Source organism: Rutidosis leptorrhynchoides, chromosome 8 (assembly GCF_046630445.1).
Source record: "Rutidosis leptorrhynchoides isolate AG116_Rl617_1_P2 chromosome 8, CSIRO_AGI_Rlap_v1, whole genome shotgun sequence".
Taxonomy (NCBI): domain Eukaryota; kingdom Viridiplantae; phylum Streptophyta; class Magnoliopsida; order Asterales; family Asteraceae; genus Rutidosis; species Rutidosis leptorrhynchoides.
Genome location: NC_092340.1, coordinates 100,924,662 through 100,996,750, shown reverse-complemented (window position 1 = coordinate 100,996,750; position 72,089 = coordinate 100,924,662). Strand labels below are relative to the sequence as shown.

At 33.0% G+C, this 72,089-nt stretch overlaps 1 protein-coding gene across 1 annotated transcript; it reads left to right on the top strand.

Moving 5' to 3' along the window:
• The first annotated feature begins 50,403 nt into the window (after nucleotides 1-50,403).
• Nucleotides 50,404-51,342, top strand: LOC139863670 (F-box/kelch-repeat protein At3g06240-like). The gene has a single exon (XM_071852280.1). The coding sequence runs from the start codon at nucleotides 50,404-50,406 to the stop codon at nucleotides 51,340-51,342; it is 939 nt and encodes a 312-aa protein (XP_071708381.1).
• The last annotated feature ends 20,747 nt before the right edge of the window (nucleotides 51,343-72,089 follow it).

Genomic DNA, 72,089 nt, shown 5'->3' with positions numbered 1-72,089 from the left:
CATCACCTATTCTGGATGAATTGGGGATGGGTTCGTAGCCTGCTTAGTCATTGGAGACAAGAAGAAGGTGATCCCTTCCATCCACCACATTTCCTTCTTGGCGAAGAACCTGAAGCACTTACCGGCGAACCTGTTCGAGACACCATTTTCTCTCTCATTTCCAGAGTATCTCGTCACGATAATATACTATCTCAAATTCTGAATCTTATTCATCCGCTCATCAGAACCAACTATCATCTCCGTGTAATAGAAGAAGTCAGCGAGCTTCGCGCACGGGTAGTGGCTTTGGAGAATATGGTGCAAAGGTTACAAGCACCAGCAGCTTCACCGGCATCAACAGTACCACCGACAACAACACCAACAGTACTATTACCACCACCACCAACAACAACCGCATCGCAAACCTCAACTTCACAATCTGTCCCACGAGCATCAACGTCATACGCCCTATAGATACTAAGGAATATCAACAACAACAAACGATGAAGTATTGATTCATAACTTCATCGAAGAAATATTCTGCAGAGAATATGTAGTTTCTAAAAGTTTTAGAGATTATATATTCTAATGCATATTGTAAATTAGAAGTGGGCGAATAGAAATAATAAAGTGAAACCCTGACAGGAATAGTGCGCGATTTACAAGCTAGACTTGTTATACAAGCAGCATCAACAGTACCGTCAGCATCACCAGTACGTCAGTACTATCAGCATCGTCAGCACTAGCAGCACCTATAACATCACGATTTCCACCAGTTCCATAATCACCAACATCATCACAAATCAACAACGCATATATTGTATCAACGAGTTATGAAGTATTAACTCATTTCCCCTGAAGAAATTATACGTATATTTTATATATATATATGTGAAATTTGAAATCAAAATAAATCTTTTCATACTAAGCTATTACATGTGAATCATAACTGGTAGGTACTACTCGGTTAGTTCATGTTACTAATATGCTATACATCCTTCGTTAATGACTTAACAATCGTTAACTATAATCTCTGCTTCGACTTAATAGATTCCATTTCATAATAAATCAAGTGTATTATTCAAATACATGATTGATTTTACACTTTCATTTTCGATGTACTTGAAACTTTCCAGAAAACATCATTCGTACCTTGCGAAGTTAGCAAGAGTTCCATAAGCACCAACATGATTCACTGAGGAAATATCAATAAAACTGAATAACGAAGTATTGATTACATTAGTGAAATACTCCACGAATATTATGAAATCTTTAATGTTTTAGAGATTATTCATTTCTAATCCAGCCAAAAATTAAATGAGCTTAATATGATATTAACTCATTAAATCTGTATTACATCTGAAGAAAATATTCATACATATATTTTCATAAAGACTGTAGTAAAAGCCTTCTTTACAAAATATTACTTGTGAAATTTTTAACGGGTAGGTAATACCCGAGAAATATATAAGTACACAATTAATATGTTACACTGTACATTCTTCAATTTTGATTCAAAAATTATTGACTATACCCACTACTTTCACAACGCTATACATTCATTCATAGAAATCTGAACAACCATTCTTATTCAAATTCAATTACATATTCTGACAGAACAGAATCCAAGTCAAGATTTAACAAGTGACATCATTCTTAGATCTCTACATCTTTCAAAGCTATACTTTGACTTCAAAACTGTGAAAGATCCTTTAGCATTGTTATTACCAAAAATAATCTTGCAATCCTTTTCAAAGTATCCAGTTGTGACGACCCGAAAATTTCAGATCAAATTTAAACTTAACCTTTATATGTTTTCGACACGATAAGCAGAATTTGTAATGTTGAATCTTAAAAAGTTTGGAACTACATTCATGTAATCAATTACCCTTTGACTGTGTTCGACGATTCACGAACAATTATGAGTATATAGATATGTATATATAATATATAATATTAACTGAAAACATTAACAAAGTATTAGGTATATGATACTTTACATGAACGTATTTGTTTCGATATATTTATCGACAGAATTAAGAGATAATATCAAATGATTGAATTATCAGATACATTATGATATGATTACGGGCCTATGTTATGAGGTCCACTGTGATTTAAGAAATCTATTCTTTTTGGCAACATTCGGAAAATGGTAAAGTGATTTATAAGTAAGAACAAATGTGTCAATTAAAGGGAACTAGACAAGGGTTAGTGAAAATTCCTGTTTAATTTCCAAGGCATGTTTTATAATATTTTCCTCGTGACCTTGATAAGATAACTATGTTAACTTTCATTTTATTTAATATAAAAATAAGAACGTGGAGTGTAAATAACTTAGATGTTGGATATCGACAAGTTAAGTAACTCGATATTTTTCATTAAGATGATTTCATATGTTTATTCAACCTTTGGACTTTATCCCATGCTTCACCAACAGACTATAATTTAAAAACTTGAAACCTATTACGAATATATATAATTCTACTTTTCTAAAATGTTTCATGATATAACGATTTCCATTATTTTAACCTTTTAACAAAATGATTCTTAAATATATTTAGTTTTGGAAAACAAAATTATCATATTTATTTGATTTAGTTTCAAAAGTATAAAAAACGTTTTCAGTTTAAAAAGAACTTTATTATTAAAATGTATATATCTTTTATAAATATCTAGAACCACTTTTGACAACTCATTACTTAACCAGTATGATAAAGATAACGATATTTATATTTTATTTTATTAAATATATATAACGATTTAATTTAATATTATATATATTTATACGCGTATTATACGTACATAGTTTTATACTTTTACTATACTTTAACTTTATCTTTACTTTACTTTTACTTTACTTTAACTTTAATAATTCATACTTTAATAATTCACTTTAATAATTCATACTTTAATAATTCACTTTAATAATTCATACTTTAATAATTCACTTTAATAATTCATACTTTAATAATTCACTTTAATAATTCATACTTTAATAATTCACTTTAATAATTCAAAAATCTATTATAAATAGAATTCAATAGGTTTTATTATTTCATAGAAACTTAAAAATATATTTCTCTAAACTCTCTCAATCGAATTACATATATATATTTTCTTTGTATTATTTCAAGATATTATTAGTATACATATAATACTACGACGGAGTTATATTCAGACGATTTCAAAATAAGTTTTCAAACGGGATAGAGCTAAGGAAATTATGGGTTATAGCTATGGAGGTTATGGGTATTGATCGAGGGTATTGCTCGTGAGGTCAACCTAACGTTTATCATTTTCGTTGCGTCTACGTACTTTTCTGCAATATTGAATCACAATATTGATACGTTCGTGAATCCGAGACAAACCCTGCACTTGTTCAGTGCCGTCATATACATAATTGCTACGAAATACAGTATTGTGAGTTTCATTTGCTCCCTTTTTATATATATTTTTGAGCTGAGAATACATGCGCTGTTTTATAAATGTTTTACGAAATAGGCACAAGTACTAAAACTAATTCTATGTGGGTTAAAACCAGAAATATACCCTTAGCTTGGTAACATTAAACTACTTGTCTATGTACGGTAGGCGCGAATCCTAAAGATAGATCTATTGGGCCTGACAAACCCCATCCTGACTATGGGATGCTTTAGTACTTTGAGGTTATTTTAAACACACCTGATCTGGTGTACTTCAGAGGGTAAAACATGAACGTTAAGGCTTGTTACCGGGTGCCTACAACTTATAGAATACTTTTATACACTTGCGAGTGTACATATATTTATAAACGGAAATCTTGTGGTCTATTAATATATTGAAATGATTGATATGATAAACCTATGAACTCACCAACCTTTTGGTTGACACTTTTAAGCATGTTTATTCTCAGGTATTAAAGAAATCTTCCGCTATGCATTAGCTCATTTTAAGGATATTACCTGGAGTCATTCATGACATACTTTGAAAGACGTTGCATTCGAGTCGTTGAGTTCATCAAGATTAATATTAAGTCAATTATAGTTGTGTGTAATATGAAATGGTATGCATGCCGTCAATTTTTGATGTAAAGAAAGTTTGTCTTTTAAAAACGAATGCAATGTTTGTAAAACGTATCATATAGAGGTCAAATACCTCGCGATGTAATCAACTATTGTGAATCGTTTATAATGTATATGAACGGGTCCTTTCAGTTGGTATCAGAGCGGTGGTCTTAGTGAACCAGGTCTTGCATTAGTGTGTCTAACTGATAGTTGTTAAGATGCATTAGTGAGTCTGGACTTCGACCGTGTCTGCATGTCAAAAGTTTTGCTTATCATTTTTAGTCGAAAATCATCTACTTACCATCCTTAGGAAATTACCTGCTTATCATTCTTAAGTCTAGACGCATTTTCCTACATTTATTGCATAATAGTGTATAGATGAATTCTTATCTTAGCATATCTGTTACTGTGAACTTTGACTGACATCTTTCAAAGATTCCTCTGTAATTTATGGGATTTTGGTATTATATATACATATGTAAATTATGTATTGAAGAATACCAAATCTAAATTCTACAATCTATTTCATAAAAAAAAAAAAATTCTTTCCCTGATCATACAAGATGGATCCCTCAACCAGTTCGAGTTCCTCGGATTCCGACAGCTATGCCGATATGGATTTCCACATGAGCTCCGAAAGCAGCGTGACCGGAATGGATCAACCAATTAGCCATCATCTATTCTGGATGAATTGGGAATGGGTTCGTAATCTACTTAACCATTGAAGACAAGAAGAAGGTGATCCCTTTCATCCACAACATTGCCCTCTTGGCAATGAACCTGAAGCACTTACCGGTGAACCTGTCCAAAACACCATTTTCTCTCTCATTTCCAGAGTATCTTGTCATGATTATATACTACACCAAATTCTAGATCTTATTTATCCGCTCGTCCGAACCGAAAATCACCCCGGTGTAATAGAAGAAGTCAACGAGCTTCGCGCTCGGGTAGTGGCTTTGGAGAATATGGTGCAAATGTTACAAACACCAACAGCAGCACCAGCAGCATAACCAGTACCACCATCAACAACATCAACAGTACCATTACCACCACCAACAATAACCGCATCGCAAACCTCAACTTCACAATCTGTCCCACGAGCATCGACGTCATATGCCATGTAGATACCAAGGAATACCACAACGATGAAGTATTGATTCATAACTTCATTGGGGAAACATTCTACGGCCATTATGTAATTTCTAAAGTTTAGAAATTATCTATCCTAGCCTTAACCATAAATCAAATGAGTTTAATTTAATATTAACTCATTAAATCTATATTACATCTGAAGAAATATACACATATATATTTTTCCATAAAGACTGTAATAAAATTCTTTTGTACAAAATATTAATTGTGAAATTTTTTTTAACGGGTAGGTAATACCCGAGAGATATATAAATTCACAATTAATATGTTACATTCTTCGAATCTGATTCAGCAAGTCATCCATTATACTCCCTACTTTCACAACAATATACATTCTTTTATAGAAATCAAAACAACCATACTCATTCAAAATCTAATTACATATTCTGATTTTGAAATCTCAGAATTCGATTCAAGATATAACCGAAATCATCACTCTTAGATTCATACATCTTTCAAAACTATACTTTGACTTCAAAACTGTCATAGAACCTCATTTCTATTCATGGAACTCACAAAAATATTTGTATCATTCAAAATTTTAGAACATCATATGTATATTAACAATTACAATATGTGTTCAAAGACTTCGAAATTCCTAAAGACATGCGAGATGATGATCCAACCACACATTACCCACTGTCATGCACCTGAAAAGCTCTCGAAACCAAAGTTATAGTTTAACATGTATCCGTGTCAGATCCTTTGATATTTATTACCAAATATAATTTTTCAATCTCTTTCCAAAATAGACAGTTTTGTCTCAGCTCCAGCAAATCACCTTCATTTGTTTATACGAATAAACCCTTCATCATGGTTATCGGGGAACCTTTCATATCTCGCCACATTAGCAGTAAACTTATCAACTACTTCATTAACCTTCGACTTAAGCCTCTCCGAAAAGCCACTATACTTATTCATTAAAATCCCATCATGTACTCACCTACATCCTGTAACAATAATTGTCACACCAACTACTAGGAATTAGCAATCAGTATTTTGAATTTCGCGACAATTTTACGTCAAAAGTTATATGTATACATATAACGTCTATCTCCTAGACTTACATACTTCGAATGTGAATTTTCTGAAAAACATCCCAAACTATGAACTAGTTCTCCGAAATTGGAAAAATGCTGATGAAGCAGCAAAAACTGTAAACAACTTTAACAGTCAAAAGTTTGATGATAAAGAATAGTATGGTGGTAAAGCTGAAAAAAAGAGAAGGTTTGAAACTGGAAAACGGATTGAGCAGACCATGAAGGAGGCTGTAGACAAATCACAAAGACTAAGCCTGCCTTCAAAAGATCCAAATGATTCAGTGTCTACTGAAATCGTTAGCAAACACCTTACTTCTTATTCTAAACCTTCACAGACAAATCTTCTTCATCATCCATCTATGTTAAGAATTCTAAGATATTATCGTATCTTTTATTATAAATATCTTCGATATTCCTGAAGATATTTTCATAACTATTCTTATCCGAAATCTTTTATCTCTTCGCAATATCTGCGTTACAACATAAAAAGAAACTGTGTTAGTTTTTAAAATCTGAAAAGAAAAAAAAAATTCGAATTTAAAATAGGAATGTTTTTAAAGTAGTGTTGGGAACTGAAGCATGAGTTAGTATAATATAATAACACTTGATCAACGTGATTATATTACAGTAAGTCATGCTGAGTTTCTAATGGAACGTGATGATTCACAGAACATACCGTCATCATGTATTATTTACACGACTCTTACATTCTACCCAATTTCCAAACATATTAAGAACATATCATCTTGATAGCTCTATATTTTCGGATATTCTGGTAATTTGCCAAATCAAGATCGTGCCATTACGATATTCTTCTTGGAACATTAACTATGTTCATCCAAAAATTCATATCTACGAATTCTGGACCATTATCCGCTTGACTTAAGGCCGGGAAGAGAAAACGAAAGCATGAAGCTCCGAAATATAATGGAGAATATAAAGCCCGATAACAACCCTGAAATTACAAACCGTGTATATCAATGCGTATAGCAATATAAAGACATGGGAGAATGAAAAACACAATAACTCCAAGGTAATGGTAGAAGAAAATAACTTCCTCCGGTGGTAGATGAAAAAGAAGAATGACAGATATGAAAGTTAAGAGTATATCAAGAATCAATACTGGATGAAGCATATTAACGAATGCTTTTAAGTATGAATTGAGGAGAAAGACTAGAAGGTGTGAGCTGTGGAAATAAAGAAATGAAGGGGGTGGATTTATAGTAAAATATCATACAGAGAAATCGAGACAGATTATCGCATTTAATCAAAGAAGATCATGATTTCCTTAATCGCCGAAGAACCCAATCTTATTGCAAAGATTTTTTTTAAATCCCATGAATTCCGGAAATCAATCATAACTACGTCATCGGTTAAAACAAATATACGTTTACTCATTTCACTCTCTTGCGATAGCTTCACTTATACTCTTCGCGTAATCAAATTGTTTTATCTATATTACTCAATGATGATAAAACTCTATTTATCAACTCATATTCGTCATGAAAACATTTTTATAGTTAGCCATGATGACCTCGGTCAAATTTCGGGACGAAATTTCTTTAACGGGTAGGTACTGTGACGACCCGAAAATTTCCGACCAAATTTAAACTTAACCTTTATATGTTTTCGACACGATAAGCAGAATTTGTAATGTTGAATCTTAAAAATTTTGGAACTACATTCATGTAATCAATTACCCTTTGACCGTGTTCGACGATTCACGAACAATTATGAGTATATAGATATGTATATATAATATATAATATTAACTGAAAACATTAACAAAGTATTAGGTATATGATACTTTACATGAACGTATTTGTTTCGATATATTTATCTACAGAATTAAGAGATAATATCAAATGATTGAATTATCAGATACATTATGATATGATTACGGGCCTATGTTATGAGGTCCACTGTGATTTAAGAAATCTATTCTTTTTGGCAACATTCGGAAAATGGTAAAGTGATTTATAAGTAAGAACAAATGTGTCAATTAAAGGGAACTAGACAAGGGTTAGTGAAAATTCCTGTTTAATTTCCAAGGCATGTTTTATAATATTTTTCTCGTGACCTTGATAAGATAACTATGTTAACTTTCATTTTATTTAATATAAAAATAAGAACGTGGAGTGTAAATAACTTAGATGTTGGATATCGACAAGTTAAGTAACTCGACATTTTTCATTAAGATGATTTCATATGTTTATTCAACCTTTGGACTTTATCCCATGCTTCACCAACAGACTATAATTTAAAAACTTGAAACCTATTACAAATATATATAATTCTACTTTTCTAAAATGTTTCATGATATAACGATCTCCATTATTTTAACCTTTTAACAAAATGATTCTTAAATATATTTAGTTTTGGAAAACAAAATTATCATATTTATTTGATTTAGTTCAAAAGTACAAAAAACGTTTTCAGTTTAAAAAGAACTTTATTATTAAAATGTATATATCTTTTATAAATATCTAGAACCACTTTTGACAACTCATTACTTAACCAGTATGATAAAGATAACGATATTTATGTTTTATTTTATTAAATATATATAACGATTTAAATTAATATTATATATATTTATACGCATATTATACGTACATAGTTTTATACTTTTACTATACTTTAACTTTATCTTTACTTTACTTTTAATTTACTTTAACTTTAATAATTCATACTTTAATAATTCACTTTAATAATTCATACTTTAATAATTCACTTTAATAATTCATACTTTTATAATTCACTTTAATAATTCATACTTTAATAATTCACTTTAATAATTCATACTTTAATAATTCACTTTAATAATTCATACTTTAATAATTCACTTTAATAATTCAAAAATCTATTATAAATAGAATTCAATAGGTTTCATTATTTCATAGAAACTTGAAAATATATTTCTCTAAACTCTCTCAATCGAATTACATATATATATTTTCTTTGTATTATTTCAAGATATTATTAGTATACATATAATACTACGACGGAGTTATATTCAGACGATTTCAAAATAAGTTTTCAAACGGGATAGAGCTAAGGAAATTATGGGTTATAGCTATGGAGGTTATGGGTATTGATCGAGGGTATTGCTCGTGAGGTCAGCCTAACGTTTATCATTTTCGTTGCGTCTACGTACTTTTCTGCAATATTGAATCACAATATTGATACGTTCATGAATCCGAGACAAACCCTGCACTTGTTCAGTGCCGTCATATACATAATTGCTACGAAATACAGTATTGTGAGTTTCATTTGCTCCCTTTTTATATATATTTTTGAGCTGAGAATACATGCGCTGTTTTATAAATGTTTTACGAAATAGGCACAAGTACTAAAACTAATTCTATGTGGGTTTAAACCAGAAATATACCCTTAGCTTGGTAACATTAAACTACTTGTCTATGTACGGTAGGCGCGAATCCTAAAGATAGATCTATTGGGCCTGACAAACCCCATCCTGACTATGGGATGCTTTAGTACTTCGAGGTTATTTTAAACACACCTGATCTGGTGTACTTCAGAGGGTAAAACATGAATGTTAAGGCTTGTTACCGGGTGCCTACAACTTATAGAATACTTTTATACACTTGCGAGTGTACATATATTTATAAACGGAAATCTTGTGGTCTATTAATATATTGAAATGATTGATATGATAAACCTATGAACTCACCAACCTTTTGGTTGACACTTTTAAGCATGTTTATTCTCAGGTATTAAAGAAATCTTCCGCTATGCATTAGCTCATTTTAAGGATATTACCTGGAGTCATTCATGACATACTTTGAAAGACGTTGCATTCGAGTCGTTGAGTTCATCAAGATTAATATTAAGTCAATTATAGTTGTGTGTAATATGAAATGGTATGCATGCCGTCAATTTTTGATGTAAAGAAAGTTTGTCTTTTAAAAACGAATGCAATGTTTGTAAAACGTATCATATAGAGGTCAAATACCTCGCGATGTAATCAACTATTGTGAATCATTTATAATGTATATGAACGGGTCCTTTCACCAGTTTTATCACACTTCCAACCAGTCAACTTCGACTTTTCAGATTAGCCTTATTGTAACTATTGACATATACGTTCTTGTTATCGGGAAACCTTTCATGTTCTACCACATTAGCAGTAAACTTACCAGCAACTTCATTACTCATTGGTTTAATTCTCTCCGAAAAAAAACCATTATAATTGTTCATTGAAACCCTAACATGTACTCATCCACATCTTGTAACAATAATTACCATACCAACTACCGGGAATTAGCAATCAGTATTTCGAATTTCGCAGCAATTCTACGCCAACAGTTATATACATATAATGTCTATCTCCTAGACATACTTACTTCGAATGTGAAGTTTCTGAAAAACACCCCAAACTGTGAAACTAGTTCTCCGAATTTTGGAAAAATGCTGATGAAGCAGCAAAAACTGTAAATGACTTTAAACAGTCAAAAGTTTGATGATAAAGAGTAGTGTGTTGGAAAAGCACAGAAAAAGAGAAAATTTGATACTGGAAAACGAATTGAGCAAACCATGAAGGAGGCTGTGGACAAATCACAAAGACTAAACCTGCCTTTAAAGAATCCAAATGATTCAGTGTCTGCTGAAGTCATTAATGAATACCTTGCTCCTGACTCTAAACCTTTACGAACAAATCTTCTTCATCATCTTTCAATATTAGAAATTCTAAGATATCATCGTATCTTTCATTATAAATATCTTCGATATTCCTGAAGATTTTTTCACAACTATTCTTATCTGAAATCATTTATCTCTTTGCGCTATCTGCATTACATCATAAAAGAAACTATTTTAGTTTCTAAATCCTGAAAATTTCGAAAAATGGATGTTTTTGAAGTAGTGTTGGGAATTGAGGCATGAGTTAGTATAATATAATGACACTTGATCAACGTGATTATATTACAGTAAGTCATGCTGAGTTTCTAATGGAATGTGATAAAGGTTCACAGATCATACCCTCATTGTGAACCATGTTACATAACTCTTTCATTCTATTTAACCTCTAAACATATCAAGAAAATATTTTTCTTGATGATTCGGTCTTTTCCGTGAATTTCTGGTAATTTAACCAATCAGATCATGCTGTTACCATTTCTTTCTTAGAACATTATTTATGTTCATCCAAAACTTCATACCTACGAATTCTGGACCATTATCCGCTTGACTTAAGGTTGGGAATAGAAAACGAAAGCATAAAGCTTCGAAATATAATGGAGAATAAAAAGCCCGATAAAAACCCTGAAATTACAAACCATGTATATCAATGCGTATAGCAATATAAAGACACGGGATAATGAAAAACACTATAACCCCAAGGTAATAGTATAAGAAAATAACTTCCTCTGGTGACAGATGAAAAAGAAGAATGAAGGATACGATAGCCAAGAAAATATCAAGAATCAGAACTGGATTAAGCATTTTCATAATCTATTAGGAAGTATGAAATAAGGAAGAAGATTATAGGAGTGGTGAAAATAAATGAAACAGAAAATGTCAATTTATAGCGAAATATCAGACATAGCAATCGAGGCAGATTACGCATTTAATCAAAGGAAATCATAATTTCCTTAAATCCCGAAGAATCAAATCTTATTTAGATTATGAAGATTCTCTATTTCCTTAAATTCCAGAAATCAATCGTTACTACGTCAAGAGTTAAAACGAATCTCTATTCCCTCATTTCACTCTTTTACGATAACTTCTCTCATACGCTTCGAGTAATCGGATTGTTTTATCCATATTATTCAACGGTGATAAAATTCTATTTATAAACTCATATTCGTCATGAAAACATTTTTATTGTTAGCCATGACGACCTCACTCAAATTTCGGGACGAAATTTCTTTAACGGGTAGGTACTGTGATGACCCGAAAATTTCTGACCAAATTTAAACTTAATGATTAATGTTTCCGACACAATAAGCAAAGTATGTAAAACTGAATCTCAATATTTTTGAACTACTTTCATATGTTCAATTACCCTTCGATTGTTCTCAACGATTCGCGAAAAATTATATGTAAATAGATACATATATATACTATAACTTGAAAGCGTAACAAAGTATTAATTGTATGATACCGTGCATTAAACTTATTGGTTTAAATATCTATTTGAATATTTATGATAAGTTGGAATATTAATTATATGAATAACTTGCGTTGTGTATTTAAAACGTGTTTATCGAATATATATTAACTTGGTTATAAAACGTTTTGATTTAAAAATATATTATTAAATATACTTTGATAAATAATGAGAAGATGATTTATAGAAGTAAATAACCAAAACACTCAAATGTATAAGTTATATCTCGAGTGGTATAGTTTGTGGATAATTTAAGACTATATTTTGGCAAAGGTACGACTCACGAAACGTAAAGTACAAGTTTTCTCAGTGTACGAAAGGACGTTCGAAAAATCGGAACCGGGACATTAGTCGAGCGTCAACGTACGACTTATCAGAACAAAAATTAAAAATCAACTATGCACTGGAATATAATATAATATATAATTAATTAATTTAAATTATATATATTATATTAATATTTAATTATGTCGACAAGCTAAATTACAAAACAAATATGAGCTGGCAGGAGCAGCCATGCGATTGCATGACATATAGGCACAGAACCCATGCGATCGCATGGGGTCTGAATCCAGGGGACACATATAAAACCTCGATCAGTTTGCTTCACAGACACACACATCCATCTATATCGTACTCCCTCTGTTATTATTATTATTATTATTATTATTATTATTATTATTATTATTATTATTATTATTATTATTATTATTATTATTATTAATCTTATTATTAGTAGTATTATACATAAAATACTACGACGAGGTCATGAGCGTGTCACTTTCAAAAATGGTTTTCAAGCGGGATAGAGCTAAGGAAACTATGGGTTATAGCTATGGAGGTTATGGGTAATATTCATGGGTATTATTCGCAAGTCAAACCTAGTGTTTATCATCTTCGTTGCGTCTACGTACTTTCCTGCAATATTGAATCACAATATTGATACGTGAGCATTCATATCTTATCTTTTATATATTAAAAGTGTATCCATGTCTAGTGCTTGAGTATATATGTTTATGCATGCTTGTATGCTAAATTTTATCGTTAAACTGTTTATGATGAATCACGAATTAAATACATAAATTACTGATAAAAGGTATATGATATGCATGTTTTTGGAAAGCTGGCGAAAAATCAATAACTTTTCATTTAGAAATAGCGTAATTTCGATGAACGAATTTAAAGATATGGTCAACTGAATTACGATTGACGTTAATTGAAATTGCTTTTGAATCTGCAATTGATATTTAAATAACTTGTTTATGAGATTGATAAATTGGATTTTAAATATTACCAGCCGAGTAAACGAATTCTTATATAAGGCACGTCTCGTTTTGTTAAACAATTGTCAAAACTGATTGTTTTATCATATTTTAAAGTCTTATAAAAACTATAGTTTAATTTTACAAGAATTGGGAAACTATGTGAAATGTTAAAATGTTTTGATTGCCATGATCATTCAACTATTATATTGAGTCAGATTGACTTTTTGAAATAACTTTTGATAACTTTTGTATGTCGATCTCGAGCATTAGGATTGTGATACACTATGACCTGACCTAGCTTGATAGACATTTATTGACCAACATATGTTCTCTAGGTTGAGATCTACAGTTATTTGGTATTCCGAGTTTCGGTCACATTTCAGTGAACGACTTTATGTGCTGCTAAGGTGAGTTTCATTTGCTCCCTTTTTAATTGCTTTTGCAATCTATATTTTTGGGCTGAGAATACATGCACTTTATTTTAAACACAATGGATACAAGTACATACTAAATTCTACACCGAGTTTGAATCGAAAATCCCTTAGCTTTGGTAACTAGTAACTGCTGGTTATAAGAACTGGTGGGTGCGAGTAGTTATATATGGATCCATAGGGCTTGACATCCCCGTCTGTTCCAGGTTTAGAAACCCTAGCCTGAACTATAAAACAGACGTATGCTATTTGAGTTTAGTACACGTTGGATTGCGTGTATTGTACATGTTGGTTGCATGTATGTTAAAAAGGGGTACTTATTATTACGTTAAAGCTTAGTTACCAGGGTGCTCAATCTTGTAGAATATTTTGATAAACGTTTCTGGATGAAACAACTGAAATCTTGTGATCTACCTTTATATACTGATTATACGAAACATTAAAACTATGAACTCACCAACCTTTGTGTTAACACTTGTTAGCATGTTTATTCTCAGGTTCCCTAAAAGTCTTCCGCTATTTGCTTATATGTTATACAAGATATGTGCATGGAGTCATACATGCTTTATTCGAGAAAACGTTGCATTCACAAATCATCACCATCTATCTTATTTTGACTGCATTGTCAACAGAAGTATTATTGTAAACTATTATATTACAGTGTTTGTCTATATGTAGGAATCATCAGATGTCGAAAACCTTTGATTTAAATATTCATTTATGGTGTGCCTTTTCAAAAGAATGCAATGTTTACAAAACGTATCATATAGAGGTCAAATACCTCGCAATGAAATCGATGAATGACGTGTTCGTCTATATATATGGATTTGGAGCGATCGTCACAATATCCAACTATAATTGACTTAATAATAATCTTGATGAACTCAATGACTCGAATGCAACGTCTTTTGAAATATGTCAAGAATGACTCCGAGTAATATCTCTAAAATGAGCAAATGCACAGCGGAAGATTTCTTTCATACCTGAGAATAAACATGCTTTAAAGTGTCAACCAAAAGGTTGGTGAGTTCATTAGTTTATCATTATCAATCATTTCCAATTATATAATAGACCACAAGATTTTCATTTTATAAACATAATCCTCAAGCAGAATCCTCTCGTCTGCATTAAGGTAAAATCATTCATATGGTAAACACCTGGTAACCGACATTAACATAATGCATATAGAATATCCCCAAAACAGAATCCTCTCGTCTGTATAACAGAATCCTCTCGTCTGTAAAATAATCGAAGTACTAAAGCATCCGTAACCCGGATGGAGTTTGTTAGGCCCATAGATCTATCTTTAGGATTCGCGTCAATTAGGGGTACTGTTCCCTAATTCTTAGGTTACCAAGCTAAAGGGGTGATATTCGATTTCGATAATTCAACCATAGAATGTAGTTTGAGTACTTGTGTCTATTTCGTCAAATATTTATAAAAAACAGCGCATGTATTCTCAGTTCCAAAAATATATATTGCAAAAGCATTTAAAAAGGGAGCAAATGAAACGCACCATACTGTATTTTGTAGTAAAAATACATATGACGATATTGAACAATGCAGGGTTGGCCTCGGATTCACGAACCTATATCATTTGTATATATATATTAATACATATAATTGTAATCAAACAAATTTAGATATTATTATTAGTGATATAATTATTATATTTAATAATTTATAGGTTTCATTAATATTTTAATTAAATATATATATTTTATATACTTTAGACAAATAATTAGTAAAAATATTTATATACTTATGTTACATGTATTAAATGTAGTTATTTATATATATGTAAAAATATTTGTTTGTTATTATAATAATAATATAGTAATGATAGTAATAATAATATTAATAATTTTATTTAATTGGTAACTTAATCGTTTCTACAATAATTTTGGTATCTATAATCATAACAATAATAATAATGTAAATAATAATAAAAATGATAATAATGATAATAATAATAATAATGATAAAAATTAATAATAATGTTAATAATAATAATAATAATAATAATAATAATAATAATAATAATAATAATAATGATAATAATAATATTAATAAAAATAATGATACTTATAATAATAAAAATAAAGATATTATTAATGATAAAAATAATAATAATACAAATAATGATAATTTCAATAATAAAAACGATGATTTTAGATATAATGTTAATGGTGATAATAATAATAATAATAATAATAATAATAATAATAATAATAATAATAATAATAATAATAATAATAATAATAATAATAATAATAATAATAAGAATAATAATAAAAGAGCACAACCTTTGAAGAAATGAGCTTTTAAAAATAAAACGCCGCTGCCCGGGCTTGAACCCGAGACCTCTTGCTCATCCGACACACACCTTAACCACCCTTCTGTTATCGTTTTTCTGATTTAAATTACATACCAAGTATTTAACCTCTCGGCCCAAATTAACTAGTCCAATATGATTGCACTAATCCACACATAATTCATTCGGCCCATTAACACAAAATGGGACACGGCCCACAACAATCAATCAGCCCAACTTGCAAAACCTTTGTAGCCCGTAAGGAAAAAAAATAGATCCAGTAACAATAAAATAGGATATGTGTGTATTTTGATTTAGTCTGACTCAATAACCATTAAAATATAATGGCAGCCGCCATCATCATACTAGCTATCGTTATCATTAATTTAATCATCACCTTTCTTATTATATTATCATCAAACATCGATTATCTTCATCATCGTTTTTAATCAGAAAAAACAGGATTAAGAGAGCAACGAATAGCAGCAGCAGTTCAAGTAGAAAACAGAAACGTAACAGTTTGATAATGGGGTCGTGGTTATCGAAAATAGATGCAGATTAGATGGTGTATTCGTGGGGTTTTAATGGTGGTTGTTCGATGACTTCGAGCAGAAAAAAAATCGAGTAGCAGTGGTCTTAAGGTAATGGTGGTGTTGAGTTGTTTTTCGGCCAACAAACAAAACCAACAGCAACAATTGCAGGTGAGTGGTGTTCGGTTTGGTTCCAAAATAGAAACCATAACAAAGGTTAACAAAATCATATATAACCGTAGCCTGGTGGTTATTTGGGTCAGTTTTATGTTTTGTTTATGAGAAAAAAACAGAATAATAGCAGTAACAGGAACTCAACGAGGAAGATGAAATTGGAAAGATTGATTTTAAATTCTGGAATGTTTCAGTAATTATTTTCTTCATGAAAGACCTTCTAAATCAAGTTCCTAATGTTTTACAATCGAACTTATACCTCATAACATCACAGAATACACGAATTTGATCTTTGTTCATACTGTTGACTTTTTAATCATGAACTTTGACTTCTAAATTCCTGAACGATTCTTCGAATTAGCTTTTGTAACTTTGTAGAAAGCTTCAAGACATGAATTAGAACGTTTCTGCATTTCTACTTCTCTTCAAATCGTTTTGAATCGGTTTAGAGGTTAAATAGGTTCAAGTTTATGAAAACCCATAGTCGGTTTTTGTTCCCTTTGAATTTCCGTTTTAAGCAGCAAAAAAAAATATAGGGTTTAATTGATAGTGATGATGGAGTTCGTCTGATTTAATCCACATAAAAGAGGTGATCGATTTATATAAAGTGGTGTATGTCGACTAGTATCACAAGCAGCGCAGAATAGCAGACAAATAATAAAAAAAAACGACAGTGACCCGTGACTAGAATATGGCGTAACATCAGTATTTTTTTTTTTTTTATATATAATAATTATTAATAATTAATAAATATAAATATATATTAATAATAATAATTCTTTTAATATTAAAAGTAATAATTAATAATAATAATGATAATAATAATTATTAATAATAATGTTAATAACAATATTAATAATAATAACCTTAATGATAATAATATTAATAAGTTGTATCTTTAATAAAATTAACAATACTTACAATAATTCAAATAGAAATACTAATTTTATTAATTATGATAATGATAAAAATAAAAATCAAACAATAATAATAATGCTAAGACTTAATAATAACAATTTTTAATATAACACAATAATATTACTACATACCTATTTATGTGGAATATAATATTATAAATTTATATATATATATATTATTTATAAATTACTTATATTACAATATGTATATATATATATATATATATATATATATATATATATATATATATATATATATATATATATGTATATAATTATGTATAGAACAACAAATAATCATATAGAGTGATGGCATTGGGTTTAAGTTGGTGATAGATTATGATAGGGAAATGTATCCCTTATGTGAATATATATAATATAATTTATAGTATGATAAAGCAATTAGTAATGCATGTTAATCAGTTCAGTTTATTAATTAGCGATTTATGTGCTGTATGTGATTCCAATAATGAAAAAGCCAGAAAAGATGGTAAGTTGTATTGTTATAGTGAATTGGTATAAATTTGCAGACAGGAAAAGATTTTCGATAAATATTGGTCGTGATATGCAACAGAAATTGGATCCTTCAGTTTTCATATAATCATAATTAGTAATTATATTACTAATACCAAAAATACCAATACTAATACTAATAATAATAATAATAATAATAATAATAATAATAATAATAATAATAATAATAATAATAATAATAATACTAGAAATAATAATATGAAAAATGATAACAATAATGTAAATAATAATTTTAAATAAATTGATAATTTTTAATAATAATTAATAATATTTAATTCATAACTAAATCATACTTTTAATACTTTGTTACTGTTGTAAGTTAATATATATATATATATATATATATATATATATATATATATATATATATATATATATATATATATATATATATATATATATATACATCTAATCATAACCTACTGTTCGTGAATCGTCGGGAATAGTCGAAGGGTAATTGAATATATGAACATAGTTACAAAATTTTCGAGACTCAACATTTCATACTTTGCTCATCGTGGTCGAAATCAAATAAAGATCAAGTTTAAATTTGATCGGAAATTTTCGGGTCGTCACAGTACCTACCCGTTAAAGAAATTTCGTCCCAAAATTTGATTTGGATGGTCATGGCTGACAATAAATATGTTTTCATGACTCATATGAGTTGGAAATTAAAGTTTTATCACCATCAAGTAATATGGATAAAACAATTTCGTTTATATGAAGAGTACAAGTGAAGCTATCATAAAAGAGTGAAATGAGAAAATAAAGTTTCGTTATAACTTTTGACGTAGATAGGGTTGATTTTCGGAGTTCAAGGGATTTAGAGAAAATCTTCGTAATAAGATTTGATTCTTCGGTAATTAAGGAAATTAGAGTCCTCTTTGGTTAAATGCGATGATCGTCCATTGCTCTGCCTGATATTTCACTATAAATCCATTCTCTTCATTTCCTTTATATTTTGGAGTTCTATTCTTTTATTTTCTCTTCCCGACTTTAAGTCAAACGAAAAATGGTCCAGAATTTGTAGATATAAAGTTTCGAATGAACATGACTAACGTTCTAAGAGAGAAATTGTGATAGCACAAACTTGATTGGTTAATTACCAGAATTCAAGAGAAAGATAGAACTATCAAGAAAGTATGTTCTTGATACGTTTATAGATTAGATAGAATGTAAGAGTCGTGTAACATGGCACATGACGACGTTATAGTCTGTGAATCATCACGTTCCATTTAGAAACTCAGCATGACTTACTGTAATATAATCACGTTGATCAAGTGTTATTATATTATACTAAATCATGCTTCAGTTCCCAACACTACTTCAAAAACATTCATATTTTAAATTTGAATTTTTCAGAATTTAGAAACTAAAATAGTTTCCTTTCTGATGTAACACTGATATCGAGAAGAGATAAATGATTTCGAATAAGAATAGTTATGAAAATATCTTCAGAAATATCGAGGATATTTATAATGAAAGATACGATAATATCTTAGAATTTTAGATTCAAAGTGTGATGAAGAAATTCATTCACAATGATTTAGAGTGATTAAGGAGTAAGGTATTTGCCAAAGACTTCATCAGAACAGAATCATCAGGATTCTTTATGTACAAGTTTAGTCCTTGTGATTTGTTTAGAGTCTCCTTCACGGTTTGCTCAATTCAATTTTCAGTATCAAAATCTTTGAGCTTTTTCAATACTTCATTCTTTATCATCAAACTTTTGACTGTTAAGGCAGTCTTCAGTTTTCACTGCTTCATCAGCTTTTTCAAAACTCAAAAAACTGATTCATAGGCTAAAGCGCTTTTCAGAAGTTCAGAATTGAAGTTCGTAATATATATATATATATATATATATATATATATATATATATATATATATATATATATATATATATATATATATATATATATATATATATATATATATATATATATATATATATATATATGTGTGTGTGTGTGTGTGTGTGTGTGTGTGTGTGTGTATAATTATTGTCGTAGCATCGCTGAGAAATTCGAGATTATCGATTGATGTCTCTCGGTATTTGGTATGGTAATTATCATTACATGATGCCGATGAGTTCATGATAAGACTTCAATAGATAAATATAGTGATTTGTCGGAGAGATTTAAGCCAAAGATCAACGAGGTTGTTGGTACGTCTGCTGGTAATATGGTGGAATATAAACGGTTATCCAGTAACGAAGGCGAAAAGACAACGTATATATCAAGGTTATAATAAGGTTAGTCCGACTGTAAAGTCGAAGTTGACTTGCTGGAGCTGTGACAAAATTGGCTAATTTGGAAAGAGATTACAAAGTTATTTTCGGTAATAACAATGCCAAAGGATCTAGCACATATTCGTGTTAAACGTTTACTCAGGTTCTGAGTGTTTTCAGGTGCATAACTATATGCATCAATCTTTTCTTCCATAGATGAAGTGCGGTTGGTTCATCCTTTCGATTGAGGTGTTTTCGAAGGATTTGAACGCAGTTTGTAATCGTCAAGATACAAATGAGATTTAAGATGAAATCAAGTGGCAAACTTGAAGAAATGTTTAGTTTCATATGTTATAATCCATATTTTAATTCATTTTTAATTGTCCAATGTCATTAGTCCATAGTTAAGAGTCCACAATTAGTAGTTCAACATTTCATATATAGTTTAATATATAATATTCGAATTAATTAATACGTGTCGTGACCCGTTATATACATGTCTCAGACTCGATCACAACTCAAAGTATATATATTATTTGAGAATCAACCTCAACCCTGTATAGCTAACTCAAACATTACTGCATATAGAGTGTCTATGGTTATTCCAAATAATATATATAGATGACGTCGATATGATATGTCAAAACATTGTATACGTGTCCCGATATTTAAAGTGCATAAAATAAATAACAGAAATTAAATGACGATAAATAAAATTGCGAGAATTAAAATTGCGATAAATAAATGTAATACGGAATTAACATTTAGCTAGGATTTTGTTAGCGCGGTTTCTTAACAGAATTTCTCATAGTTAATTCGTTTGTTTCTAATAAATTTTATTTTTGTCCAATGTTTTCTTCATTATGCCACTTGTTGGATTCTGATAGGTCAAAATCCAAATATGAAATTGAATGAAAATGGTTATTCTGCGGTGAACGAATATATATATCAGTGGATGTAAGTAGGATAGTAAATGACTGTTAAATCAGATTGGAAGAATGTACAGTATAACATGTTAATATGAAAGCTAAATATTTCATCGGGTATTACCTACCCGTTAAAATATTTTCACCATTAACAGTTTGTACGAAAGAATTTTTAATTACAATCTTTATGAAAACATATATACATATATATTTTCTTCAGAGGTAATCATGGATTTAATGAGTTAATGTGATATTAAACTCATTTGATTTACCGTTGGAACAAGAATATATAATCTCTAAAACATTAGAGATTACATAATCGCCATGAAGAACGAAGATAATTGATGTAGAACGATACGTAGAACGATGATTATACTCGAGGTACAGAATGAGATGTTGAGGCATGGATTGTTGATGGTACGGGTGCTGTTACTGATGGTACTGTTGGTGCCGGTGATGTTGCCGAAGTTGGTATGTTTTGCACCATATTTTCCAAGGCTACAACTCGGGCGCGAAGCTCGTTGACTTCTTCCATTATTCCGGGTTGATTGTCGGTCCGAACGAGCGGATGAATAAGGTTTAGAATTTTAGATAGAATATAATCGTGGTGAGATATTCGGGAAATGAGGGTGAAAATGGTGTTTCGGACTGGTTCACCGATAAGTGCTTCAGGTTCATCGCCAAGAGTTAAATTCGGTTGGTGAAAAGGATCGCCTTCTTCGCGTCTCCATTGATTAAGTTGACTACGAACCCATCCACAATTCATCCAGAATTGATGATGACTGATTGGTTGATCCATTCCAGTCACACTACTTTCGGAGCTCGAGTGGAATTCCATATCGGAATAGCTGTCGGAAACCGAGGAATTTGAACTAGTTGCGAGTTCCATCTGGTACGGTTAGATAAAGGGTTTTCGATATGAAATGATTTTTGGATATCAGATGATATTCTAATTACATAGAATACTTATGTATAGTACAGAAGATCCCGTAGATTACGGAGAAATTTTCGAAAGCTGTCAGGCAAAGTTTACAGTCACAGATACGCTATGATATGAATTTTTGTCTATACACTACTTATGCAATCAATGCAGTAAGATGTGTCTAGACTAAGAATGATAAGCAGGTACTTTCCTAAGGATGATAAGTAGGTAATTTTCGACACGAAATGATAAGAAAAACTTTTGACATGCAGACACGGTCGAAGTCCAGACTCACTAATGCATCTAAGAAACTATCAGTTAGACACACTAATGCAAGACCTGGTTCGCTAAGACCACCGCTCTGATACCAACTAAAAGGACCCGTCCTAATCCATCTGGATGAATACATTACATTTGGTTACATCGCGAGGTACTTGACCTCTATATGTGTCATAACCCGTCCTTAACCATAAGAACGAGTTAGATAACGTATGATTTCATTGCGAGGTATTGACCTCTATATGCGACATTTTTAAAAGAACAACTGCATTTATTTTACATTACAAACCATAACTCTTATTTTAATACAAGCTTTAGACAATAAAAAGATGATTATCGTTTAGCGATAATCTTAGACTTACAAACTTTACATGTGATGATAACAATACGATTTCTAGCATATTTTACATTACAATTCCTCGGATATGCAGTTTTATTTTTGACACAAATATGCATACTCAAGATCTTGCTTAAATTCAACATGTTGCAGCGGAAGCTTCTAATTATCACCTGAGAATAGACATGCTTAAAACGTCAACATAAAGTTGGTGAGATATAGGTTTAATGCCGGCAGCAATATATATATATAGACCACAAGATTTCATATATAAACGTTTTAATAAAAATATTCTAAGTGGTTGAGCACTTGGTAACCATACTTACCATTTAATCACGTCGCATATTCCCTTTATTATGAAATCTTACTACACCGTACCAAGTGTAGTCACAAAACGAAGTACTGTGCAACCGTTGAATACTGGTCGTCCAGTCCGGTTGGGGTTGTCAGGCCCGATAGATCTATCAACAGGATTCGCGTTTACAATACCGCTGTAAATAGTAGTTACCAAGCTACAGGGAAGTATGCCAGTGGTACAACTCAACGTAGAATATATTTTTCAGTTACTTGTGTCCATAACGTAAAACATAAAATACATGTATTCTCATCCCGAAATACTTAGAGTTTAAAAGTGGGACTATATACTCACTTTCGTCTTGAAGATATGTAATTTTGACTTGGTCTCCGATTGATTTCACGAACCTATCCATATATAATATATCAATACCTTTTCTTTTTAAAACAATCGTCACATATATATACTTATTATACTTTTAATAATTTCTTAGTCCGTAGTTAGTAGTCCGATGTTAGTAATTCAATTTTAATGGTTCATTTTTAGGTGTTTAATAAACCCCCAATGAAATAAATAAAACCCCCATCGTATATGTATTGGTCGAGATTAATCTTGACCCACGGTACCGGTGTTGTCAAATGACGTGTTGCGTACATAAAGTACCGGTGTTGTCAAATGACGTGTTGCGTACAATCATGGGATCTTATGATTAATCTTCTCGTATTGTTTACGGGTGATCCTGAACCATATAAAATTAAATTATGAGTACATATATATAAAATATCATGTTATTTTAAAAAGATGTGATTTATTTAATTTTCTCCAATTATTTTCGTAGCTAAACTAGTCTTGGATATCCGATTTTGTTTTGGTCGTAGTTTCTTCGTTACAACTCCGTTTTCGTTGATTCAACTTGCCACTTCCTTGGATCGAGTCCCTCTTTAAGACTATGAACTGTAAATACCTTAGTTTGTATTCGAAATCACAGGTCATAGGTCAAACTTTAGTAAAACTTATGTAGTTAATCATTTTCCATCATGTAAACAACCTTAAATGATTATTTTTCTAAAAATACTTATACTTTGAGTTAAATCATGAAATTTTTATGTGTTATCATATTCATAGCAAATATCATTTTTCCAGAAAATAAACCTCCAATTCAAAGTTCAAGATAGTTTTTAATTATCCAACCCAAAACAGCCCCCGGTTGCACTCCGACGTCGTAAATTCAGTTTTTAAGGTGTTCTTTGAAAAACCAAGTTATACCTTGTTAAATTAGCATATATTTATGATATATTATAGGTCTTGAAGTATTTTAAAAGTTAAGTTAGAAGGATCTATTTAGTTTGCAAACAAGTTTGAAAACATTCAAACTATGTTCTTGTTGTTAAAATTTTATACCATATAATAAGATAGCTATATATATATGAATCGAATAAGGTTATGAACAAAGTTACTACCTCAAGTTACTTGGACAGGATTGCTGTAAAAGAGGAGTAAAGACCTAGAACCAAAAGAGTGGTGGAGTTGGATGAAAGATTGGAAGTAAACTTGTGTTCTTGAAAGGATTCTTGAAGTGTTTTTGTAAGGTTTTTCTTATGGTGTTTAAGTGATGTTTTTATGGCTAGATCTTCATGGATACTAGCTGAATGGTTATGGAGTTTCTTAAGAGTGTGTTTTAGTTAAAGGAAATGTGTAGTAAAATGAAAATGGAATGGAGTATAAATGGTGGTGTAAAAGGTGTATAAATTTGTAATTTTGTGAAAAAATCTTTTAATCATGTGAAATTGTCATACTAGATAACAAAAGTAGTTACCTTATACATAAGGCATTGAACAAGGGTGATTTGATGTGTATATACTAATAGTAAATATGTATAGAGGTTAGGTATGATACGAGTACATGTACTCTAGATATACGTATAGAAATCTTGTGAAAAATGGAATGAGAATTCAAATATAGCTATCTTTTGTGAATATACTTATATTGTTTTATGTATTTAAGTCCTTAAAAGTGATTAAATACATTACTTATACGATATATGTATAAACATTATAGGTCATAAGTATTTATGTCAAATAACGTTACGTATGGTTATCGTTTTGAAAACTTAGGTTAGTAGTTTCAAAATATACTTGTAACTTATTGTTATTAATACAAAATGAGGTATTAAAACATTCTTAGATCATGTTAAATATGTATATATACATATATATACACAAACGTATAATTATCATATGTTATATAGTTCGTGATATCGTCGGTCAAACTAGACGGTCAAACGTTGTGTAAAACTCTTTTCGAAGGCATAAGTCTCAACAATTTAGATTGCTTATCATGTTGGTAAGGTTTAATTTATGTAAATATTAATCTTATAAGTATAGAACGATCGAAAAAGTGCGGGTCATTACAGTACCTACCCGTTAAATAAATTTCGTCCCGAAATTTTAAGATTGTACCTATTTTGCGTCACCGAGAAACAAGTGTGGATACTTTTGTTTCATCTGATCTTCCCGTTCCCAAGTAAACTCGGGACCTCTTCGAGCATTCCAACGTACCTTAACGATCGATATGTTGCTCTGCTTGAGCTGTTTAACTTCACGGTCCATGATTTCGATTGGTTCTTCGATGAATTGTAGTTTCTTATCGACATGGATTTCTTCAAGAGGAATGGTGAGGTCTTCCTTTGCAAGACACTTCTTAAGGTTTGAGACGTGAAAGGTATTATGTACTCCGGCGAGTTGTTGTGGTAACTCGAGTCGATAAGCTACCGGTCCAATGCGTTCGATGATCTTGAACGGGCCTACATACCTTGGGTTTAGTTTACCCCTTTTTCCGAAGCGTATTACACCTTTCCACGGTGACACCTTTAACATAACCATGTCCCCGATCTGAAACTCTAATGGTTTTCTTCGGACATCGGCGTAGCTCTTTTGGCGACTACGGGCCGTTCTCAATCTCTCCTTGATTTGTACTATCTTTTCAGTAGTTTCATGTATGATCTCGGGACCAGTTAATTGTCGATCTCCTACTTCATTCCAACAAATAGGAGATCTACACTTCCTTCCATACAGTGCTTCGAATGGTGCAGCTTTAATGCTCGCATGATAACTATTATTATACGAGAATTCTGCTAAGGGTAAATACTTATCCCATCCGTTTCCAAAATCGATCACACATGCCCTGAGCATGTCTTCAAGAGTCTGAATTGTTCTTTCACTCTACCCGTCAGTTTTCGGATGATATGCGGTACTCATATCCAAACGAGTTCCTAGTGCCTCCTGTAGTGATTGCCAGAACTTTGAGGTAAATCTACTATCACGATCAGATATAATGGAAATAGGTATTCCATGCCTTGAAACTATTTCCTTTATATATAATCGTAATAATTTCTCCATTCTATCTGTTTCCTTTATAGGCAAGAAATGTGCAGACTTGGTGAGACGATCAACAATCACCCAAATGGTGTCGTATCCCCAGGCAGTCTTTGGTAACTTCGTGATGAAATCCATGGTAATACCATCCCATTTCCATTCTGGGATTTCTGATTGTTGAAGTAACCCTGACGGCTTCTGGTGTTCAGCTTTGACTTTGGAACAAGTTAAACATTCCCCAACATATGTTGCAACGTCTGTCTTTAAATTAGGCCACCAATAATGTGTCTTAAGATCTTGGTACATCTTTCCAACTCCAGGATGTATCGAGTATCTTGTCTTATGTGCCTCATTCAATATCAACTTCCTTAATCCACCCAACTTCGGTACCCAAATACGGTTTGCAAAATATCGAATTCCATCTTCCCGCATAACGAGTTGCTTCTCATACTTCTTCATTATTTCATTTCCTATATTTTCTTTAGTAAGTGCTTCTCGTTGAACTTCTTTGATTTGTGAGTTGAGATTCATGCGAATTTTTATGTTCATCGCTCGTACTCGAATTGGTTCTCGTTCCTTTCTGCTTAGAGCGTCGGCCACCACGTTCGCTTTCCCGGGATGATAACGAATTTCACAATCATAGTCATTTATTAACTCAACCCACCTACGTTGCCTCATGTTCAGCTGTTTTTGATCGAAAATATGTTGAAGGCTTTTATGATCAGTAAACACAGTGCATTTAACCCCATACAAGTAGTGTCTCCATATCTTCAATGCAAACACGACTGCTCCCAGTTCTAGATCATGCGTCGTATAATTCCGCTCGTGAATCTTTAATTGTCGGGATGCGTATGCAATAACTTTCTTCCGTTGCATAAGAACGCAACCAAAACCTTGTCGCGAAGCGTCACAATATATTTCAAAATCATCGTTCCCTTCTGGTAACGATAAAATAGGTGCCGTAGTCAACTTCTTTTTCAGTAATTGAAATGCACTCTCCTGCTCAGAAGTCCATTCATATTTCTTCCCTTTTTGCGTTAACGCTGTCAACGGCTTAGCTATTCGGGAAAAATCTTGAATAAACCTTCTATAATAACCGGCTAATCCCAAAAATTGGCGTATCTGCATTGGTGTCTTAGGAGTCTCCCATTTTTTAATGGCTTCAATTTTTGCTGGATCAACCTGAATTCCTTTGCTACTAACAACGTGGCCAAGAAATTGCACTTCTTTCAACCAGAAAGCACATTTAGAAAATTTAGCATATAGTTGTTCTTTTCTCAACAACTCTAATATCAACCTTAAATGCTGCTCATGCTCTTGCTCACTTTTGGAATAGATAAGAATATCATCAATGAAAACGATAACAAACTTATCTAAATATGGACTACAAACTCGATTCATGAGGTCCATGAATACACCTGGCGCATTTGTCAACCCAAACGGCATGACCAAAAATTCGTAATGACCATAACGTGTCTGAAAAGTAGTTTTCGGTATATCTTCTTCTTTGACGCGTAATTGATGATAGCCCGATCTTAGGTCAATTTTCGAGTACACACATGATCCTTGGAGTTGATCAAATAAGTCGTCAATTCTCGGTAGTGGATACCGATTTTTGATAGTTAACTTATTTAATTCACGATAATCTATACACATCCTAAAAGATCCATCTTTCTTTTTAACAAATAGAATCGGAGCTCCCCATGGTGAAGTACTCGGTCGTATGAATCCACGATCCAGTAATACTTTTAACTGACTCTGAAGTTCTTTTAACTCGGACAGTGCAAGTCTATATGGAGCACGAGCCACTGGTGCAGCTCCTGGTACTAAATCTATTTGAAATTCTACAGATCTAAATGGAGGTAATCCCGGCAACTCTTCCGGAAAGACTTCAGGAAAATCTCTTGCCACAGGCACGTCATTGATGCTCTTCACTTTTTCCTTCGTTTCGACTTTATTAACATGTGCTAAGATAGCATAGCATCCTTTCTTCAAGCACTTTTGAGCTTTCAAACAGCTAATGAGTTTTAGCTTTGAGTTACCCTTCTCTCCATAAATCATCACCGGCATTTTATCCTTACAAGGAATGCGAATTGCCTTCTTGGCACACACAACTTCAGCTCCTACTTTGGACATCCAGTCCATGCCGACTATTACATCAAAACTTCCTAATTCTACGGGTATCAAGTCAATTTTAAACGTTTCTCCGGCTAAATTTATTTTACAATCACGACAAATTTTATCGGCTTTAATTAGTTTACCATTAGCTAACTCAATCATGTACTTAGCATCTAGAGGTATTGATGAACAATTCAATTTAGCGTAAAAGCCTCTACTCACGTAACTTCTATCGGCACCAGTATCAAATATAATAGATACGGATAAGTTATTAATGGTAAACGTACCCGTAACAAGCTCCGGGTCTTCACATGCCTCTCTAGCATTAATAACAAATGCTCTCCCTCGTGTAGGTCCGATATTCTTCTCTGGATTCGGGCACTGGCTCTTATAGTGACCTTGTTTTCCACACCCAAAACAAGTAATGGTAGCCAAAGCAGTTCTATTTGCATTGGTGGCAGGAGTCTTGATACCATTTGTATTTGTAACGAGAGCCCTACAATCTTCAGCAAGATGACCCTTTCGATTACATTTGTTGCATACCACATTACAGTAGCCAGAGTGATGTTTGTGGCATCGGTTACATAAAGGATTTTGTCCTTTGTAACCAAAGCTAAAACCACTACCCGCACCTTGCGTGATTTCTTGTTTCTTAAAAGATTGTTGTTGGTTACCTCGATCATAATTTCCATTCCACTTTCTTTTGTTACCTGATACCTTCACATCAGTATTGGATACTTTCTTATCCATGATGACCTGATCCATTAGCTCGTTTGCCATGGTTATAGCTTCATGAATTGTCTTAGGTTTCGATGCTGTAACATTTGCCTTGACCTTTTTGGGCAAACCATCTTTGTACATTTCAATCTTCCGTTCTTCGGTTGGAACCAATTCAGGACATAGCAAAACTAATTCCATGAATCGCTAATTGTAGTTGGTGATTTCAGTACCAACAACCTTCAGGCTTCGTAATTCATCTTCTAACTTCCTAACCTCGTTCCTTGGACAATATTCGTTGATTAACATTGTTTTGAATTCTTCCCATGGAGTATCATAAGCTACATCTCCTCCTACAGCCTTCACAAAATTTTTCCACCACGTGAGTGCACTATCTTGTAAAGTGCACGATGCATACTTGGTCATGTCCTTTTCAACACAACCACTGATTTTAAACACAGTCTCCATCTTTTCTATCCACCGGGTTAAACCGATCGGTCCTTCTGTTCCACTGAATGATGAGGGCTTGCAAGCTTGAAAAGTTTTGTAGGTGCATCCTACACGAGGATTTGGGTTAACTGCAGCACCTCTTGCAGCCTCGACCCATAACATTCTGTCGTTCACTCGCTGATTGATGAGTTCCTGGATTTCTTGTTCCGTCATTTGGTTCAATCGCGCCATAATCTTCAATAAGAATGAAAAAAAATAATTATTCACATGGAATATTATAGATGTAGTATGTATTTACAGTACATCGTAGCTTATTAATAATATGAACCAGTTATTATTATAAAAGCCTTTTCTTCTTATTAGCATTTTATAATTATATCTAGGGTAGTACCTACCCGTTAAAGTTCATACTTAATAGCTTAGTACGAAAATCAATTACTACCACCCAAATAATACTTAACCATGGAAAATTATTGCATTTCACACTTCACTATTTTACATATGCTTATCTTACATCGAACATTAAGCAAACCACACTAATAATATTATACAAAACATTATATGATCCCATGGTTTAATACGGCAGCGCATCGTTTGGTCTATTTTCTAGGACGTTTAGGTTCAAAGAATCGCTTAACGCTTATCCTGGCTGTCTGCCTATATTTTGGCTGTGGGACTGAAGAACTGGATGCCGGGATAGAACGAATAGGAATAGCGGGAATAGGGGTGGTAGTGTCTAGTGGAGTTGGTGCCACATCATCCTCACTAAACTCGGGATTTGAATTATCTAATTCATTAGCCTTTCGTTTCTTTCCTAATTCGAACTTGTCTTTCGTAATTTCCTGTATTTCTTCCTCGGGTTCACTTTCTTCCTCGGGTTCACTTTCCTCCTCGGGTTCACTTTCCGGGTTCTTTATTGTTGGTTCATCCGGAATTTGTGAGTCTTCCCCAAAGATATCATTTTCGTCATCGGATAGGTTAATGACTGGAACACCATCTGAAGATTCTGGTTCGGAGTCGCTGAATGTGATAACAAGTTTTGAGCCTGACATCTATCACACAACAACTAACCCATTAGTACTACATAATATTTACATATAAATTTTTAACCAACAATGATAAGCAATGGTTTTTAAATCAGACCCGGTCAAAGTCCAGACTTACTAATGTATCCTAACGACTTCTCGGTTAGACACACTAATGCAAACCTGGTTCGCTAAGACCACCGCTCTGATACCACATGTCATAACCCGTCCTTAACCATAAGAACGAGTTAGATAACGTATGATTTCATTGCGAGGTATTGACCTCTATATGCGACATTTTTAAAAGAACAACTGCATTTATTTTACATTACAAACCATAACTCTTATTTTAATACAAGCTTTAGACAATAAAAAGATGATTATCATTTAGCGATAATCTTAGACTTACAAACTTTACATGTGATGATAACAATACGATTTCTAGCATATTTTACATTACAATTCCTCGGATATGCAGTTTTATTTTTGACACAAATATGCATACTCAAGATCTTGCTTAAATTCAACATGTTGCAGCGGAAGCTTCTAATTATCACCTGAGAATAGACATGCTTTAAACGTCAACATAAAGTTGGTGAGATATAGGTTTAATGCCGGCAGCAATATATATATATAGACCACAAGATTTCATATATAAACGTTTTAATAAAAATATTCTAAGTGGTTGAGCACTTGGTAACCATACTTACCATTTAATCACGTCGCATATTCCCTTTATTATGAAATCTTACTACACCGTACCAAGTGTAGTCACAAAACGAAGTACTGTGCAACCGTTGAATACTGGTCGTCCAGTCCGGTTGGGGTTGTCAGGCCCGATAGATCTATCAACAGGATTCGCGTTTACAATACCGCTGTAAATAGTAGTTACCAAGCTACAGGGAAGTATGCCAGTGGTACAACTCAACGTAGAATATATTTTTCAGTTACTTGTGTCCATAACGTAAAACATAAAATACATGTATTCTCATCCCGAAATACTTAGAGTTTAAAAGTGGGACTATATACTCACTTTCGTCTTGAAGATATGTAATTTTGACTTGGTCTCCGATTGATTTCACGAACCTATCCATATATAATATATCAATACCTTTTCTTTTTAAAACAATCGTCACATATATATACTTATTATACTTTTAATAATTTCTTAGTCCGTAGTTAGTAGTCCGATGTTAGTAATTCAATTTTAATGGTTCATTTTTAGGTGTTTAATAAACCCCCAATGAAATAAATAAAACCCCCATCGTATATGTATTGGTCGAGATTAATCTTGACCCACGGTACCGGTGTTGTCAAATGACGTGTTGCGTACATAAAGTACCGGTGTTGTCAAATGACGTGTTGCGTACAATCATGGGATCTTATGATTAATCTTCTCGTATTGTTTACGGGTGATCCTGAACCATATAAAATTAAATTATGAGTACATATATATAAAATATCATGTTATTTTAAAAAGATGTGATTTATTTAATTTTCTCCAATTATTTTCGTAGCTAAACTAGTCTTGGATATCCGATTTTGTTTTGGTCGTAGTTTCTTCGTTACAACTCCGTTTTCGTTGATTCAACTTGCCACTTCCTTGGATCGAGTCCCTCTTTAAGACTATGAACTGTAAATACCTTAGTTTGTATTCGAAATCACAGGTCATAGGTCAAACTTTAGTAAAACTTATGTAGTTAATCATTTTCCATCATGTAAACAACCTTAAATGATTATTTTTCTAAAAATACTTATACTTTGAGTTAAATCATGAAATTTTTATGTGTTATCATATTCATAGCAAATATCATTTTTCCAGAAAATAAACCTCCAATTCAAAGTTCAAGATAGTTTTTAATTATCCAACCCAAAACAGCCCCCGGTTGCACTCCGACGTCGTAAATTCAGTTTTTAAGGTGTTCTTTGAAAAACCAAGTTATACCTTGTTAAATTAGCATATATTTATGATATATTATAGGTCTTGAAGTATTTTAAAAGTTAAGTTAGAAGGATCTATTTAGTTTGCAAACAAGTTTGAAAACATTCAAACTATGTTCTTGTTGTTAAAATTTTATACCATATAATAAGATAGCTATATATATATGAATCGAATAAGGTTATGAACAAAGTTACTACCTCAAGTTACTTGGACAGGATTGCTGTAAAAGAGGAGTAAAGACCTAGAACCAAAAGAGTGGTGGAGTTGGATGAAAGATTGGAAGTAAACTTGTGTTCTTGAAAGGATTCTTGAAGTGTTTTTGTAAGGTTTTTCTTATGGTGTTTAAGTGATGTTTTTATGGCTAGATCTTCATGGATACTAGCTGAATGGTTATGGAGTTTCTTAAGAGTGTGTTTTAGTTAAAGGAAATGTGTAGTAAAATGAAAATGGAATGGAGTATAAATGGTGGTGTAAAAGGTGTATAAATTTGTAATTTTGTGAAAAAATCTTTTAATCATGTGAAATTGTCATACTAGATAACAAAAGTAGTTACCTTATACATAAGGCATTGAACAAGGGTGATTTGATGTGTATATACCAATAGTAAATACGTATAGAGGTTAGGTATGATACGAGTACATGTACTCTAGATATACGTATAGAAATCTTGTGAAAAATGGAATGAGAATTCAAATATAGCTATCTTTTGTGAATATACTTATATTGTTTTATGTATTTAAGTCCTTAAAAGTGATTAAATACATTACTTATACGATATATGTATAAACATTATAGGTCATAAGTATTTATGTCAAATAACGTTACGTATGGTTATCGTTTTGAAAACTTAGGTTAGTAGTTTCAAAATATACTTGTAACTTATTGTTATTAATACAAAATGAGGTATTAAAACATTCTTAGATCATGTTAAATATGTATATATACATATATATACACAAACGTATAATTATCATATGTTATATAGTTCGTGATATCGTCGGTCAAACTAGACGGTCAAACGTTGTGTAAAACTCTTTTCGAAGGCATAAGTCTCAACAATTTAGATTGCTTATCATGTTGGTAAGGTTTAATTTATGTAAATATTAATCTTATAAGTATAGAACGATCGAAAAAGTGCGGGTCATTACAATATGATACATTTTACAAACATTGCATTCGTTTTTAAAAGGCAAACTTTCATTACATCGAAAATTGACGGCATGCATACCATTTCATAATATATCCAACTGTAATTGACTTAATAATAATCTTGATGAACTCAATGACTCGAATGCAACGTCTTTTGAAATATGTCAAGAATGACTCCAAGTAATATCTCTAAAATGAGCAATTGCACAGCGGAAGATTTCTTTCATATCTGAGAATAAACATGTTTTAAAGTGTCAACCAAAAGATTGGTGAGTTTATTAGTTTATCATTATCAATCATTTCCAATTATATAATAGACCACAAGATTTTCATTTTATAAACATAATCATCAAGTAGAATCCTCTCGTCTGCGTTAAGGTAAAATCATTCATATGGTGAACACCTGGTAACCGACATTAACATAATGCATATAGAATATCCCCAAAATAGAATCCTCTCGTCTGTATAACAGAATCCTCTCGTCTGTATAATAATCGAAGTACTAAATCATCCGTAACCTGGATGAGGTTTGTTAGGCCCATAGATCTATCTTTAGGATTCGCGTCAATTAGGGGTACTGTTCCCTAATTCTTAGGTTACCAAGCTAAAGGGGTGATATTCGATTTTGATAATCCAACCATAGAATGTAGTTTGAGTACTTGTGTCTATTTCATCAAACATTTATAAAAAACAGCGCATGTATTCTCAGTCCCAAAAATATATATTGCAAAAGCATTTAAAAAGGGAGCAAATGAAACTCACCATACTGTATTTTGTAGTAAAAATACATATGACGATATTGAACAATGCAGGGTTGGCCTCGGATTCACGAACCTATATCGTTTGTATATATATTAATACATATAATTGTAATCAAACAAATTTAGATATTATTATTAGTGATATAATTATTATATTTAATAATTTATAGGTTTCATTAATATTTTAATTAAATATATCTATTTTATATACTTTAGACAAATAATTAGTAAAAATATTAATATACTTATGTTACATGTATTAAATGTAGTTATTTATATATATGTAAAAATATTTGTTTATTATTATAATAATAATATAGTAATGATAGTAATAATAATATTAATAATTTTATTTAATTGGTAACTTAATCGTTTCTACAATAATTTTGGTATCTATAATCATAACAATAATAATAATGTTAATAATAATAAAAATGCTAATAATGATAATAATAATAATAATAATAATAATAATAATAATAATAATGATAAAAATTAATAATAATAATGTTAATACTAATAAAAATAATAATAATAATAATAATAATAATAATAATGATAAAAATTATATTAATAAAAATAATGATACTTATAATAATAAAAATAAAGATATTATTAATGATAAAAATAATAATAATAATAATACAAATAATGATAATTTCAATAATCAAAACGATGATTTTAGATATAATGTCAATGTTGATAATAATACTTATCCTAATAATAATAATAATAATAATAATAATAATAATAATAATAATAATAATAATAATAATAATAATAATAATAATAATAATAATAATAATAATAATAATAATAATAATAATAATAAGAATAATAATAATAATAATAATAATAATAATAATAATAATAATAATAATAATAAAAGAGCACAACCTTTGAAGAAAGGAGCTTTTAAAAATAAAGCGCCGCTGCCCGGGCTTGAACCCGAGACCTCTTGCTCATCCGACACACACCTTAACCACCCTTCTGTTATCGTTTTTCTGATTTAAATTACATACCAAGTATTTAACCTCTCGGCCCAAATTAACTAGTCCAATATGATTGCACTAATCCACACATAATTCATTCGCCCCAATAACACAAAATGGGACACGGCCCAACAACAATCAATCGGCCCAACTTGCAAAACCTTTGTAGCCCGTAAGAGGGACTAACCTTTTATATGAAATGAAGGATAAGAGGGACTAACCGTGTAATTTTGTCACTCATATGTCAAGCACATGTGAACACTTAACAGAATTTGACCAACGATCAATAATTAGTTGGACAATATAACCTAATTTCACACTTTTAGAAATCGTAGTGTTTTCTGTTCAAATTGAAGTATATAATTGTAATACCTCGTCAGAATCCACTAACGGTGTATTAACTCCGGTCCCACAGTTTAACGGTCACGCCCTCTATATGAGACGTTTTCGAAAAGTATTCGCACTAAATTTCAAAGTAAAATCATTTATTAAAGAAATAAACTCTGACAAGCAGTTGACATAAATAACCAACTTAAGTAACTCGAAACATTATTTAAAACAAGCGGTTTTCAATGCGAATATATGTTCTTGAAGTAAGACATGACGAAAAATATGGTGGATAACATTCCAGTTCTAGCATCAAACAAGCAAGATAACTTCAGCAATGCGGAAGCAATACCTCTATGGACCTGAGATAAAAATATGCAAAACGTCAACGAAAAACGTTGAGTGAATCTACAAGTTTAGTAAATCTTTTCGTAATTTAGGCTACGAGATTTTTGAAATAAAACATCGTAAAATTATACATAAGCATGAGCACTTGATTATAAAACTTTAACCCTGCGGATAGCTAAAGCGCTACGCGTCTTCCTCTTACCCTTTCTAAGCATACACCGATCAAGTGTACTGTAACGACCCAACCTGTTATCCAACCGATTACGCAAAACATTTTATTTATATACAGATAGGGTGCGCGGCGCGCAACCATTATAGTGCGCGGCGCGCACAAGGCCCAACAGGTTCTGTCCGAATTTTTCAATTTTCGTTTAATGATCTCTTGCTTCCCGACACTTTTAGACCAAACACTTTTCACAACATAATATAATATGTAAAACTAACACGTTTCAATAATAAAACAAGTTTTACGACACCGGGCCCACATCGGTCGTTTTACGACTTTCGTACAAAATACAAGTTTTCGACTACATGAGTTTAAGTTCCAAACACAACTACGAGCATGATGTTTGGGGATAAACTACCCAATCCTAAGTCGAAACCAAAAGTAATCCCAGCAAGCATCAAAAGGGAAAATCATCTAATCCCGAGCATACCCTTGCCACATCCGCCTTCGAACCTAAAAATGTAAACAACGAGAGGGTAAGCTAATGCTTAGTGAATGCAATACTTATACGCATACATACATAATTCAATCACTTGCATACACCTACACAAACAACACAATATCATTAGCAAACCGCAATAAATGTATAATCGTACGTACAACAAGTCAATACCAAAAAACATAGAGATCTCAACAATAATACGTGCCAACGAACAAAATACGTACAATGCTAGTGAAACATACACACCCCAACAAACACAATGTCGACATTCGACTCGATGGTGGCCGACGAAGAGCGGTAGGTCAAATACGTTAACCACTCACCACCCATCGCAACGCGTACGTGGCCGACGAAGAGTGATAGGTCAAATACGTTAACCACTCACCACTACGCACCATGAGGCCGACGAAAAGTGCAACCGAAACATTAACACTTACCTCAAACACAAGGATGGCCGACGAAAAGCGTAACCGCTTACCATCCTACGATAAGTAGCCAACGAAGAGCGGATCCCCAAACAGATAACACTCACCACTTACCCCAACACAACTATGTGGCCGATGAAGAGCGATAATTCAAACGTTAATCACTCGCCACATAACCAAACATACACATGTGACCGACGAAGAGTGATATGTCAAGCATTAATCACTCGTCACATAACCAAACTCACACATGCGACCAACGAAGAGTGATAGGTCAAACATTAATCACTCGTCACATGCCTCACCTCCAATCGTGGTCGTCAAAGAGTTAATGCTCCCGGATATCACTCACCACATATCGCAACCAAATATAGCCAACGAAGAGCTATCCATACGGATATCACTCACTATATTTTCCAACCCAATTGTGGTCCCCAAAAAGTGAATCCTAACGGATATCACTTACCACACCGCACGCAAGCAACCAAATTATATACATAAACGTATAAATATTCCACTCACCTCGATTACTTGAAAAGCAATCCTGTTTGAGCTCTGAATCGTCCAAATGCAAATCACCTAAGTAATTCACAACAAATAAGATAAACACTCTAGCTTATAACCAAAACACCAATAAGTGCAATATTGACCCATTTGCACTTACTTCTACTTTGACTAAGTCAAATCTCACCCGAAAACCCCCATAATCACAATCGACTAGTGATTATGTTCCAACAACTCATTTTACTCAAGGTTTCATCATCAAAACACATTACTTGCATCAATTTACACAAAACCCGTTTTGACCTAATCTCAAGTCAAAACACCCATTTTGCAAGCTTACACACTTAATCACTTATAACCTAAGTTAACTAGTGATATTAACACCCGATCATGATTATCAACTAATTAATTTCATCATCCAACCCAAAACCCACCAACAATGGTTATCGACACCATTTACTAGCTCATTCACCCCATTATCGACTAGTGATTTTACTCAAGAACACCCAAATCCAAAACCCCAATTATGAACACTAATCAAACTATGAAAACTCAGAGTTAGAACTTACCAACACTACCACAACGTAGCTAGGAGCGAGATGAACAACTTTAACACTCGAGCTTTTGATCGATCCAAGCTCCTTCTTCTCCAAATCTCCAAATTTCTCTCTAGAATCTCTCTCTCTCTAGAGTGAAATGAGAGGGTTTATGGATTTGAAATATGATCCAAAACTAGATCCCAAACTGATAATATGGCTACACATCCGACCTCAAGTGAAAAGACTAAAATGCCCTTCATTTAACTCAAAATGTCAAAAGCAAAATTCTGTCGCAGAGGCTGTGCGCGGCGCGCACCATGGTTTGAGCAGTCTGTCTGTTTCAGTTTAACCCAGTTTGATTATTAAACATTTATGTACACCCGTACACTTGGGTTTAGAGTCTTACAACTCTCCCCCACTTAAAATGGATCACGTCCCCGTGATCCTCGCCACTTAACTAACCGGACCCACACTCTATGGTCCTCCGACACACGCCCAAATTCGATGTCCACAATAATTTCCACAAATCCGAGGATTTCACACAATTCCTTTAGGCGACTTTACTCAAAGTTACCCTTCCGATTTAAATCATCATCCGTGATTTACCAAATCTACCAAACCGAGCACTAAAATCTCGTTTCGTCCCCTAACCGGAACCAACTCATGCCTCGACCGCATGACAAACACATGCTAACATTTCAAATTTTGTACCGAGTTAGCAATCCCTTTAGCGCACCCTTATCATGTACATCGCTAAAGTAACAACGCACCAATAATATGGCCAACAAACATCACAATGGAGCCGACGAAAAGTGAATCCTCACGATCGGATACCACTTGCCCCTCATTCACATGCGTACATGGCCAACGAAAAGTGGTAGATCAAACGTTAACCACTTACCACTACGTAACAAGAGGCCGACAAAAAGCGCATCCTTACGGATCACACTTACCTCTCCTCACACATGGCCAAACAAAAGTGATTCCTAACGGGAAACGCATTCCACATACCAATAAGTAGCCGACAAAAAGTGAATCCTGACGGATAACACTTACTACTTATAACACTCAACCGTGGCCAACGAAAAGTGAATCCTCGCAATGGATAACACTTGCCACAATACATACAAACAAACTAAGTATATGCGCATTACTTAGAATTATTCCACACCGCCTGGAATTTCCGCACCAGAACCATACGTATAAACAACATCGCTATCACGATCGCGCAAATCATAACCTATATCACGCATAGGTTCAAGAATACATTTCTCTAAAAGAGAAATTGACATACCATCCCACGATTACGGGACCCTACCTTGCTCAACGAGCCCGCCCATTTGTCTCTTAATGAGCTTAACCACATTACCACCTCAAGTAGTAATTCGCATCCAAACCAATAAATACAATTTAACCAAAATTGTACTTTACCACAATTGACCAATCTAGGTCTCGAAACTAACTCCGGATCTACCATGAGCATCATCCGAAGTTTCACACTAAAACCTCCTCGTGTGGGAGTGTAACTCCCCCACTTGGAATTACGTTCCATAGCCACATCGTCGTGGTAACAACATCCCGCGATAATTACAACATTCCAAAATACGTGACCAATCTTACCATAGGTCGTAGTACCCGAATTCTCAAGAATTCATTTCGCACACTAGAAATTGACGCTCACCGTCATCCGTTGGCGTCATTTAAGCAACGACAAAAAGCCAACACAACACACACCTTGTACAACCGTACAATGCTACCAAAAGGTAGACTTTTCTAACCTTTGGGTTCACACGACCCATTACCACATCTTGCTCCAACCTTGAGCATACAAAGGATCTTACCCTCTCCTTAATCACTTCGAATGAAGAGTTCATCACAATTACACAAGCCTTATTCTTGCAATCCTCCGATTGCCATAGCTTGTTAAAGTTTCACCTGGTCACTCATGTACCTAAGGGTTTTCTCTCCGGTACCCTAAGTACAATGTAACCATAACATCGCCGGAGTTGACATTACGCTTGCAGGTATGAAAGAGGCACCTGACATCGCGTTACTCAGACTCCACTACCAACATTCATCGAGACCGAAAGACTCGACTTCATGGGTTCCATTCATCCGATGTCACCCATCACAACGCTAAAGCGGCCTTAAGTCATCTGTACCCGATGAAACTTATGTTTCATCAATTACGACACAAAAGCGACTACGCGCTACCAAAACAACACCAAAGCCCATTCTCATGGCTTGGTAAAATCTTTCGCCCATCACTAAGGAATGCTTGAAAGCACCAAGTCTTACGCCCTTCGCCCGTCAATCCGACCATTAACACAGGGTAATTCCATAAGGAACGCTACCCCTCATTACACTACGCACTATCACAACTGATATCGCTCATTTTAGATATATTTCACATACATTTTAATAGCGATATCTTTCTCTTTTTGTTAATTTTTGAAGTCAAATCCATGATTTTATGGTACTTATTAGAATGAGGAATAATTTAAGGTTATGATGATATGAGTTGGTGAATTGATTGTCTTTTGAGAAGAAAAGTGAAGAAAGATTGATGAAGCGGGAAGAATTGTAAAATACTCACTCCGTTCCAAAATAATTGTCCAGCGTAAAATTGACATTTGAAGTTAGAAGTTTAGTTCCGTGGGTTGTTCAGTCATATATTTCGTATGTAATATTTGGTTTGCAAGATGATTATTAAATTATTTGGGCTGAACTTACAATGTAATCAAAAAAATAGGGAAGGGGTATATATGTTACTTTGTTGGGCCGATGGAAATTAAAGGAGAATAATATAGTGGCTAGCAAATGGGTTGGTGGTGATTTAAGTCAAGAAAAGAGTTGGTAGCCAAATTAACTTGGGCTACACATTATTTTTAACCGACATAAAGAACGGATCAAGAATCAATTATTATTTTTATTATATATATACCGATGCACTTTTGACAAGGGGGAAGAGACATACACTATTAGATTTAGGTTTTATATTTTTGGTTCTCTGCTTATTTTTGGAGGCCACGAATTACAAAGGGGGAGTCGAAAGGTGTGAAGTGGAGACACGTGAAATCTGAGAGACGAAACAATTTATATGTTAGTTTTCAGTTTGCAAAGCTTCAGCCTCTCATTTATTTAATTTGGGTGACACTCTTTTACTCCAAGATTTTACTTCATAATTTGTTTATCGATTACAAATAAATACTAGTATTTTGAATTCAATAATATTGTTAACACGAATTATGATTCTTGAGTACTTTACTTATTTGTTTTCGTATTCATTCAATTTTTATGAGTAACTAAATCTTTTGTATTAATTTTGATGATTGAACCTAGGTAATGAATTGCTAATCTTTTGCATGTATTAATAAGTGCTCTTGATCCATATTACTCCCATTAAATGATCCCATTGATTACTAGTTTCTTGATTGATGTAACGAGAGTTACTAGATCAATTAATTTATCTAGGTTATTGAGAAATAAATAGATAAGTTGAATTACATACGGGAGACCGGTGTAATTAGATTATTAATTAATCCCATCAATTGAGTAGGTAATTGTGAAGCCTAAAGAGGGAAACTGATTTACCCTTCAACTGAATCATAATCTTGAGTAGTTACAACTGATTGATTGTGTTCTTCAGAAGCGTGTGGGAGACCAACGTGAAAAACCGACATTTTCATGATAGAATTAGTATCTAAGTTAGGGACACCAGCTTATCTTACTAATTGATTAATAAACTTGGTTAACGAGAGTTATACTTAGGGATTTAATTACATTGTTCTTAATAAAAGCCGTCCGGAACCTAGGGAATTGAATCTAAGTGAATACCCCTTTGTCTATTGAATTCGTATTTTCTTTCTTTGTTTTAGTTAGTTTTAAATCAACACCCCTTTTTACAACTAAAATCTTCAGAATAATTATTAGTCTTAAAATCTTAAACACTGCTCTTTGTGGACGAATTCGTAATCATATTACAATAAGATTAGGTGTGCTTTTGCGCATGTCAATAACATGCATCAAACAAAATCATAAGTACGTTTCAATAAGATAATCGAAAGGTACCTGAACATCGTCGTCAGGTTCTCATGCGTTACCAACTAAATCCGGACACGCCGACTTTCGGTGTCCCTCCTTTCGACAATTAAAACACGTAACCTTGTTAGACTTCGCATTAGTACATTAACACGACAAATGACCCCGTTGTCCGCAATTATAACACGTGGGTACAAAACCACCGGTACCACTCTTCTTCACGCTTCCGACACCCTCGGAAATGCTCTTGCTCTTTTTGTTCGAATGCATCGTAGTTTCGGACTTCCGCTTACTAACATCGGAACCACTCTTCTTTAGGACAAGCGTCTCAAAACCCTTCGCCATGTCAAACAACTCGTCAAAAGTTTTCACGGAGTTCCTACTAATCTTCTCCTGATAATGATCGTTCAAGGTTCGGTAAAAGTCTTCCTTCAACATGTGGTCATTCCCGACATACTCCGGGCAAAATTGGGTCTTCGATAAGAAAACGGATTTGAGAGTGTTTAAATCCATTGACCCTTGCCTTAAAGCACGCAACTCGTCCTTAAGCTTAGAAAGATCGGCCGAAGTTCGGTATTCCTTGAAAAATTTCGCTTTGAACTCGTCCCATGTGAACTCCATACATTGTTCCTCACCATAGAGTTGAATTTTCGCATCCCACCATAACTTGGCGTCACCCCTTAGCATACTACTACCATACCTCGTCTTCTTATCGAGAGGGCACTCACTAGTATTAAAAGCCCCCTCCATATCGGAGATCCAACGATTGCTCTTTAGCGGATCTCGTTCACCATCAAAAGTGGGAGGTTGAGCATCCTTGAAGTTTTGTAGTAGAAGTCTCGCCTTCCTATATTATCTTCGTGGAGAACAATCTTAACTTGTTACTTGACTAGATTGACTACTTGCTCGTCAATCGTATCTAAGAACATCTTTTTAACGTCCTCTAGAAACTCCGATTTGTGACGTTCGTAGATGGCCTCTACCTTAGCCGTGAACTCGGAGTCCTCGCCTTGATCACCGTTATCATGTCCGTTCCTCGTCTTCATTTTAAGAAATGAACTCGGTTAGGAACGCAACACGAATAAATTATATACACCGTCGCGAACAATAATCACAATCAAATAAATACGCCACCGTTCGCACATCTCATCTAGTTCAATACTTGTTGTACATCACTTGCATGACTTGGCTTGCAACCGTAATAATGGTCGCGAAGCATTATTACGCTCACACGCCATGCCGAGCTCATGAATACAACAACCATCTCGCTAGATGTTCAACACAAAACAACATGATTAGTAACAACGTAATCAATACATAGCTAGTTCACCTATTCTCTAAGGCACTAACCAAAACCCAAACCTACCCGTAATCCTACAAGTCTCGCAACAAATAAGCACACACAAAAAGTCTAAGTCTAGGCGCCTATCTCAAGTCACCTAAATCCCTTAGACCATGCTCTGATACCAATTGTAACGACCCAACCCGTTATCCAACCGATTACGCAAAACATTTTTTTTATATACAGATAGGGTGCGCGGCAACCATTATAGTGCGCGGCGCGCACAAGGCCCAACAAGTTATGTCCGGATTTTTCAATTTTCGTTTAATGATCTCTTGCTTCCCGACACTTTTAGACCAAACACTTTTCACAACATAATATAATATGTAAAACTAACACGTTTCAATAATAAAACAAGTTTTACGACACCGGGCCCACATCGGCCATTTTACGACTTTCGTACAAAATACAAGTTTTCGACTACATGAGTTTAAGTTCCAAACACAACTACGAGCATGATGTTTGGGGATAAACTACCCAATCCTAAGTCGAAACCAAAAGTAATCCCAGCAAGCATCAAAAGGGAAAATCATCTAATCCCGAGCATACCCTTGCCACGTCCGCCTCCGAACCTAAAAATGTAAACAACGAGAGGGTAAGCTAATGCTTAGTGAATGCAATACTTATACGCATACATACATAATTCAATCACTTGCATACACCTACACAAACAACACAATATCATTAGCAAACCGCAATAAACGTATAATCGTACGTACAACAAGTCAATACCAAAAATCATAGAGATCTCAACAATAATACGTGCCAACGAACAAAATACGTATAATGCTAGTGAAACATACACACCCCAACAAACACAATGTCGACATTCAACTCGATGGTGGCCGACGAAGAGCGGTAGGTCAAATACGTTAACCACTCACCACCCATCGCAACGCGTACGTGACCGACGAAGAGTGATAGGTCAAATACGTTAACCACTCACCACTACGCACCATGAGGCCGAAGAAAAGTGCAACCGAAACGTTAACACTTACCTCAAACACAAGGATGGCCGACGAAAAGCGTAACCGCTTACCATCCTACGATAAGTGGCCAACGAAGAGCGGATCCCCAAACGGATAACACTCACCACTTACCCCAGCACACCTATGTGGCCGACGAAGAGCGATAGGTCAACCGTTAATCACTCGCCACATAACCAAACATACACATGTGACCGACGAAGAGTGATATGTCAAGCATTAATCACTCGTCACATAACCAAACTCACACATGCGACCAACGAAGAGTGATAGGTCAAACATTAATCACTCGTCACATGCCTCACCTCCAATCGTGGTCATCAAAGAGTTAATCCTCCCGGATATCACTCACCACATATCGCAACCAAATATAGCCAACGAGAAGCTATCCATACGGATATCACTCACTATATTTCCAACCCAATTGTGGTCCCCGAAAAGTGAATCCTAACGGATATCACTTACCACACCGCACACAAGCAATCAAATTATATACATAAATGTATAAATATTCCACTCACCTCAATTACTTGAAAAGCAATCCCGTTTGAGCTCCGAATCGTCCAAATGCAAATCACCTAAGTAATTCACAACAAATAAGCTAAACACTCTAGCTTATAACCAAAACACCAATAAGTGCAATATTGACCCATTTGCACTTACTTCTACTTTGACTAGGTCAAATCTCACCCGAAAACCCCCATAATCACAATCGATTTGTGATTATGTTCCAACAACTCATTTTACTCAAGGTTTCATCATCAAAACACATTACTTGCATCAATTTACACAAAACCCGTTTTGACCTAATCTCAAGTCAAAATACCCATTTTACAAGCTTACACACTTAATCACTTATAACCTAAGTTAACTAGTGATATTAACACCCGATCATGATTATCAACTAATCAATTTCATCATCCAACCCAAAATCCACCAACAATGGTTATCGACACCATTTACTAGCTCAATCACCCCATTATCGACTAGTGATTTTACTCAAGAACACCCAAATCCAAAACCCTAATTATGAACACTAATCAAACTATGAAAACTCGGAGTTAGAACTTACCAACACTACCACAACGTAGCTAGGAGCGAGATGAACAACTTTAACACTCGAGCTTTTGATCGATCCAAGCTCCTTCTTCTCCAAATCACCAAATTTCTCCTAGAATCTCTCTCTCTCTCTCTAGAATGAAATGAGAGGGTTTGTGGATTTGAAATATGATCCAAAACTAGATCCCAAACTAATAATATGGCTACACATCCGGCCTCAAGTGAAAAGACTAAAATGCCCTTCATTTAACTCAAAATGTCAAAAGCAGAATTCTGTCGCAGAGGCTGTGCGCGGCGCGCTCACTTTGATGTGCGTGACGCGTACCATGGTCTGAGCAGTCTGTCTGTTTCAGTTTAATCCAGTTTGATTATTAAACGTTTATGTACACCCGTACACTTGGGTTTAGGGTCTTACATGTACAAGTTACAACAGAATAAGAACCTCGTAGGTTGAGGCAATGTTTGTCAAACCTAACGGTACCGTCCCTATAAGTCGAGCTTACGTAAAGTAATTAATATAATCAAACTAAGGGATTTTTGATCTGAACTCATATGTATATTAGTTTAAGTTACTCGTGCCTAATATGTAAAACATTTGTAAAAGGCATGTTATCTCATCCCTGTAAATGTAGTAGGGACTGTAGACTCACCTTAGCAAAAGCACTGAAAATCTCTTAGTAAAAACCGTACGGTAGTCGAACAATCACGACCGAACAACGCAACCTAGTCAAATAGGTCATCTTATGTAAATATATAGGTCACACTATGTCAACCCATAGTGTACGCATAGTCCTAGTGCTCATACTGACTCAATATGCAAGTAAAAGTCAACAAGTCAACCAAAGTCAACCAAAGTCAAACCAAAAGTCAACTCGATCAAAGTGGTCAACTAAAGTCAAACATCTCAGTAGGTCATGCAATATTGGTCAACATGTCAAACCTAAGTCAAGTAACACGTTATAGCTCATGGTTCAATAATTTGCACGTTTGTAGTTTATCGCATGTCCTTAAAATATGCGCATCATAGAAAACATCGAGTACAACTCTTAGCACATAATTCATGAAAACATGGCAAACTCCAGATCACAACTAGACTCAAAATCAATTCCAAAAAGTCTGACCAGGGCCTTATACGATGTCTACAAGTCGGGTTTCAGAAAGATTCTAGTTACGGTTTATCAAATTAGTTTCTGCACGCGCGTCAGTTTTAGAACATTTCTCATTTAATATTGAAAATAGATTTTGATGAACGGACATTTGGAGCTTACTCCAAACACTTCAAAGTTTTAGTGATAAAATAATCAAAGACATTCATTTAGCCAATTTGTACAGATTAGCCATACACTACAGACCATTCAGTTTTAGACTTCATTTAGACATACCATTTGGTCAAGCTTATAACTCATGGCAATTCACGTTTTCAGAAGTTAGCATACAAATGAAATACACTAAGGAACATATAAACAATCACATTCCAGAAGGTCAAGTCTCAATCGTCTTATAATTCATGTTAGGTCATTTTTCGTGACTATGAAAACAGATTCAGCTCACTAGGAAACACAAATCTTCGTTTTGACGCACCGAGAGCATTACCAAAGCTTTTGACGCGAATCTTTAGTCCAACATGCATGAATTTTCACAAGGAATACAATGGTATACATTTCAATAGCTAAATCACAAAGCACATAAATCAGAAAATTCGGATTACATGCATAACCTAGTCAAAACTTCGATTGCACATAACTTGAGCATACGCAGGGCCGTCTCAAAGATTTAAAGGCCTTAGACGAAAATAAAAATGGGCTCACATATGTGTTAAAATTTTTTACTACACATAAAAAGTAATACTTCAATTGATCTATTTATTTACTTAGATTGTATTTAACTATTAAAAACAGAGTATTTTAACTTTAATTGATAATATTTTGTTTGATTCAATTAAATATATTGAGAAAAATATTTACATATTCAAAAAATTTTGGCCCTTCTAAATTTTTGAGCCCTAGGCGGTTGCTTATCTTGCCTATGCTCAAAGACACCTCTGAGCATACGATAACAAAATCAAAGTCCAAACTCTTTAATTTTTCGACACCTATCCATCTAGATAATATACAAGATCAGTACATAAACCAATTTGATCATATCCATGGCATACAAATTCGTGATACATGCAAACGGCAACTATCGAGCAAATTAACGACAAACGACAACTCTAATCGCATTTAGTTGAGCACTAGACTTGATTACACTATGAAATTGAATAAAAAACTGATATCGAAAAATTAAGGTTTTAAATTATACCTTAAAAACACGAATTGCTAGTACGTACGCGTGTAGAACGAACAAAGGAACGACTTTTATCTTCGAGACTTGATCTAATTTTGAGTGATGGTGAGAGGGGGAGAGGGAAAGAATGTCGACCAAGAAAGAAAAAGAATGAGGGTGGTGACCTAATTTCATGCCTTATATAGTTCGGGTTAGGGCCTAACAAGCAACTAGTGACGCTTTAGCCCAAATTTAAGTCCAATAAGGGGTCCATGAGGGGGGGGGGGGGGTCGGTCGAATGGCCTTCTAATGGGGTCTCGGGCTCGTTTTTGCTTAACTCTTGGTACGCGCGTGGTCCGTTTCGAGTGCCGTTAACCGTACCGGGTCTCCGGAACGTTAACTAGTCGTTGAAACGAAATCACCGAGTTTAATTTACTAAATAATTAATAAATTAAATAAGTTTTTCGTAAAGTCAATAATTATTAAAAATAATTATTTTATCGTTTTTCGGAGTTCCGTAAACTGAAAAGCTTTCTAGGCGATTAACTTAATCGTGTCATTTTCTAGTTATTTCGTTATCCGAAACAAGTTCATAAATTAATATAACATATTAATTCAAGTAATCCACTAGGATCAAGTATGCATTTAAATCCGTTAAACACATAAAGTCTAAGTAATCACCGTTAAATATTTAACGGACAAGTAACGATGGTAACGGAAAAAATCGGGTTGTTACAATAATCCCCTTTTTTGCCTAAACTCGTATTACCTTTATTGTCAAATTATGTAACTTTCATTACTTTTTCGAACCATTTTCTCTTTAAAAATATTATAAAACCTTATTTAATATCTGACAGTAATATGCACTGTTGTATAAAACCCGATTACTCTCCAATTAATTCTCGATTACTCATTTTTTAGAGCAATCCGTCTGGATTTTACAAAATTCGTTTAATTAATCGGTCAACATCGATTAATGGGACAATACTGAATTTGGTAATCAATGTCGGTCAAAGTCAAATTTGGTCAACATTTTAACATGATTTTTTTTTTTTGACAAGAGTTAGTTGGGATCACCCACGGGGACGTAACCACCCACGCGATCATCTCCCGCAGTTGCATACGCTCCCCCAACTGCGTGCTCAGGAGGAAACCCGTACCAATCCCATACGGGGCATGGACGGTAAAACCCTCCTCCCATTTACCCCCCAACGCGATGTGAGAAATTTGTCATGGGTGGTATTTCATAGCAGTGATGAAATTGTAGGTTAATATGTAGTCAACAGGGTCGAATTCCTGACCTCCCCTAAAGGAGGCAAGCCACCAACCGCTGGACCACATCACAACTTTAACATTTTAACATGAATTTAAACTAGTACTTTAGAGTTTTTGAACCAAATGAACAATTTTAGACAATTACGTTAAAATTTATGTTTATGGTTTTCTTTTATATTTACACATATAAATTTTAAAATTTTATATTTAACTGTATAAAGTACAATCTGATTAATCCTCAATTAATATCCGAATTTTCGATTCCTTCCAAAATCCCGACTGATTAATCCCCGAAAAACGAATTTTCCATGGTAATATGAATACTAATACAATATCAACCAAACCATTCCTAACCCTAAGTCCCTAACCCAACACTACCAACTAACATCAAACTTAAAATATCAAAGCACCCCAATTTGGTTATTAGTAACATGTTCTAGGGTTTCATTATCATTATTCTACAGCTTACAGTGATCCGGTTGGTTCTAACTTCTAAAGTATATGCAAGAATATTCACCGATAAAAACAGGAAGAATAAAATAGAAGCTGGCCTCATAAGCGTACTCCTTTCGCGTTTAGCTGAGTAAAAATCAAATGATGACGTCAGAGGCTTTGGTTGATGTGGTTGAACAAATATTGGTTAGATTGGATGTGAAAGATCTAATCCGATGCAAGAGCGTTTGTAAGTCGTGGCATTCTTTAATCTCCAGCGATCGTTTTATTAATTATCATTTAAACTGTTCTTGCAACAATGATCTCAATAATTATGCGATTGGACATAGAAGGATCCTTGCACCTCATACTCTGTTACTTGAACTGTCGATGATTGGTTCATCAAATGGCCTCGTATGCATCTATCAACAATTTAATGGTCAACTTTTAGTAGCTAATCCTTCGACTCGAGAGGTGAAAAAACTGCCCGAACTTCGTTTGGATATTTCTGAATGTTGGGGGTTTGGCTATGATTCATCTACGAAAGACTACAAGGTTATAGTAGGGTTTTGGAGACTTAAAACGACATGTTTTTATCTGTTGTCTTTAAAAACAAATATATGGGAAGTTATTAGAGATGTGAAATATGAACCTATCATGAGTGTGAGGGGTGTCTTATTGGATGGGTCAATTCATTGGCTAATGATCAATAAAAATAATAGTAAGAAAGTCATTCTTTCTTTTGATTTATCTCGAGAAGATTTTATAGAAATCTCGTTACCAGATGAATGCGATCAACATAATATGAGGCTTGGTGTTATCAAACAATGTCTTTGCATATTTAGTCTATCGCCTTATAGTAGAAAACGGGAAATGAAATGGGTACTGAAAAAATACAACGCAAAAAAGTTTTGGAAACGGGTGCCTGATGATTATGGCATCAAGTGTGATGTTATACACAAGTTGAAATTGGAGGATCGCACGAGTACTCCGGACAATAATAAGATTAGTATTCATTGCGGCTTAAGACACTTGTGTATTAATGGGCACTACGTTAGTGATCCTATATTTGTGCAGAGCCTTGTATCTCCCCATGTACGCTGACATAAGCCAAGCAAACCACAAAACCGAGAATTTGTGCAGTGCCCTTACTCAGTCTCTACTTTTGCACCATAATTATACGTGTCCTTTGCTTTTATTACTTGTGTTTTTGCAAAATAAGAGTTGTTGAAGCAGATTTAGCAGTCAAAGATAACAGGCACTGCTATGATATTACAACTCTATTTCTATCTTCTAATAGTTTGTAGCTATTATGTTGCCTTTGACGATTTCTAAATTAATTCGAAGTTGTTCTAAATTTGGTTTGACAATGTACATTTCAGGTTTTTACATATTGTCATTTCAGGTTTTGAACCATCTTTAGTTCAGTTACAACAAATGTTAGAGGAAAATTTTTACAAAAGACAACTGTTAGCACAAAGCGGATTGTCGCCCTTGAATAAGTCGACTAGCAAAGCCAGTCAGATACCCATATTAATAATAAAAAAAACTATCATTTTTAGCTTAACATTATACATACACCAATCTCACAAGGTATTTCGGGTGCTACTCTAGCTTACACTTAATAACTTCGTAGTGTAATTACTAAATCAATAACAGTGCTACATATTTTTCTTGTCTTCTGACTTTTTTTAACATATCTGTTATCATTCATAAAGCACACAGCATAAGAATCAAAATGATAGAAGTCTTGTGTAATATATCTAAAGGCTCATCATTATAAATATATAACTTTTTAACACACTCTCAAACTATGGTTTGCAAAAAGCGACAATGTAGAACCATGTCTGATCTCTAAGTAACCTTTTCTATATTGCACTTAAATTGTTCATGGTATATCCTTTTATTGACTCTCAATATAGTACAGGACATTAGTTTGTTTAAAAGTTGTTGTAAGGTTTTTTCTGTTCGGGTTATCCGGGAAGGGCAAGTAATCCGACGTCATACTCTAGTGTACTCAGCCCATAAGGAATACTCCCTGGTTGTTTCCAACCCTTCTCTGGTCACCCACAATTCGAACCTGAGACCTCTTGCAAGAATATCAGGGTTACATTAACGTAAATATTTTAATAGTTTCAAGAGTTACATTAAAGTAAATTTTTTAATAGTTACTAGAAACGGGAGAATGTCAAAACAGTTGCTTTAGATACTGCAATAGCAAAAGAAACACGTCAGTACTCTGGTGATTGGTTCATCAAATGGCCTCGTATGCATAATGCATCTCTCAAAAATTTGATGGTCAACTATTAGTGGCTAATCCTTCTAGCCGAGAGGTGAAAAAACTGCAACATCTGCCTGAACTTAATTTTAAAATGTTTCTATGTTGGGGGTTTGGTTATGATTCATCTACGAACGACTCTAAGGTTATAGTAGGGTTTTGGAGAGTTAAAACGACATGTTTTTATGTGTTTTCGTTAAAAACAAATATATGGGAACTTATTAGAGATGTGAAATATGAACCTGTCATCAATGTAAGGGGTGTCTTATTGGATGGGTCAGTTCATTGGTTAATGATCAATAAAAATAATAGTAAGAAAGTCATTCTTTCTTTTGATTTATCTCGAGAAGAATTTATAGAAATTTCCTTACCAGATGATTGCGATCAAGATAATAATAAGATTCGTATTTATAGCGATGTACGATACTTGTGTATTATTGGGTACTACGTTGGTGATCCTATATTTGTGCAGAGCCTTGTATCTCCCCTTGTACGTTGACACGAGCCAAGCAAATTACGAAACCAAGAATTTGTGCAGAGCCCTTACTCAGTCTTTACTTTTGCACTATTATACATTTGTACTTTTATATTTTCACTTGTATTTTTGCAGAATTTGAGTTGTTGAAGCAGTCAAAGATAACAGGGCACTGCTATGATATTACAAGTCTATCTCTTATCTTCTAAAAGTTTGTAGCTATTATGCTGCCTTTGACGATTTTTAAATTAATTCGAAGTTCTATAATTAATACTTTTATATTATGTTTGACAATTTTTATTACTGGATTTTCCAAATCTTTAATTTTTAGTTTCTTTTCTTTAAGGTAAACTTTTGCCCCATCTTCAGTTCAGTTCCAGCAATTGTGTACATGATGATCTTCAGTTTACTTGTATATTGACGGATAGAGCTTTTAAATATGCACAATTTCACGTATGTAGCTTGACCTGCAACTTGAGTTCTTCTCGATTAAAAGTGAATGCCCCATGAATAGACAACAAGTGAATAACTAAACTTGATTATTAGGAAAACGTTGCTTCTTGTGACACATTTACAACGACTTTTTCCTTTACCTGTGCATAAAATGTGTCTGTTTCCTTATGAAAAAACCCGTACTAATAACTTCTACAAAAGACAATTGTTAGTGCAAAACGGATAGTTGTCCTGAAATTAGTTGTTATGAAGTTATACTTTCTATCGACTTGATATCAGTAATCCTGTATGTTAATTTGATTGATGAAGTCTATATGACTTTACCTCAAGGTTACTTGCTGAAAATGCTAATAAAGTTTGTAAGTTGACAAAGTTCTTGTATGGCTTTAAACAAACCACAAGGCAATGGAATGAAAAGCTAAAATGTGCTTTGATTGAAGAATGGCTTTGTACAAAGCAAATGTGACTATTCTATTTATGTTAGGAATAATAATGGGGAATAATAATGGGGAATAAATTGTTCTCTTGGTTTATGTTGATGACATTGTTATTATAAGTAACAATGTTGATGAGATAGAAAATTTTAACTGTTTTTAAAAACTAAGTTTATGATAAAAGACTTAGAAAAGTTGAAGTATATCCTTGGAATTGAGATTTTAAATACCAATAGTGGTGTGTGTTTATCACAAAGGAAATATTGTCTTGAGTTGTTGAATGACTATGAGTATCTTTTTTTTTTTTGAAAAGCAATAATAATTATATTAATATTAATAAAAATCTAGAAGATGAGATACAAAAGTGGATTACATATCACGATAACACGACTCTCCGCCCGATCTTCTGCAAATCAATAACTTCAAACTTGACTCGACTAACACACAAATCTAAACATAAGTAGATCAACTGAAAACCTACAACACACGATTCGAACACAATTCCTAACAAGAGATTTACAACATATGAACGATCCAACCATCAAAGGAACCACCTTGTTAACCAATACATATACATGACCACTTTAGGGCAAGCACTCGAATAAAAGCATGAAAACTGATCACCCGACACAACCCGAAAACTACACCACGAAACACACGAAATCTGAACCAAAAATCCTATTACGCAATCAAATTGAGTGGTGGTTATAACGACCCGTCCTAATCCATCTGGACGAATACATTACATTTGATTACTTCGCGAGGTACTTGACCTCTATATGATACATTTTACAAACATTGCATTCGTTTTTAAAAGACAAACTTTCATTTCATCGAAAGTTGACGGCATGCATACCATTTCATAATATATCCAACTATAATTGACTTAGTTATAATCTTGATGAACTCGACGACTCGAATGCAACGTATTTTTGAAATATGTCATGAATGACTCCAAGTAATATCTCTAATATGAGCAAATGCACAGCGGAAGATTTCTTTAATACCTGAGAATAAACATGCTTTCAAGTGTCAACCAAAAGGTTGGTGAGTTCATTAGTTTATCATAATCATTCATTTTCATCATTTTAATAGACCACAAGATTTTCATTTCCATTTCTCATAAAAATACGTCCCATGCATAGAGACAAAAATAATCATTCATATGGATTGAACACCTGATAATCGACATTAACAAGATGCATATAAGAATATCCCCATCATTCTGGGACATCCATCGGACATGATAAAAAAAACATCGAAGTACTAAAGCATCCGCTACAACGGATGGGGTTTGTTGGGCCCAATAGATCTATCTTTAGGATTCGCGTCAATTAGGGTGCACTAACTCTCAAAATTAGTGATGTTCCTTAATTCTTAGATTACCAGGCTAAAAGGGGCATATTCGGCTTCGATCCATTCAACCATATAACGTAGTTTCGATTACTTGTGTCTATTTCGTAAAACATTTAAAAAGCGCATGTATTCTCAGTCCCAAAAAATATATATTGCAAAAGCATTTAAAAAGGGAGTAATAAAACTCACTATACTATATTTCGTAGCAATTATGCATATGACATCACTGAACAAGTGTAGGGTTGACCTCGGATTCACAAACCTATATCATTTGTAAATATATATTAACACACATAATTGATATTGAACAAATTTATGTATTATTCTTAGTGATATAATTATTATATTTAATAATTTATAGGTTTCCTTAATAATTTAGTTAGATATATTTACTTTATTTATTTTAGATAGATAATTATTATTTATTATAAAAATACTAATAGAGTTATGTTATATGTATTAAATATATTTTGATATAATCAATATTTATTTGTTATAATAGTAATAATTGGAATAATATTAATAATAATGATACCTATAATAATAATAATAATAATAATAATAATAATAATAATAATAATAATAATAATAATAATAATAATAATGATAATACTAATAATAATGTTAATATTGATAAAAATAATAATAATAATAAAATATATAAAATTTTTAATAATGATAGTAATAATAGTAATAATAATAATAATAATAATAATAATAATATAAATGTTTATTTAAAAAAAATGAAAATTTTAATAAAGATAACAACTTTACAAAAAAAAAATAAGTTTTAATAAAAATTACAGTTTTAATAAAAATGATAACTTTGATGATTGTAGTTATAATGCTACTTTTAATAGAAATGATAATAATAATAATAATTCTAATAAAAATGATAATTTTTGTAAAAGTGATAATAATGATAATAATTCTTAATAAAAACAATATTTATTAATGATAATCATATTGATAATAGTAATGGTATTATCGACAATAATATTTATGTTAATCATAATAATAATGATAGTCATATAAAAAAATGATAGTAATCCTAATACTAATGATAATAATAATCATGTTATTAGTATTAAGGAAAATAATAATTAATCATAATAACAACAACAACAACAACAATAATAATAATAATAATAATAATAATAATAATAATAATAATAATAATAATAATAATAATAATAATAATAATAATAATAATAATAATAATAATAATAATAATAATAATGAAACTACCTATGATAGTCATATAAAAAAAATGATAGTAACCCTAATACTAATGATAATAATAATCATGTTATTAGTATTAAGGAAAATAACAATTAATCATAACAACAACAACAACAACAACAATAATAATAATAATAATAATAATAATAATAATAATAATAATAATAATAATAATAATAATAATAATAATAATAATAATAATAATAATAATAATAATAATAACAATAATGAAACTACCTTAGGTTATCAAGCTTTAAAAAAAAAATAACGCGCTAGCCATGGCTCGAACCCGTGATCTCTCAAAACTTATCAACACACTTAACCATTACTCCAGCTGTGCTTTCTTGAATTAACTCCTAATTTAATCTATATAACCCTTGACATTTCGGTTTCCTATCTTCTTCATGGAACTAGGCTTGTTCCGGCCCAAGAGACTAAAAGACTTCGGCCCAAGAGCCATTTACGGCCCAACATCAATAATCCATTTGAATTGACCCAATAGTCCAAGTGATAAATGTTTGGGTCTGATCGAGCTTTAACAGGAAATAAGGGTTAGCCGGTTGTGGTGTAATCGAACGGGTTCATCAAATATGCTCGTTATTATTGACTATCATCATCATCTTGTCATCATCCATCATCACCGTACATCATCACTTTCATCCTTCACGTCCATCATCATCATAATCCTGCTCACCATTATCGCATATCATCATCTTTGATTTATTATCATAATCGTATATCATCATCCTTCCCACATCATAGCAGAGTCGTCATCATTAGATCATCATGTATCGCCCTCAACACTGTAGCATCATCGCAGTAATCATCATCTTCATCGTGTAACAACATCATCTATCTCACACTATTCATCGTCTTTTTAAATGGGTTTCGTTGTTCTTGGGTTTTTGGCCGTAGAAACAGTAAACTGAATATATTGAGTAGCGAGCAGTTTTATGAGGGTGATTGTGGTTTGATGGTGGTGTAAAAACAGACGTGAAGCAGCAACGGAGTTGGTGGTTCGTGGTAGTTGTGATTGATCATGAAACAGAAAATATTAACGAGAGAGAGAGAGAATGAGAGAGAAAGAAAAATAGAGTCACGGTGGTGGTTTATGGTGGTTCTAGGTGGTCACCGGTGATAGTCTGGCGGTGGTGTTTGCCGTAACTTAAACAGAACACACCGGAGCACCATGGTTGGTGTTGGTGTTTGATTCATTACAGGTTCAAGCAAGATTGGAATTGATAAATAAGGAGATATGGTGAAGTAGAGAACTCGATTGGGTTTTTTATGAACCTGATGATCGAAGGTGGTGGAAAGTGGTCACAATTGAGTTATATATCTCAATGCAAGTGTGTATGTATATTTATGTGTTCTGCATATATATATATATATATATATATATATATATATATATATATATATATATATATATATATATTGTTCTTTTGTGTGTGTGATTATATGCTAATAATCAAAGAATAATATCAATATAATAAAAAAAGGGTTTTTGGTGGAAGTTGATGTAATTATTCCTATCAATAAATAGGAAGGAGTAAAAGATATTATTATGATCATTTGTTTATAGTGGGCATACGTACTAATTGAATAAGAAGATAGATATTATAGATGATGTGTGATGGTGACTTCTAGTAGTGGGGTTCGGTTTGATTTTTTTGATTAAACAAACATGAAATAGTTTAGAAATGGTGACAGTTGTTTGTTGGTATCATTCAATAAAAACAAGTGGGAGATGGTAGTAGGAATGATAAATTAGCATGGGCATATCAATATGTATGTGTATGTTAGTATATAAATATATAGAGTTAGATAAAGTATCAATCATAAACAGTGAGTCTTGTTAAATAATTCAAATTCATAGTAATATGATTCATAATGCAATTATCACGGATGTTAACTATTACCTACCGACACTTTAACAAGAAAAAGCTAATATACAACAAGTGATAAAATAGGGTGGGCCCCTTGGGGTTGGTCGACGCACAGAAAAAAAAATGAGTTTGTGGTTTTAGAGTGTCATATTTTAGTTGAAGGAATTAATTCAAGAGGATCACAACAAAAATAAAAGGATTAGTTGGAGACTTCAATTTATGGGCGAAGAACAGAAGGCTTGCCAGTCTATGTTCCATCATTTTTTATTTTTTTATTTATTTTTTTTATTTTAAGGTCTACTTTTAATTCATAAAATAAAAACCGGATATTATATCGTGCCCCGTAAATAATTAGTGGCGAATAAAAATGTTCAGAAAAATTCCATATTTTTAAATTAGTTATATTTATTTATTTTGGTCATTATGGTATATAATTCAATTATTAATTTGTTAAGTAAAAATTACATCAACTGTCCCTCTCCTATCTGGGTAAAATATAAAAAGTTCTAAAATTTAACAAACAGCTCCTAAATACATTTTTAGTAAGCCTAAAATTTATAGAACTCATTTTCGAATCACCTGTTTATTTTAAAATCACATAAGTTCATTTTATCTTGTTTACTATCAATTGAATGACAAATGAGTGCTACTATCGTTTACTAAATAAATTCGAAATCAATTATATATATTCAATGTACTTTATTTATATATCTAGATTCATTATAAGTTATAATTAATATCATATATTACTTTATTTTACGTAATTAATTCTAATAACTAAATAATATAATATTTCAAATTATATTTCGAATTAATATATATATTTATATTTTTAAATATATATGTATCTATTTACAAATAGTTGTTCGTGAATCGTCAAAAGTGGTCGAGGTTAAATGCATTCATGAAAACAATTCAAAATTTTGAGACGTAACATAACGGACTTTACTTATCATATCAGAATTATGAAATCGTATCGTGAGTTTGGTTCAAAATTAGTCGAAATTTTCCGGGTCGTCACAGTGGTAATATAATATGTCCATATGATTAACAAGGAAATAACCCATCAAAAATTGCTCACCACATGTTGAAGCAGAAGCTCACGAACTCGAACCTTACACATGCTTTAACGATTAAAAGTATGTATAAAGAATCCGGCAACAACGAATCACGAACTCGACGTCCACAACCAAAAATCACGAACCCTCAACCACGAACGAAAAAGCACGAACACGCAACCACGAACCAAAACCCCAAAATTACCTGAAGTCAAAGGCAGAAAGACGGCGGAGGAGAAGCCGTACCGGCCGCCGGCCAGAGAAAGAAATTGAAAACAATCATCCGGTGAACCACAAACCCACGATGAAACACGAAAAGACACCCTTCGCAAAGACCCATAAAGACCATAGAACTCCCCACATGTAGATCGGCGCCGGTAACAACGAGAAGGAGGAAAGATCCAGTCGAAACCTCCTGAAATAACCCACAGTAACCCACCAAAGCATTGATCTAAACCACGACTGAGCACCTAAGAACCATTGATCGAAAACGATACACTCGACTTGAAACTGACCTAAAACGAATAAAAAGAGCGAAACAAATGAAAAGAGTAGCAGAGAAGGAAAAATGAAGAGGTCCTCCGGACCGCCGGAGAAAACCGACGGCCGGAGGAGATGAAATATTGATGGCGGCTGTTTTTAAGTTAGGGTTTATTTCTTGAGAGAGAGAGAGAGAGAGTATCGAGATGTCGTTGAATGACTATGGGTATCTTGGATGTAAATATAAGTACTCATGTTGAACCAAACGTATGTGAGACATGTGAACCCAGTGACCAAGACTCTTTGATTAAAAATGTTACTGAATATCAAAAACTAGTAGGAAGGTTAATATATTTAACGTTAACAAGACCAGACATTTCTTTTGTTATGCACATTTTGAGTCAATATATGCATGGACCTCTGCTCATTTGAGTCTTGCATTTAGTCTTAAGATATCTTAAGTGCTCACCTAGCAATGGTATTCATTTGATGAAGGGCAATGATTTTTATTTACACGCATACTGTGACTATGATTGGCAACTACTGCTTGTGAAATTATTTGGTTCAAAAAACATGTTGGATCTTAATGTTAAAGTTGAGTTGCCTATCAGTTTGTATTGTGGCAGCACTGCAATTCAAATTTCAGCTAACCATGTCTTACAGGAAAGGATCAAACATTTTGATATGGGTCTCGTTTTATTAGAGAAAAAGTTTGTGTTGGTATCATTAAAACTCATAAGGTTGAGTCTGTATATCAATTAGAATACATACTAACAAAAACTCTAAATATAAAACAACACAACTACATTTTAAAGGAGTTCTGATACACTAATTTATTCCAAAATAAGTTTGAGAGGGAATGTTAAAATTATAAATATGTTCAAGCTTACTGTTTTGTTCTTTATTTGGGGTTTCTAGTAAAATGCAGGGTTATTTATGGAGTTGTTAAATGTTTAAGCACTGAAGTGGACATGAAGGAATCTGGAACAGTTGCTGATTTGGTCTTGGAATTAAAGGGCCCAAAATTGGTATTCTCTCAAATATATATAAAGAATGATATCAATTGGGGTTTGTGAGAGTTTTCTTCAGAGTTCATATCATTCAGATCGTTTTTCTCTCAACTTCATCTTTCTAAATTTTGTTGTTTAGATAAACATCATCGTTTAGTTGGTTAATAAATCGTTTGAGGTATCGTTTGAAATCTGTTGTTGATTCTCACTGGTTGCTATTAGAAAAGTCACATAAAACATGAAGTAGCTTCCGGTTAGATTTGTGTAACTAAATCCCAACTAATCAATTTCATTAATGATTAAACTTTAACCATTAAACATTAGTCAGTCATCTTAAATCCACCATGTATCCATACGACCATACACATTTCAACTCTTAATGTGATTATAAGGAATAAGTAATGGACTAATCTGTTAACTGGGAACACTTCTTCCCAACTGTAGGATTTATGCGCAAGGTACAACACATAACTATATGGCCGAATTCATTTGAGCTTTCGGGGTCACACACATATACACCTAGACGTCAATTAATAATATATATGTGATATATATTATTCAAGTAATAAATAAGTATTTAATTAATTAATTAAAATAGTTAATTAGGTAATTAAAAAAAATCAATAAATTCGTATTGACCAAGTATGCAGATTTGGATATAAAAGTTATGTATTCTTTTCTTATGGACCAAGATAAAATAATAAGAATTGAAAATTAAATCATATGTTGATTTGGTTAAATTTTGGAAAGGATACATATGTATCCTAAACTTCTTCCACCGACCTTGGAAATAATATAAATATATTCTCTTGTTTCATTCTTTTTGACACACAAAAAACAAGAACCCAAAAGTCTTATTTTTTTGGCAGCATACGAAAACAAACCCCACAGAATACATTATATTATTTTTTCGACAATTCAAAACCATTTGTTTTCGACTAAGTTGTTTACTACGTGTGCGACGTACAAAACAGAGAAAGGATATATTTTGTTTTAACGAGTTCAACCATAATCCTTGTGATTATTTCTATTTACTATTACTTGGCGGGACTAGCACATCCGTTTGACGTTGTTTGAAGTGTAGTGTGGACTACCCTAGCGGCAATCATACTTTTGATTGTTAGTTTCTCTTCCTTCAATCCGGTTCTACAAGAAAGGTATAATCTTTAAACTCTCTTGTTGTATTTATTTATTTAACCGTATAAATCATATGGATCCGTTTTTGGTGATTTATTTAATTCAATATAATTAATACGCTTCCGCTTAAAGTTATTGTTATTAATATTATATGATGGTTCATGATAATAATTAATTAGAAAATCGTTTTCTTAAAACCCTAAATCACCAACAGTGGTATCAAGAGCCTCTTATGTTTTTATACGGTTAGTATATTCATGCGTGGTTGTTATTAATTAAATGGCTTGTGTATATATTTGTATGTTTTTTTTATTCATGGCCAAGACATGCATCTTGTGCCATGGAGCAAGCCATAGTTATTATCATGATCATGTTATTATTATGATGATTAATTGTGCATAGCCAATGAAAACCTAGACCGTGTGTATATGTTGTGATCTTGAATGTTTATGGTTGTTTGGATGCCATTGTTTTATGGCCATTTATTGATGTAATTTAATCTTTTATTTTGGGAGGCCGTTTTGAGCCAATTATGTAATTTACAATTCTAGTTTAGTTGTATTTTATTTTATAATTAAATGTAACCTCCATGATGGAATAAAAGACTTGACGTGAACGGAACTTGGCCAGCAAGACACACTTGCAGTAAAGTCGTTGGACAAAAGCTGAGAGAGATGCGGTGAAGGAGGACACTTGGTCATCATGAGATCTTGACGCAAGTGGGAGCTTCTAAGGTTTACTTTTGTGATCGTCCCTTTAGTTGACCGTTTGGTTCTCATAATGGCTCGTGAGACCAAGCATAGGATTTTCATCGGTTGAGGCTATGCACATACTTATTATGTTTATTTTGTTTGGTTGCATTTTATATGTTATGTGATTGTGTATAATTTGCCATGTGACAACTAAAATTAAAACATAATTAAAATCGAGTTAAAACATTTTTAACTTGTGAGGCGAATATTATGCATGTAATATTCGTAACACAATTTTTCTATAGATTATTAAAATTGTATAATATACCCGGCGAAATTTAAGTCGTGCCGTCCAATTCGGTTGAAACACTTGTCGTTATTTTTTGACTATGCGTGAGACCTAGTTGAATTATAACTCGAGGTAATCATTATCTATGCGTGAGACCTAGATTAATTTTTACACGTTTCACAATTGGATGACTTAATCGAGTTGAGAGGTGAGACCGCAACCCGAGGCAAGGATGGGACTAAACATGCCAGCATGACACTAGTGTTAGACACTAAATGTCGTGAGTCCCATAAAGATCTAAGAGTTGCACCTGTAATGCAATTGGTGCCCGCCGCCTATCGATTGAATCCACCATTGCTAGCAGATCAACTGATGTGATGGTGGAAGTACAATGTGGATCTTAGCCTTTTACGTAAATTAAAAGTTTTATAAGTTTTTTTTTTAAAACATGGGTACTTAATTTATAAAAGGATAATTATTAAAGATACTAAAAGAACCTTGTTTATTTTGTAGATGACATCAAACGCAATTCAATCCGTAAACAACATGACCATAAGGTCAATCCTTGAGAAGGAAAAATTGAATGGTAACAACTTCATTGACTGGTATCGAAACCTTCAGATTGTCTTAAAGTCTGAAAGGAAGTTGCACCATCTGGAAAATCCTTTACCTGAAGCCCCACCTGAAACTGCTAATGCTACTGTTCGTAATGCTTATACTAAGCAGTATAACGAACAACTTGAAGTGGCATGTCTTATGCTTGCTAGCATGACCTCTGAGCTCCAAAGGAACTTAATGGACTACAATGCATATGAAATGATCGAGAAACTCAAGACGATGTTCCAACAGTAGGCAGAACATGAATTGTTTGAAACTGTGAAAGCGTTTCACGCTTGCAAACATGAGTTGGGGCAGCCGGTTAGCCAATATGTCTTGAAGATGAAAGGCTATCTGGATCAATTGGAGCGCCTAGGTTATGCTATGCCACCAGTTCTTGGAGTGCACTTGATACTTACTTCACTATCCAAGGACTATGATGGTTTTGTAATGAATTACAATATGCATAGCATGGGAAAGACCATTCTCGAGCTGCATGCAATGCTTAAGCAAGCTGAAAAGGGGCTACCAAAGAAGACTCCTGCAGTCTTAACTATAAAGGAAGGTAAAATCCAAAAAAGAAAGCCGCAAGTTGCTAGTGGAAAGGGAAAAGGAAAGAGTAAGCAAGCTTACACACCTAAGAAGAAAATTCCACCACCAGAAAAGAAAGAGCATCCCGCAAAGGACATGGCTTGTCACCATTGTGGCCAAATTGGTCATTGGAGACGAAACTGTGTGCTTTACTTGGAAGAGTTGAAGAAGGGAAAGGCTGGTTCGACCAGCACTTCAGGTATCTTCGTTATAGAACTCTATAATTTTCCTAATAAAACTTGGGTGTATGACACTGGTTGTGGTACTCATATTTGTAATGATATGCAGGGACTTAGGAAAATTCGAAAGCTGAATAAGGGGGCTTTGGATCTGTACGTTGGCAATGGCGATCGTGCAGCTGTCGAAGCTATAGGAAGCTATGAGCTCATCCTCCCAAGTGGACTTATTCTTATTTTAGATAATTGTCATTATGCACCTTCTATTACTAGAGGTGTTATTTCAGTTTCTCGTTTGAAGGATAATGGTTTTAATCATGTATTCACAGATTATGGTATTTCAGTTTCTAAGGATAATGTTTTTTATTTTAATGCTATTCCTAGAGATGGTATTTTTGAAATTGATATGCATAATCTTGTTCCAAACGAAAGTTCTATATTTAACTGTAGCTCTATGAAATTCAAGCATGAATTGAATTCCACATATCTATGGCATTGTCGTCTTGGTCATATAAACAAGAAACGCATAACAAAGCTGCAACACGATGGGCTTCTTGAGTCAACCGGCAATGAGTCGTTTGACATATGTGAATCTTGTTTATCTGGAAAAATGACAAGAAACCCTTTACCCACCAGGTTGAAAGGGCGAGTGATCTACTTGGACTCATTCATACTGATGTATGTGGCCCATTTAGAATAATGTCTAGAGATGGAGCTACCTACTTCGTTACTTTTACTGATGATTTCAGTAGATATGGTTATGTTTACTTGATTAAACAAAAACATGAAGTATTTGAAACGTTCAAAGCGTTTTAAAATGAAGTAGAAAATCAACTCGAAAAGACCATTAAGGTTCTACGGTCCGACCGTGGAGGCGAATATATGAGTCAAGAGTTTTTAGATCATCTGAGAGATCATGGGATTGTCTCACAGTTTACTCCTCCTTACACACCTCAGCATAATGGGGTGTCAGAAAGGAGAAATCGAACTTTGCTTGACATGGTTCGATCAATGATGAGTCTAACAACTCTACTAGCATCTTTTTGGGGATATGCTCTAGAGTCTGCTGCACGCATTCTCAACATGGTTCCAACCAAGAAGGTAAACAAGACACCATATGAAATATGGCATGGAAAAGTTCCAAATATGTCTTACTTTAAAGTCTGGGGTTGTGAGGCTCACCTGAAGCGTGATACGCCAAACAAACTTGAGTCCAGAACTATCAAGTGTATCTTTGTAGGATACCCAAAGGAAATGATGGGATACTACTTCTACTATCCAGCAGAAAACAAGGTTTTCACTGCTAGATATGCTGAGTTTTTGGAGAAGAGTCTCCTCTTACAGGAAGCAAGTGGGAGCACTGTAGATCTTGAAGAAATTCAAGAACAAGATACATTACCTTCTGTAGGCACTAGCGAAATTCGTACTGAGCCTCAACATGAAAGTGTCGAGGCACAGGACGAAGCATGTCGCATTCGTAGATCTAATAGAACCTCTCGTCCACCTGAAAGGTTAAACCTTATGGTTACGACGGAGGACTTGGAATTAGGGGATCTGGGAGAACCCGCTAATTACAAAGCTGCATTGTCAGATCCTGAATCTGATAAATGGCAAGATGCTATGAATGAAGAGATGCAATCCATGAAAGATAATCAAGTTTGGCACTTGATTGATCTCCCACCAAACATCAAGCCTGTTGGGTGTAAATGGATCTTCAAGAAGAAGACCGACATGGATGGAAATGTACACACCTTTAAGGCCCGCTTGGTAGCAAAAGGTTATACTCAAACCTACGGGGTTGATTATGAAGAGACCTTTTCTCCAGTGGCGGACATTAAAGTTATTAGGATACTCATAGCTATAGCAGCGTACTACGACTATGAGATTTGGCAAATGGATGTCAAAACCGCATTCCTAAATGGTCACCTTAGCGAGGACGTATATATGGTGCAACCTAAAGGATTTGTGAATCCTAAGTATCCTAATAAAGTATGCAAGCTTCAGAAATCCATTTATGGATTAAAGCAAGCATCAAGGAGTTGGTACAAGAAGTTTGATGAGAAAATCAAAGAGTTTGGCTTTTCACAAAACCTTGATCAACCCTGTGTGTACATGAGAGCTAGTGGGAGCGTTAAAGTCTTTCCGATCTTATATGTTGATGACATATTACTCATGGAAAATCATATTCCAACGCTACAAGACGTTAAGTCCTGGCTTGGAAAATGTTTCTCCATGAAAGATCTGGGAGATGCAGCGTATATCCTAGGAATCAAGATCTATAGAGATAGATCTAAGCGGTTAATAGGTCTAAGTCAAAGTGCATATGTTGACAAAATCTTAAAGCGATTTAAGATGGAAGCTTCCAAGTGAGGTAGTCTTCCAATGCAACCAAATGTGGTATTGAGTAAGACTCAAGCCCCCTCTACACCCGCAGAGGTGAAGCAAATGACTGGAGTTCCATATGCTTCAGCTATTGGATCCATCATGTATGATATAAGGTGCACTAGACCAGATGTTTCTTTCGCTCTTAATATGACGAGCCGATACCAACAGAATCCAGGTGATTGTCACTGGACTGCTGTAAAGAATATATTGAAGTATTTGCGAAATACTAAAGATATGTTCTTAGTTTACGGAGGTTTCGATGAACTGAGCGTAAAGTGTTACACTGATACTAGTTTCGAAACTGATCGAGATGATATTCGATCACAATCTGGCTATGTTTTCGTTATGAACGGAGGCGCAGTCGACTGGAGAAGCTCGAAGCAGAGCACTACAGCGATGTCTACAACAGAATCAGAATACATTGCTGCATCTGAAGCTGCTCAGGAAGCTGTTTGGATCAGAAAATTCATATCTGGGCTTGGCGTTGAAAATCCCATGGACATGTATTGTGACAATACTGGTGCTATAGTAATAGTAAATGAACCAGGAGTTCTACGTGGTGCCAAACACATCCTTCAAAAATTTCACTACATACGTGAAGTTAAAGAGAGAGGTGACGTACGTATTTAAAAGGTTCCAACAGAAGACAATCTAGCTGAAACGTTCACAAAGCCAATGTCTTGTACCAAGCATGTCAATCATTCTGGGAACATTGGGCTTAGACCAGCTAATAGTTTTATGTAATTTTAGTATTTGGATAATTGGAACACGAAAGCAGTTTTTATTTGTAATGAATTGATATATTGTGATATGATCGTTTTTTTTTTTCATAACTACTGTGTTCTATATTGTGATGACCCGTGAATTTCCGACCAAATTTAAACTTAATCTTTATATGTTTCCGACACGATAAGCAAAGTCTGTAATATTGAAGTCTCAAAAATTTTGGAACTATATTCATGTAATTAATTATCCTTTGACTATTCCCGACGATTCAAGAACGATAATATATAAATATAATTGTATATATATATTTATATAAAAGAATATATAAGGGTATATATATATATAATATTTTGAATTAAAAATATAAAATGATAAAAAGAATAATTATGTACAATTAAAATGAATATGTATAAATATATACATGTTATTATTATGAATCTATATGTATATATATTATTTCTGTTATATTATAATATATATAAAAGGTATAAATATTCAATATTCAATAAATGTTAGCATAGGATATATAAAATAATTATATAGTTAATAAGATACAATATCAAACTTACTTGCAAATAAATATATAGTTGCTACATTAATATTACTTTCAATATTGATAGTAATATTATTATATATATATGACCTATAGATATGAAAATTGATAAATAAAAATTATTATATCATTATTATTATTAATATTATTATTATCATTAATAATATTAATATTATTATAATTAGTAATATTATTAGTATTATTAATAATATTATTATTATTATTACTGATATTAAGTAAACTTATTATCATTGTTATTATTAATATCATCATATTATTATCATTATTTAGTTTATATAAGTAATCTTATGATTATTATTATTATAATTATTATTAAGATTATTATTATTTATTATACTCATTAATATTTAATACCAAATAATGATAATAATGAATCAAACATAAACAAAATGTTAGATATCAAGATCTGTAAATCGTATGAAATCGTTTTACATCACATTCAACTTTTACTTATTTTATTTTATTTTATTTTTTTCCTGACTGTGAAATCCTGTCAATCCAGCCACAAACACAAAACAAAACTCGTTATATATAAAAATCAAATAAAAGTACAATTTGATTCCATGAAATTACATAACAACAAAATCAGTTAGAGTCTATCCTATTTTCTATATTTTTTTTCTTTCTTTTCTTCTTTTCTTGATTGAAATATTATTCATCCTTTTTGTCTGATTGAGAAAACAAGGACCACCACATCATCTCAATCACCAACACCATTACCACTTCTATATTTTCTTGTTAAACACACCTGCTCTAAACGAAATCATTGATATCAAAATTTAGTACTACAGCTGCTGTTTGATTACGAAGGATCACCAAGAACGTAATTGATTTCCTCTGATAAATAATAAACACCCTCATCGAATGCCATCAACCATCTTTCTCTTTATATATGTTATGCACATGTGATCACCACGAACTACGAGCACCATTACTCAACAACCACATAATCGGTTTTCTTGATACACCATGATTTTAGAATACCATCGAGACCCTTTCTATTTTTCTATTGATCGCCACCATAACAACCACCATCCGCCACTTAGTTGCCCTTTTGTTCGTGTAACAAAGATGCCACATTATTTTCGTTTAAATCAAATCATCAACACCACCAAATATATTTTGAACCCATCGAAAAACAACCAAGGAATAAAACCTGTAAACATCGAACTTATATATGTAAAAATATATATACTTACATGATGGAGATACAATCGAACACCACTCTCACCCTCTGTTTTTGGACGTGAACAACACCCACCACCCATGCCACCTTTTCCCTCTCCTAAAACAAATACAAAGACTCACTGTATTCCTTGTTTATGTGTCGATGACAAACATCAAACCATTATCATCTAAATCGTCGCCAAAACTGTTAAGTCTTTCCTTCAGCTGCTCTTTAAAAACGATCTCTATGGTTAGTATTTTGTTGATTAATTGCTGCTACACCTGTTTTTCTTTTTCGATATAAATACACCGCAAACCCCGTTAAATTATTACCACTTATAGCTCAAATGCATGATCTTTTTTTTTTTTTAATCCTAGCCGACACATACCCACTTGATAAAGTGGTAGGGTGCAAATTGCCATAATCAATGGATATTGTTGTTTTACTCAGCAAACTATACAAGAAAATTGTATAATGGAATTAGGTAGTTGATACTTTATTAACATGAGAACCCCACTTAGTTGCACATGGATTAAAAGTATTACCTTGATTGACTAAATCGATTTTATATAAGATCAATGGTGCGGCCAATTTGTTGAATATATGGCAAATTCTAAATAAGTAAGTGGGACAAGGTGAGATTTAGGGCCGACCAAAAGGAGATCATAAGGAAACGTTTCATTTTTTTTGTGTGGAGCCTATAGCAATTATGATTTTAAGATGAATGGTAGAGATCATGTTAAGGAGGGATCAAGTATTCACAATTGGTTTCTATTTTTAAATCCAATCATGGTTGTGATGTTATCATGAAAACTGGGATCGTTTAGGAGTTGAGGTTGATGAGGAGGATGAAGGTATGATAAATATTGACGATGATGGTACGACGTTAAACGATAAATGATGATGATAAAAGATGACGGGGTTTATGATAAATTAAGATTATTGATGATGATGTTTAATTAAAATAATGGTAATGATCTTATAGTGTTAGAATGATGTTGATATGGTTAATTGGTCCTCTGTTAATTTGGGTTGAGGAGAAAATGATGAAAACATAAAACAGATTAAATGGTGTTATGACAGAATTAAAACAGAAATGAAAAAGGCAGCTTGATGGTTAAGGGTGTTGATGGGTTAGCGGGAGGTCGCGGGTTCGAATCCCAGGAGCTGCGGTATATTTTTTTGGATGATTTCTTCTAAGGTAGTCTCTATTATAAGTATTATTATTAACATTATCATTATATTTATTAATATGATTATCACTACTATTTTTATTAAAACTATCTCATTGTCAAAAATTATCATTATTATATAAAGTTATTATATTTATTAAAATTTCATTTAGGTTAGTATTATTATTATGAACAATATTACACATAACAAACTATATTTTTATATGTATATAACACTAAAACATATAATTATATATATAGATATATTAATATAACTAAATGAATAAATATTAATTATTTTCAATGTATATATATATATATATATACAAAGTAGATATATAACATATAATTTAAGTTATAATACATATAAACAAAGTATATGTATAAAATAAAAATTTGTATGAAATTTATATAATTACAAACACATAAATATTATAAAATTAATAAATGAGATTATGAGATTTCCATTATATATATTAATATACATATTGAATATAGGTTCGTGAATCCGAGGTCAACCCTGCATTGATCAGTTTCGCCATATGTATTTTTTACTATAAAATACATTAGGTGAGTTTCATTTTCCCTTTTTACTTATTACATTTTTGGGCTGAGAATACATGCAATGTTTTAATAACTATTTTGCAATATTTATATGTGTGAGTTTCATTATTCCCTTTTTATATATATTTTTGGGCTGAAAATACATGCAAATGCTTTATTAACTGTTTTACAATACTTATATGCGTGAGTTTCATTAATCCCTTTTTAAATACTTTTGCAATATATATTTTTGGGACTGAGAATACATGCGCTGCTTTTATAACTGTTTTACGAAATAGACACAAGTAATTGAAACTACATTATATGGTTGAATGATCGAAATCGAATATGCCCCTTTTTATTAAGTCTGGCAATCTAAGAATTAGGGAACAGACACCCTAATTGACGCGAACTCTAAAGATAGATCTATCGGGCCCAACAAGCCCCATCCAAAGAATCGGATGCTTTAGTACTTCGAAATTTATATCATGTCCGAAGGAGGATCCTGGAATGATGGGGATATTCTTATATGTATATTGTGAATGTCGCTTACCAGGTGTTCAATCCATACGAATGATATTTTTGTCTCTATGCATGGGACGTATGTTTATAATAAATGGAAATATGAAATCTTGTGGTCTATTAAAATTTATGAAATAATTATTTATGTTAAACTAATGAACTCACCAACTTTTTGGTTGACACTTTAAAGCATGTTTATTCTCAGGTATTAAAGAAATCTTCCGCTGTGCATTTGTTCATCTTAGAAATGTTACTTGGAGTTATTTATGACATTTTTCAAAAGATGTTGCATTCGAGTCGTTACGTTCATCAAGATTATTATTAAATCAATTATAGTTAGATATATTATGAAATGGTATGCCTGCCGTCAACTTTCGATGTAATGAAAGATTGTCTTTTCAAAAACGAATACAATGTTTGTAAAATGTATCATATAGAGGTCAAGTACCTCGCAATGTAATCAACTGTTGTGAATCGTTTATAATCAATATGGACTTCGTCCGGATGGATTAGGACGGGTCCTTTCAGTTGGTATTAGAGCGGTGGTCTTAGCGAACCAGGTCTTGCATTAGTGTGTCTAACTAATAGTCTTTAGGATGCATTA

Excerpts from the sequence above, each read along its gene's own strand:
- LOC139863670 (XM_071852280.1), top strand. The coding sequence starts at position 50,404 with ATGACGTCAGAGGCTTTGGTTGATGTGGTTGAACAAATATTGGTTAGA.